Source organism: Gymnoscopelus braueri (assembly GCF_963280865.1).
Source record: "Gymnoscopelus braueri genome assembly, chromosome: 17".
Classification (NCBI taxonomy): domain Eukaryota; kingdom Metazoa; phylum Chordata; class Actinopteri; order Myctophiformes; family Myctophidae; genus Gymnoscopelus; species Gymnoscopelus braueri.
In genome coordinates, this window is record NC_137617.1 from 25,115,378 (window position 1) to 25,187,466 (window position 72,089).

At 41.2% G+C, this 72,089-nt stretch overlaps 4 protein-coding genes across 6 annotated transcripts in view; 2 read left to right on the forward strand and 2 right to left on the reverse strand.

The window, feature by feature from the left end:
- The first annotated feature begins 2,247 nt into the window (after positions 1 to 2,247).
- Positions 2,248 to 6,920, forward strand: decr2 (2,4-dienoyl CoA reductase 2, peroxisomal). 2 transcript variants are annotated; one of them, XM_080454481.1, is made up of 10 exons: positions 2,248 to 2,440; positions 2,558 to 2,668; positions 2,858 to 2,926; positions 3,893 to 3,944; positions 4,039 to 4,174; positions 4,652 to 4,776; positions 5,013 to 5,106; positions 5,641 to 5,745; positions 5,980 to 6,233; positions 6,542 to 6,920. In XM_080454481.1, exons 2-9 carry the CDS (start codon positions 2,568 to 2,570, stop codon positions 6,198 to 6,200), a joined length of 903 nt encoding a protein of 300 aa, XP_080310607.1. In that variant the 5' UTR covers positions 2,248 to 2,440; positions 2,558 to 2,567; the 3' UTR covers positions 6,201 to 6,233; positions 6,542 to 6,920. The 2 variants fall into 2 exon arrangements, with proteins under 2 accessions (XP_080310607.1, XP_080310608.1); XM_080454482.1 differs by having other exon boundaries at positions 5,980 to 6,168.
- A 1,446-nt stretch (positions 6,921 to 8,366) lies between these two features.
- Positions 8,367 to 52,434, forward strand: rab11fip3 (RAB11 family interacting protein 3 (class II)). Of its 2 annotated transcripts, XM_080454873.1 has the most exons (14): positions 8,367 to 11,406; positions 24,485 to 24,578; positions 27,690 to 27,766; positions 31,796 to 31,968; positions 37,441 to 37,635; positions 41,097 to 41,234; positions 42,340 to 42,375; positions 42,549 to 42,642; positions 43,334 to 43,578; positions 45,130 to 45,211; positions 46,137 to 46,274; positions 46,518 to 46,673; positions 47,114 to 47,257; positions 47,716 to 52,434. In XM_080454873.1, exons 1-14 carry the CDS (start codon positions 9,508 to 9,510, stop codon positions 47,827 to 47,829), a joined length of 3,585 nt encoding a protein of 1,194 aa, XP_080310999.1. In that variant the 5' UTR covers positions 8,367 to 9,507; the 3' UTR covers positions 47,830 to 52,434. The 2 variants fall into 2 exon arrangements, with proteins under 2 accessions (XP_080310999.1, XP_080311000.1); XM_080454874.1 differs by lacking the exon at positions 41,097 to 41,234.
- A 2,836-nt stretch (positions 52,435 to 55,270) lies between these two features.
- Positions 55,271 to 64,819, reverse strand: LOC308104167 (C-type lectin domain family 12 member B-like). Its single transcript, XM_080454497.1, has 8 exons — positions 64,723 to 64,819; positions 64,100 to 64,277; positions 58,995 to 59,105; positions 58,597 to 58,713; positions 58,429 to 58,497; positions 57,971 to 58,113; positions 57,329 to 57,429; positions 55,271 to 57,239 (listed from the first exon to the last, which is right to left on the reverse strand). The coding sequence occupies exons 2-8, from the start codon at positions 64,275 to 64,277 to the stop codon at positions 57,116 to 57,118; spliced, it is 843 nt and encodes a 280-aa protein (XP_080310623.1). The 5' UTR covers positions 64,723 to 64,819; the 3' UTR covers positions 55,271 to 57,115.
- Positions 64,820 to 67,736: 2,917 nt separating this feature from the next.
- LOC308105058 (uncharacterized protein) overlaps positions 67,737 to 72,089 on the reverse strand; it is a gene marked incomplete at its 5' end in the record, with an annotated part of 4,538 nt that continues 185 nt past the window's right edge. The window contains 7 exons of the mRNA XM_080455692.1: positions 67,737 to 69,358; positions 69,448 to 69,548; positions 70,107 to 70,249; positions 70,565 to 70,633; positions 70,734 to 70,904; positions 71,346 to 71,360; positions 71,887 to 72,089. The exon at positions 71,887 to 72,089 is cut by the window's right edge and continues 185 nt beyond it. Coding sequence (XP_080311818.1) covers positions 69,235 to 69,358; positions 69,448 to 69,548; positions 70,107 to 70,249; positions 70,565 to 70,633; positions 70,734 to 70,904; positions 71,346 to 71,360; positions 71,887 to 72,089 — 826 coding nt within the window. The 3' untranslated portion in view covers positions 67,737 to 69,234. The remainder of the gene's footprint in view (positions 69,359 to 69,447; positions 69,549 to 70,106; positions 70,250 to 70,564; positions 70,634 to 70,733; positions 70,905 to 71,345; positions 71,361 to 71,886) is intronic.

Genomic DNA, 72,089 nt, shown 5'->3' on the forward strand with positions numbered 1-72,089 from the left:
CATTCGTTATACTAATGCACACAGATGAACATCGACCATGCAAGCAGATAGCTGGACCGTTTAAATTGGGGGTCAGTTTACCACTAGAGAGGTCCTGAGTGGTGCCATCATAAAAGGCTGATTGTTATTGGAGACGAGCTTGATCAATATCAATGAGTTTGCCTTGGCTCTCTTGCTGGGAAAAACAGACCATTACTGTTATAAACGTCCTCGACTTTAGAGACCTGGTCCCAGACCTTTCCTTTCATCAATCTACTGATACAAAAATAATGATGACTTTCAATGTTTAGGGGATATAATTATTTTCTCTAGAATGTTTCTGAAAATTAAATAGCAGTGATGGAAGAAGTACTCACATTTATTACTTAAGCAAAAGTATCAAAAACCATAATGTAAAAACACTTAAGTTACAAGTAAAAGTTCAATATTCAAAATTTACTTGAGTAAAAGTACAAATGTATGGGCAAATGTAATGTCCCATTTAAAGTTTTCAAAATGTTTAGAAATCTTTTGAAAATAGCATATCTACTTGTAAGCTCACACCGCATGGCAATGCGAGCTAGTTTCAAATTGCCATTGTATATTTAGGGCAGAAGAGGTTAATGTATATTTTGTAATAATAATACAAAATCTGCAAAGTAACTTGGAACCAAAATATTAAAATAATTGTAATTGAGTAAAAGTACAATATTTTCTTCTGAGGTGTAGTGGATTGGAAGTAAAAGTATTGAAAATTGGAAATACTCCAGTAAAGTATAAAAAGTACCTCACAATATACTTAAGTACAGTACTTAAATGTAAAATGTACTTAGTTACTTTCCACCACTGGCTATTTGAGAAAAACCCTAACAGGACTTCATTACCCATAAGGCATCACGATTTATCATTTGTGAAAAAACTATGGTCCAAAGCAGCTCCAAAGCAAAGGGTCCAAAGTACACCATGTTTCGTCATGTTAAGTGTTCTCTACGCGCTCATCAAGTCAAACCTAGTAAGAATTGTACATCCGGTTAATGGATTTCAAAATAAGATTGACATTGATTGATAATACACTACAGGAATTATCAGGAGAGAGAGAGAGAGAGAGAGAGAGAGAGAGAGGAGAGAGAGGAGAGAGAGGAGAGAGAGGAGAGAGAGGAGAGAGAGAGAGAGAGAGAGAGAGAGAGAGAGAGAGGGGGGCAGAGGGCCCCAGCCAATAGGTTGGTTTGGGCCAAATGTTGGTGCTCTTGAAAGCAAGGGACACATAGTTGAAATGTACGGATTTCCAATAGAACACTTGTTCAAGAATGCGAAATATCAGTTGGTTTTTCAAGATAATTATGTCTTTGTACATTTTTACAAAATTCCTTATAATGAGTCTAAGCTAATGCCACAAGCTTCTTACTAGTTTGGGCCAAATTGTGGAGCTGTTATCACAGCAATGGACACACCTTTGAGTTAAAACTCAAACGCACTCATTTCCAGTAATAATAATGAATATATAATATATGCTTAATATAATATGATAATATGTATAATGAGCCTATGTGGTGGGTGCCTCAAGCTGTTTATTGTGGCTGGTTTGGCCAACATTTTTGCGCTAGCTAGGATTTCAAATTGAGGAGCTTTTAGTGCAATTGTGCTTATTTCAAACAGCACACATTCCCTCCCCTAAAGTTTGCTGCAGTCACAACCATACTCAAAAAACCTTGACCCTGACAACTAACAGTCCATCTCCAACCTGAACTCCCGACTGATGACTGTGTCTGTGTCTTTGAGTATCAACTAAATCTATCTATATTTCTCATGTATTATTACTACTACTAGGCGGCCTAGTAGTAGTAATAATACATGAGAAATAACTAGGCCTAGTCTAGGCCTACTACTACTACTACTACTGCTGCTGCTGCTGCTGCTGCTGATGATGATGATGATACTACTACTACTAATACTGCTGCTACTAATATTAACATGAATATGAATATGAATATGAAAATTCAACAGTTGGCACAGGGTGGTACAACGTGTTGCTATTTTGTGGAAGGCTTTATGGAGCAAATAGTGTTCCATTCCATCCAGGTCCATCATCACAGATAGGGCCATTTTAAATCTCAAATCTGCAGTTTTAGCATGGACACCACAATCCCTTCCTTAAGATGTACATTTTCCAAAATCAAGAATCTCTTCAACATCGTAAAACACATCTCTTATTTTGAATGCCACCACCCGGAAGTCATATGCTTACGTATGTGTGCTCAGGTTGACGGAACTCTGACAGAAGCAGGACAGAACAGAAGCAACGATTTGTGTTTTTCATTGTGGTAGCAACAACAAGCTGTATATTAACGTAACGGTCAAGAGTGTGTCGTCTTCTGTCGGAATTTGTCTCAGTTTTCTTGCATTTGATCGTGTATTTGTTCTGTCAACGGGAGATTGTCGGTGTCCTGCCTGCTTGCAGGAGGTATAAACAGTGAACTGACTTGTGCAACTGAACTTACACTTTCATTTGACCTCACCGTGTGTAGAATTCTACACTTTGTATACATTGCTTTCTGCTCAAAGTTTGTTTATCTTTTAGAAACGTCAAAATGGCAGAGCCACAACAAGTTGGAGAGTTATTGCCAGAGGATGTTGACACAGACGACTGCATGACTTCATACACCCACATCTACAGTCCAGATCTATTAAAGTAAGTATTTAGTGCAACACTGTAACATGTGAGATCTCTCTGTTGTACCGTTGGTGTTGCACAGAATGCACACACAATTGGCTAAGGCATCATAATGTAATAAGGTTTAGGGAAATGTGGAAAGGTGTAACTTATGAATTCATGATAATGTATGTATGCCATGTAAGTTTTGAAGTTTTTTTTTTTTAGGGATCAAGTTGCTTTTATAACTGGTGGAGGATCTGGAATTGGTCTGCGTATAGCTGAAGTATTCATGAGGTAAGACATATTTCTTGCCTCCATGGGGCAATAGTAGTACTGCATCAAACTATTATTGATATTATCCTCCTAAGCACCCTGCTTGTAGAATGTATTTCCATGAGTGAAAACTATTAATTGTGAGGTACTGCATATAGAAACAGTGACGATTGATTGAACATTTTGTAGTTTCCAACCAAATTTGTCATTGATGACATGATCTAAGATTTATGTCATTAGATTAAAATTTCTCAATTGTGCATTTTGTACTGTAAAAGGCCCATTCATAGTCTTCCATGTGGCACCTGACTTTGCCCCCGATCTTTGCTATCTGAGAGTCAGGCTGTTGTCGCTTAGCTTATAGTTTGAAGTTATGTAAGATAAAACACCCCTACACAACATAATCCGGAGAGTTGTAATGTAACTCTAGAAGTGTAAAGACGTTCCCTGTATTTTATTGTGTTTATTTTATCCTAACATGACTATTTGTCCTTAACCTTTTACCGCTTGATAATACTCAACCTTTATCACCTTGAGGTCATCATAAATATTCATAATGGTCACCTGACCTTTATCCTCCTTGTGTGTGTGTGTGTGTGTGTGTGTGTGTGTGTGTGTGTGTGTGTGTGTGTGTGTGTGTGTGTGTGTGTGTGTGTGTGTGTGTGTGTGTGTGTGTGTGTGTGTGTGTGTGTGTGTGTGTGTGTGTGTGTGTGTGTGTGTGTGTGTGTGTGTGTGTGCACTATACTGTAGCTAGGCGATTTTCACGAAATTACTGCCTGTCTGTCACCCTACTTATCCAATCTGCTTAAGTACTACATTCCCTTTTCAGCCACTTTAATTATACCTTTTCACATGATATATATTTATTTTGATAGTATTTACCTCTTGCCTTGAGCCTAATTTATACTTGTACCGATCAACAAAAATAACTATTTTATTTTTTATTTATACTAACGCATTCTAACAGATTTATTTTATGTCTTTCAGGCATGGCTGTGACACAGTGATAGCCAGCAGGAACATGGACAAGCTCAAAGAGGTCACTCTTACATAATTTCAGGAATCTATAGGCAAAAGGTTTTATGAAGCCTGATAGTCTGTCTTACTCATTGTGACCCTGTCCATCCCTTTAGGCAGCCAACAAGTTGTCTGCTGTGTCAGGACGCCGTTGTCTACCTTTGTGTATTGACGTGAGGCAGCCAGAGACGATTTCTGCCGCCATGGAGGAGACGCTGAAAGAGTTTGGTCGCATAGACATCCTCATTAACAGTATGCAAATATGACTGTCTTTCTGTTTGTGGTAGTCTGATAATTGGGTGGGACTCTCAAGCCTAAACTTTAATTACAAGCACCCACCCACACACACAGTGACACTTGTCACTAGCATGTTCCTCAATTTACAACACCCCTATAATAAAAACGTAATGCTAAGGTTTCCCATATGGCAATTATGTGCAATCACATTTGGATCAAGGCCGACTTTTGAAGGTTTTAGTTGAATCATTAACTTTATAATCATTTTCAAGCTGCATCTATCTTTATCTCCTATCTTTACACGTGCAGGTTCTCTCTCCAGACTGTTACATCATTACAATATTATTACACTCAATAGATAATATTATAGTAACTCTTTGCTTAATTGCAATATGACATACAGATGATTGTTCTGTTATAATGATATACAGTATTACATGTTTTGGGGGGTTGAACTTGGGAATGATTATGATTATGTAAATTCTTTGAAAGATGCTGCTGGGAATTTCCTCTGCCCCGCAACCTCCCTGTCCTTCAATGCCTTCAAGACCGTCATGGAGATAGACACCATGGGCACGTTCAATTCCAGCAAGATGGTTTATGAGAAGTGGTTCAAGGTACTGTACTTTTCATGTCAGTCTGCTTGTACATGCATTACGTTGTTTCGATCTTTTATAAGCATCTGTGTGGAGATTCTCCTTTTCTCTGAGAACAACCGGGTTCCTCTCCTGTGCAACACTGGAATTACAACTATTGATGCTTAGCTGTTGTTTTTGTTTTCTCAAATTCAATAGTGCAGACATAATTTGTTTTTTCTGATAGATTGTGATTGTCCCATGATGGTTTTGTGCAGGACCATGGAGGCAACATTGTGAACATCTCAGCAACACTTGGCTACAGGGGGCAGGGCCTCCAGGTGCATGCTGGCTCCGCAAAGGCTGCAAATGGTAATAAAGAATAACCATTTTATTTCCATTATATGATTTAAAGTTATAACTAGAAATACCACATCGCTGTTGTATGCCTCCGCAACCAGTTGCCATTTAAATCTGTCTGTCCAGACTCAAATTATGTATTTTGAATGAAGACTGAATTAATTGAATTAATCTGTTTTGTTTGGTCACAGTGACCTTTACCACCTACTTTGAATCAGTGCATCCTTGAGTGCAAGTGGACATTTTGCCAAATGTCATGAAATTCCCTCAAGTTGTTCCTGAGATATTGCGTTCATGAGATTGGGACAGATATATAAGTCACAGTGACCTTGCCGTTTGAGCACCTACTTCAATAAGTTCATCCAGAGTCCAAGTGGACGTTTCTGCTCATGAAATTCCCTCACAGCGTTTGTGATATAAGGTTGGGATGGACAGACGACAATCCGAAAACATAATGCCTCTGGCTAGAGCTATCTGCCTGTGGAGGCATAAGAATGAGATTGAGAATCCTTCAAAATAACTTGGTTGCCCATTTCCTGTCTACAGATGCCATGACCAAGCACCTGGCTGTGGAATGGGGTCCTAGTGGCGTCCGGGTCAACACAATAGCCCCTGGTCCTATCTCCGGCACAGAAGGCTTCCGAAGACTGGGTGAGGATTTACTTGACACTATAATTATTCATTTTACTAATGTTTTAACATAAAGACTAGAGGTGCCAACTACAGTTTATGTAACTGCAAGTTTCTGTAACCTTAAGACAGTCAAATATTATGCTTTTGTTCAGAATGGCTGTTATTATTAGTTAAGTTGCTAGTTCATAAATAGACCAACTAATTAACTTAAAAGTTTAAACTTTTGCTGAACTATGTTTAAATTCCTCAAAGGCGGCCCTAGGGGGGAAGCTGCTGGTGCATTCCGGTCCATTCCGCTGCAGCGGGCAGGCAACAAGACCGAGATGGCCCATGGTGTTCTGTTCCTGGCCAGCCGGGCCTCGTCCTATGTGACCGGGGCCATCCTGGTGGCGGATGGCGGGGCGTGGCTGACTTCTCACAATGACGTGTCCGTGCTGTTGGGTATACTCTCCTCTAAATCCGCTAAACTCTGAACCAGGCCCCTCCTCTCCTCCTCCTGAACACAGGTGTGTAGGAGGAGGCGCAGCTTAACGTCTGTATGGAAAGACGATGTGAAGGATGGGAGAGTGGAGTTTAGAATTTTCACAGTGTGAGTGTTCTGGTGAATAGCATCAGTGTACTATAAAGGATTCTGAAACCAATGAGACTAATTGTTGTCAAGTTAAGTTACAGTGTTGTCTCGCCCTTCCTTGCAGTCATCTTTCTTAAAGTCAGCCTTATCTGAGGGAGTTTGCAGAAACCTGTAGTTACTGTATTTGATGTGATTACAATGTGAAATTTGCTCATCTATTTGTCTTTCTTTTTTTCCTTTTAGGTTATTGGTCACCTGAAAAAAGACCCAAGTAAACAGAGAAGTTGATATTGCAAATCAGAAACCAACTGTAAATCTAATGTTCTGTTGATGGTCTTCTCAACCTAATACTCCCTGTAAGGTTAAGTGGTTAGAGAAAGTGAAAACTACAGTATCATCTACATCATAGGAAATATTTAGCATTGTATGTTAATTAGAATGTTGGTGATGGACCAAATATGAGTGAAGACATGAATAACTCTCACTGTACTGTCCAAGTTAAGAATCAATTCATTCTTAGAATATAACTTACTCTTCAGTGATCTAGCTTGTAATTATGCACATTATTTCTAATTTTTATATAAAATGTTCACAATCTCCATGAATAAATATTTTATAATTACAGTGAATAATGATTGTAGTTTATTGCATTATCACAGATAATTTGATCCACCTGTGAGTGATAGTTATCGTATTCTCAAACACCTAGATCAGATTGTTGTAAGTGCAAAAGTAATAATTACATAAACCCTGTTGAGTGTGTGCACAGCACTGGGATAAATGGTTTGACAGACGACAGGTGGGTGGTGCTGCTGATCAAGCAAAAAACAACACACGCACAATAAATCATTGCATATACAGGCTTTTTTTCTTTCTCCTTTTGCAAATATTTGATCACAGACATCTTGTAACAAACAACAGGTGATTTTAATCAAATAGCAGGCTATCATTAAATGACAACCAGGGCATAACACGTCAAAATTGTAAACAGCATGAAGGTACTGTAAAGCATTTAGGCTAAAAGGATAACACAAAAAAGGTCCTGGGGACTTCTTTCCATTGTGGTCCTATGTATTCAATTCATCAACAGGGCATAGATAGAATATTAACATACATGTCATCAACAAATACATACATAAATAGGTCTTGCAAGCTAGACCTCTCTTCATAGTTATTTGGGAAAGGTTTTGGTCCACTCAAGTGATTGTTGTCTTAAAATAATAAGTACAGTACTGGTTAATAATGGTTGCTTGTCAGAAGGAGCCCACTGCTGCTATGCACATTATATTCCACACGGGGGAGCCATACTATAGCACTTTACAAAATGCATTCGTTTGTTGAGAAGAAGCCTATTTAAAGACTTCAAGATGATACCAAATGCTCTATTTGTGTACAGGAATACTGGTACAACCCTGACCAAGTGACCAGGTGAACCATTAACACTGTATTTGGGTCATAGCAAGTAACTGTTACTGTCTGCGAAAGGGACTGTCATTCTACATCCATGATGTTCTTTGCATAAGATTGTGATGCACATTACACATTAAAAAACAAGCTGTGTATATGTTATTATTTATATAGGCTACTCTAGACCATCGCAATATTTCCATTGCTTTATTTGTCATTTGCTTTCCATCTGCAATTCTGGAAAAAAAACGAAATTATGTTTCTCCTAGTTAAAGACATCAGAAATTCATAAAATAATCAAATAAATAGATATTATATACAAATCAATCTAATCTGCACTATTTATTTTATTCTTTTATGAATTCCTGCTGTCTTTAACTAGGAGAAGCCGGGGTGTCGCTTGGCCAAAACAGCAGATCAACAAGCTAAAAGCATGTATACTTGCGATATTAAAAAGCTTGCAGATCTGCTATTTTTGGCACGCGACACCGTCGTACCAACGGAGTACACGCCGGCTTACATTATTATTAACCCCAGTGATACTGCGGTGTGTGTTGTGCGCCTGCGTGAAACGTCAGCTGTGTGTCTGCGGCTGGAGGAGGAGGAGGAGGATGATGGGGACATCACTGTACTGCTGCTGCTGATGCTGAGGAGAGAGGAGAGCGTTCCTTACTAACCCCACACTGCCATGGAGCTTTCTGCCTCGACTTAGATCGATACGATCAATGGCACCGATGTCGTCGAGTCACATCTCGTGTGTCGGGACGAGGAGAACGTGAAGGATTCGGCGGAAAGAAGACAAGGACGGTGTTTTTTTTAACCCTCCAGTCCGGGGCCTGATCTTGTCTTAACGGACACAGGTGGATGGTTCTTGTGGATCAGTTCCTTTCGAAGCGGTTCAACGGGGAGATCAAAACACAGCGGCATCTAAAAATGCGGATCTAACCGTCGGACCGTGTTTTACAGAGCCAGACAGACCGACAGACAGACGGCCTTCGTGGCACTTTGACGAGCTTTATATCGCAAACGCTGTGTTTTGTTATTTGAGATGAGGTGGAAATGTTTTGCGAGCTAACTGGCTAACAAGCTAATTTCGCTAGCTGGGCTAGCAGCTGTAATTCCCGATGACAGACACGGGAGGGAAACTATCTTAACGGGATGCTCGAAGGAAGCAATGAATGATTACACATGTCTAGTTTGGAGAGGTTTGTCGCATGTTAGGATAACTTCAATGAATCGCTTCGCAATGAAAAGATTTTCAATCCCGACTCTTGACTCTCTACCAGCGAGCTCCACCGTGGCCGCGCTGTTCTGTGAGGGATAGATGATGATGATGAGTTAATTATTATTAGTGCGGATCGACATTATACTTGTATACATGTTTTGGTTCTCACCTGGTCGGCTTGTCTGGGTGAGATTACTTTCTGTGTTATTATAGCAGTGCTGTTTTGAAAGGTTGCTTAGGTTTCAGGGGCACGTGAAGCATGTTGACATCAGCTGTTTGGCAGCAGGAGAAGTTGGCAGCAGCCAGGAGTGGACTGGCCATGACACAGTGAGTTAGAAATATCCATGTAGATTTTACAATAGTGGCTTTTAATGTGCAATAATGTTGTTCCCTTTCTCCGGGTAACCAGGTTACTTTTTTTCTTCCAAAATTAATTAATTATTCAAAGACTGAGCTAAGATTATTTTTTTTACATGAGCCATGCCATCAGACATCATGACAATAGTTAGACTGAAGAAGTGGATCTTGACTTTGAGATAAAACGTTTCCAGTGTTTTTCTGTGGAAAATCCATACAAATGGAACAGACGGTGCTGTCTGGCCCTGTGGGTCATACAGAGTGGGAATCAGAACCCCCGTCGCCCCTCAGGTTTGTCAGTCTGGATACAGACAAAGGAGGCTTGTTGCCCCAAAACACAACTGGTCAGACAGGACTGGATTTCAAAACTGCTGATCAGGGCAAAGCACCTCCAACCATTGGAGATGTTTTCCAGGAAAACAACAAGTTCAATTTAGACAGCCTCTTTAGGACACCCATGTCTCATGGAGAACATATATTGCAACTGAAGGGAGATCAACCCAGTGACTCCAAAGGGGATTTCCTGAGTATCCATCAAGAGCAACTGCCTTTCACAGAAAAACCCACCTGGCTGTTTTCTCCCAGTCCTACGGATTTACTCTGGGAAAATTCTGCCTGTGAGGAACTGAATCCGATACAAGATGCTCCTGTCAATGACACATATGCTGCAAGTAGCCAGGGGGAGCTAATAACCCTTAGCAAACCATCTTCCCCCGTGAAGGATTCAGATAGGACTTCTGACACCAATAACACAGAGGCTGCCTCGTGGTTGGCAGATCTCCTCTCACCCTGTGAACACTCCCCCGCCTCTCTCACCCCAGAGCGTTCAGGTGAGCTCAACCCACAGGGTGTCAGCGAGGAGCTGTTCCTTTTATCGCTGGGGGAGAAGGACATGGGCCTCCCTCCCTCCCTGGGTGGGGAGGCTGTGTCACCTGAAACTGGGGACAAAGGTTTATTCCTCGAACCGGTGACTGATCTGCCTATAACTGGTAACATGACCCCACTCGGGTTGCCTCCAAGTTGCCTCTCACATGTCACTGTCCCTGCAAACTGCATTAGTACACTGTCAGAAGTTTTGGAAGGATCCATGCCTTTGTTGGATGTTACAGATGTTCCTGATTGTCACAGCAACCTCAGCTTCTTCCCTGCTAGTCCCACCTCTCTGAACTACACAGATGCATCACCCGACACTCCTGCAGAAAAGTTAGAAGAGGAAAGCACATTGACAACTTTCACTGGAAATCTGTCTTCAGAGAACCTAGTCGAGGGTGTCTTGTCCCCTCTCTGTTCCTTGCTAATCTCAAACTCTTCAACGGAGCCCTCTGCCTCGACACCTAGGGTATCCTCAGATAGCGATGCTTCTGTGCTGGGTGAATTGCCTAGTGACTGTTGCCCTGCAGAGAATGGGGAGGATTTGATGGCAGGCAGCAGCATTTTATCTGAACCCAACCATGAGGAAATGGCGTTGGATCAGTGCCTGAACACAGGTGAGTTCCACGATGAGGAAAAATGGGATGTAACACCACCCGAGGGTATACCAGACGATGCTGTTCCTGATTTGCAAACTGAGCAGAGTGACGGGGAGGTGTTGATGCACTTGAACCTGTTTGGACATTCAGATTGTCACGAAACGGATACGTTTGATTTCCCAGCTCAGGAGTTGTGTGAGTCTTCTCCTGAGCCAGGATGGACTACTGAGGACACAGTGGATGCAGTTTCCCTCTCTAAAATGGTGTCAGACCCCATGCACATGGTTTCTACCACGAATCAGAGCGACAGAGATGTATCCCCGCAAACTGAGCAGAGTGACGGGGAGGTGTTGATGCACTTGAACCTGTTTGGACATTCAGATTGTCACGAAACGGATACGTTTGATTTCCCAGCTCAGGAGTTGTGTGAGTCTTCTCCTGAGCCAGGATGGACTACTGAGGACACAGTGGATGCAGTTTCCCTCTCTAAAATGGTGTCAGACCCCATGCACATGGTTTCTACCACGAATCAGAGCGACAGAGATGTATCCCCGCTAAAAGATGTGTTTGATGCTTTGGACCAAGATGGAGATGGCTTTGTTCGCATTGAGGAGTTTATGGAGTTCGCTGCAGCCTATGGGGCAGATCAGGTGAGAATTCCCTTCAATTCTTGTGTTTGTGTGCACGTGCAAGCCACGCAAGTTTATTTCTTGTCACCCAGACAGTTATTAGATTATGCATGCTAAGTGATGGTATTGCATAGCAGACCAAGGGAGTTCCATTTACCTAAATGATTTATCATTGATTCTCCACTGTAACTCAGAGTCTTCCGAAATTCATCCCTCTGATGTCACCATTTAAGTGTATCAGCATTCTAAGTATGCTGTCATATTTAATGTTTTGAAATGGAGGTACCAGAAGGTGATAAAATAAAGAAAAGAGCCTTGTCAAAGTTGGTCATTTTAACTGAAGCTAGTGCTACTTAATCTCCCGTTATGGAGAAGAGTATTATATTAAAATATCAAGTGCTGTTCAGGATGTACAGGACAGGTATGTAACCTACAACTTGGTCTCTGATAGAATAGGGTCCACTTACCTGTTTAAATGTTTATCTTCTGTTGAATAAGTGGTGTGAGGAGGGAGGGTTTATGTTACCCTGACAGATAATAAAGCAGAGGAAACCTGATCAGTGCCAGGGCTCTCGTATACACTTATAATTCAAAGCCTGTTCTGTCTAAGTATGAGAATACACAAGGCTCAGCTCTTTATATTAGGTTTAGGCCTAATCAGTGGAAACTCTTACCAAAAACATTCTTCCCTTACGCTCACTATGAAGCAGCTCTCAGCTGGGGTTTATAGGGTTTGGCTAATACTGACATATTATAACCATGCTTGGATTAGTGCCTAATCTATATTTGGTTGTGTTGAAGAATTAGGATTCAGGTCAGCATCCAGATAAATCTGTGAAATCTGGGAAAAAACATATTGCCAGTAATTAATTAAGTCAGGCCTGTTACTCTTCCATATGTCAAATGACACGCAGTCATTTACCCTTTGCATATTTTGTGGGTGACGGGATAATCGCTTGTGAATTGGCTAATGCCCCCCCCCACACACACACACACACACACCCCTGTGACCCCTGTCACTCTATGCTGCAGGCTTTCTTCATATCCACATTGTGTGAAGATTATCAGTTCAAGAGAAAAACAAATGTATTCTTAGAATAAATGATGGTTGGATTTGGATTCATGCTATTCCAGAAAATTAGAGTCTTCCTGGTTAAATAGTAGGCTTTATTTGTGTACATGGCCATCGACTCCATTGTGATCCTTGTATTCGTTCAGAGTACAGTGCTGTGTTAGGTGGTGTCTCGTTGTCTTCATGTTAAGAAAAGCTAAATCAGAACAGATTATTGTCGTCTGCCACACTCACACAGGGACATTTTAAATGATGTAATGTTCTTGTCCTGTCTGACTTGCTGGGCAATGTGTTTATTCATGATGTTTAGCAAATCCACCGTTTGCAAATATCAGTAAAGGGTTCTGTGTAAATGTTGATGTCACCTGACTCTCTCTCTCTCTCACACACACACACACACACACACACACACACACACACACACACACACACACACACACACACACACACACACACACACACACACACAAAAGTTAGTGTAAAAATTGACCTGCAAGGTCTGGAATGCATTGAAAGTGTTTTTTTTATGCTACTTTCAACTAAGAATTGGCAAACATTATTTTACTAAAGGTAGTCACAGGAATGACTCAAAAATACTAATGACCTGTCTTCAAATTCAGTTTTGGAGTAAAACGGTCTGAAAGCATTTGATATGATGAATCTAATTATATAAGACCTAAAATGCCTGTTTGTTGCATGTGTTTTACATGCTTCCAAATTTCATCTCATGACAATTTATCGATATTCTTTATGCTACAGGTTTAGCAGCCCATTTCATTATGTCTGGTGTTATAGTAGAGCAGATAGTAGGAACAATTGTTCACTTTGTGATACAAGCGTGAAAATTGGCATGAACATTCCTTTAGGTCAACTCTTTGACTTTTTTAATCGAGCCACTCAAAAATCCAAGATGGCGGCCATTTTTCAAGATGGCCGATACCTTAGTGGGCAGTTAAGTGATATGATGGTTTATTTGGTGATACAAGCATGAAAATTGGCATGAGCAGTCTCTGTGGGTCACTTGACAATAGGCCACCCACAGCTACTTGAAATTTCAAGATGGCGGCCATTTTTCAAGATGGCCAACACTTTAGTGGAGCATTTAAGTTATATAATGGTTCATTTGGTGATACAAGCATGAAAATTGGCATGAGCAGTCTCTGTGGGTCACTTGACAATAAGCCACCCACAGCTACTTAAAATGTCAAGATGGCGGCCATTTTTCAAGATGGCCACCACCTTAGTGGACTAGTTAAGCTTAAGAAATCATTTAGTTGGTGATACAAGCATGAAAATTGCCATGAGCCGTCGCAAAAGGTCATTTGACAAGAAACCGCCCACAGCCACTTGAAATTTCAAGATGTCAATCTTTAAATGATACCTTTTCTCATAGAAATGTATTGGGTTCCTCAAAAAGCTCTGTCAAGAGAGGTTGTTTGACTGTGTTTTGTCTGACTCCTCGCCCACGACCTGTCCAGTTTGGTAAGACCTGTCAGGAGTTGCCTCCCACCGGCATAGCTCTCAGGGTTCACTGAGGTAGGCCTAAACAAGCTCCCTTACCACGACAAGGTAACAGTCACAAGGGAGGATATATATATATATATATATATATATATATATATATATATATATATATATATATATATATATATATATATTGTTTTTTTTAAACTAACAGCCATTACATGTGTCAAATAAATACTAAGGGGTGGGGAAACAAAAAATAAGATTAATAAATTAGCACAGTTGTGGTGCTGATAAGCACAGTTGTGGTGCTGAACGGACAGTGCTCCAAAATTATGAGTAATGGCTAATACTGAATGGCAATAGCCACGGAACCATGACAAACGATACTAAGGAACTAAACTGAAAATGTGCTTCACTGTTAGATATGGCAGTGGAAGGCAGTGGAAGCAATGTTACAAAGTAACAACTGAAAATTACACAGTAATAGACTAGATAAAAAGTAAAACATGATGCGTCGATGTGACGAGGGGAAGCCGAGCCATAGGCCTCCACTTGAAAACACAGAGGACAACAGGGAATAACTCTGGCAAAATAAACATGCAAATAGGTTCTAGCAGGGGCAACTACATAGGCATGTGAAACTGAGTCCATATCTGAAGCAGTTACACCTTCCAGTACATGCCTTGGAGCACCCACATTTGGTCAACTCCCAACAACTCTCCGCAATAGGTGGAAGTGGAGTCCAGAAGACTTTCCACTTCTCGTCCTGTTCCACCCATCCCCAGTCAGATGGGCTCGGCATTTGTGGATGTCGCTTCAATGCCTGTCCCCACACGTATCCTGCCTCATAAGAAGCATGTTTGGCATGCTCTTTGAGTGCTGCTTGAGTTGGTGGGATCAAGTCATATTGTCTTTGCTTTCTGGCAAAGAGATCAAGCCTGGCCTCGTTCACAGTTGTGACATCGCTGGACCGGTCATACATTAGATCTTCTTGGCCTCTTGACATGGATATCTTTGGTATCTTCAGTGTCTTCAGCAGATGTAGATGCTCTCTTTTGGGCCCTTTCCAGCTCTGTGTTGTTGAACCTAAGTTTACAGCTTGAATTATATTTTGCTCTGTTTCTTGTCGATGTGCTTTCTATGCCATCACCTTCATCTAGTCGGGTTGGACTAAGTAAGATAGGCAGAGCATTGATCTTATGAAATAATGGAACATTTCTTGCAATGGTATCATAACCAGTACGATCGTGCTCTCTGTTGAATAAACTCGGCTGAATGAGTTTTTCCTTGGTGACCTGCTGACAAATTAAACATCTGTCCCAGTTAGTTTTCACAACTGTTATGATGGCTTCTGCCATGTCTGCAGCATAGGCAGAGGCCGAGGGTTTATCCTTTTACCACCTTTTACCAAGCACTTTGATGTATGGGATACAACTAAGTTCGTGCCTTAACCCTACACTTAGTTCGATCGTTCATCCAATGCCATTTAAATCCTGAGCGATCTGTACACCATCCGGTTAACTAAAACCCCATTAACCTTGGCTCGGCTCTCCCGTGCTGGCACAACCTGTCAATTCAGGTGCGGCTATCTAACTGTTTTGGGGTAAATTAGACAGCATTTGGGATACCAACTTTCAATTAGCTGACATTGAACCCCACTCTGAGTTTAACAGCAGTGATATATCACCAGTGTGCCCTGGTAGTGCAGATATTCACTCTTATCTAATCTATCTATGATCAACAAATCAACACAACTATATTGTGATGTGTTAAAAGTTGTTCTTTAGCATAATAATAATAATCGTATAATCGTCCTTAATGAAAAAAAACCATACATTTATATGAGAAAATGTATCTTTTGAGGATCCAGGGGGCGGCCATCTTGAAAATAGAAATGTAAAGTGGCTGGGAGTGTTTTCTTGTCAAGCAACCCTTAGAGACTGCTCATGCCAAATTTAATGCTTGTATCACCAAATAAACCATTATATAACTTAATTGCTCCACTAAAGTGTTGGCCATCTTGAAAAATGGCCGCCATCTTGAAATTTCAAGTAGCTGTGGGTGGCCTATTGTCAAGTGACCCACAGAGACTGCTCATGCCAATGTTCATGCTTGTATCACCAAATAAACCATTATATAACTTAATTGCTCCACTAAAGTGTTGGCCATCTTGAAAAATGGCCGCCATCTTGAAATTTCAAGTAGCTGTGGGTGGCCTATTGGCAAGTGACCCACAGAGACTGCTCATGCCAATGTTCATGCTTGTATCACCAAATAAACCATTATATAACTTAATTGCTCCACTAAAGTGTTGGCCATCTTGAAAAATGGCCGCCATCTTGAAATTTCAAGTAGCTGTGGGTGGCCTATTGTCAAGTGACCCACAGAGACTGCTCATGCCAATTTTCATGCTTGTATCACCAAATAAACCATCATATCACTTAACTGCCCACTAAGATGTCGGCCATCTTGAAAAATGGCCGCCATCTTTGATTTTCAAGTGGCTCGATTAAAAAAATCGATAAATGACCTCTAAAGATGATCTGTACCAAGTTTCACGCTTGTATCACCAAGTGAACGATTCTCCCAAAATATTGCTTTTAGCCGCTGCACTATCAAGACAACACTTAAAAAGCATGCAGGAGTGCTGTTGACAATCTTGGCTTGTTATCTTGAATTAATTCATTTGATTTGTGTATTATGATATTAATATTGTGTAACAAGTCATTTATTGCCTACCTACGCTATAGCACATACCAGTTATAACAATAATATTGGATGGGTTGTTTTGCAGGGATTATATAGTGCATAGTAAGATACAGATGTAGATACAGTAATCAATATGCAGCTGAGATTCCTGATCAAATCTGGCAGATGATAAGAAAAGGTGATTTTCATCTTGGATTGTCAAATGGCCAATCGGGAAGATTTGGTCAATAAGCCCGGGAGAACAACCAAGCTAGCTTGTGTCGTATATTTGGACATTTTTTTTGCTATCCACTCCACTACCTAGATTAGTAGACTCTTGTTTGCTGACTTGTCTAGTCATTAAAGTCATGCATTTTAATTCCCTCGTTCCCAGTTCAAAGTACCCCTGTGTCAGGTCTATCCTGTGCCCTGCCATAGGTGCCTCTGGCTCCCCACAGATAGGGGCATTTGAAAGGATTAAGAGTAGAATGTGTTTTCCCTGAGTCAGAGGATCCGTGCTGTCTGACCATGACCCCACTTTGCAATGATGGAGAAGGGCTTTGCTCATTTTGCGGCACAGAGCCATATAATTTCTATGTCTTGTTTTGGTGGGAAGTACATTATGACTCTAGGAATTTCTCTCAGTTCAGAGGTGTAGGATCCTCTATTGTCTTTCCATGGCATTTGGTTTCTGTGGAATGTACTTGCTGTAAGATGTGTAGTATTTCTGATCCTGACAGTTATAGTATCTTGGCATCTCTTCCTAGAAAGAAAGATTTGTTTTGTGTGGAGCTCTAACACGATTGTACAGATAGATTACGTTGTGTATGACTCAAGATATTGGATGTCTGTGCTCCAAAACTAGTGAATCTTTGCTCTCACAGTCACTGGCTCTCAGATTTCTGTCCTTCCGTGACTGAGAGAGAGACGGAGGCTTAAGCTAGTTTTTTTTCTTCATTAACAAAAATCAAGCAAGCAGCAGACAGACTTATCTTCAGAATTTGAAGAATGTCATGTAATGACATTGGGGTGCACTTGGTGTTCATTACCCTGAGAACCTCGGGGAAGGATCACTCTAATCTTACAAGGTCTCCACCCAATTTTGAATTCCCTTGTTTGGGACGTCAAATTAAAGGTATTGAAAACGCAAATTGACATCTTTACAATGAGTCAGTGTGTAATTCATATTTTCAGTGATTTTACTATGCATCACACTTTGGTTTGATTTACCGGCTCTCCTTAGAACAATCTGCAACTAGAAAAGTGTGCTCCTCTGAGCGTAGATCTCCGCTAGGCCATGTTGCCTGACTACCCAGGGCTGCGTCAGTCGCGGGGTGCAGCCGTCAGGACACAAGGAAGCTGTGGGGGGAAGTTTGTACAACAGACGGTGCAACTTTTAGCGTTTGTGGTGGTGGCCCCTATGGGCAGAATCAAAAGCACTTATGGAGGTGTGTGCTATCGAGGCCCATGCAAGTCCAATTTGAGGATTATTAAATGTTACATTAATGATATATTTTGTAAGAAATAAGCCCCACCCACAATTTAGTGAATGTAATTGCAGGCAAACGGTATGGAGTATCAAAACTCTGTTTGGTTATTGTCACATGTCGCATTAGGACATTGTGCCTAAAAAACAATGTTTCTGCAACAAGCTGTGGCATTTGTAGTGTCCCATGTAAGCGCTTTTGTCTCTGTGTTGTTTACAGACCCCTCAATGTGTTACAGCCGCCCCTAGCACCACCATGAGGCAGATTTGAAATATGTGGGGGTGCCCAAGATTAGCTGCTCACAGACACGCAGACGTGCCGACAAACGGGGGTGAAAACAATCTCTGCCCGAACGGTGGTTCTTTAAAAGCCAGGAAAAAAGAAGAAGAGTGAAACACATACACAAATAAGAACAGCAAATCAAACGAAAGACATTTCAGTGCAAATACTATATATATAGATATGGGAGTCTTCCAGACTTAACTCTTAGTAAATTGTGTGGTTCATGTGGTTGAGAATATTCATTTATTCCTTTATTTGTTTATTTATTTGCTTATTTTTACAATGTCTGCAAACTTTATCAATAATTGCTTTTGGCTTTCTGCCAAACGTTTATGTAGCAAGGAGGGATAAAAAGGCGTTATATGTAGTCATACCCTAGTCCATAGTACTGTACCTGTTTCTTTCTGTAACACAGTGTGGGAGATTGCAGGGAGGTATTGATATCAGATATTTGCATGCATGTCCTGAACAAGTGTGTTTGCACCACTGTGCATAGAATGCAAATTTCCTCCCCAGAACCATTCCAGGAAGAAGTACAGCAGTTGTGAAATGGAACTAACATGCACGCAAATTAATATGTAATGCAAATTGTATATGCATTGCATCTAAATGTGGACACCAAGCAGAAGCTTATGCTACTGAAGTTATGCTACTGTGTTTACTGAACTATTTCATATCTGTGAGAAAACATGACGCTGGCCAAACATAATGCAATTCCTGTGTCCTCTGTATTAACACAGTCACTGACAAACTATTATATTTCAGTTATGTAATCGGATATCAGGCATAAACATACGCTGATCAGTAAAGAATATCCCAATAGTGGAAACGTTTTCTACCATCAGTCTTAAGTTACATCGCTGTGTCAGGAAAGCTGCCATTCATGATTTAGCAACTTATGCAGTCATTGATATTACTTGGAAGTACTTGTCTTGTACGTGTCATTTTCTGACAGTTGTCTTGTAACCTGCATCACAGTTTCAATATGTGACCATCCATCCATCAACAAACGCCGCTCTGTGCTTCATAAACAGCAGACCTCACTGGTTCTCTCAGAGGTGAATTGTCATCCAAAAGTGAGGGCTCGGCTGTACAGTATCTGGGAATTCACTGGCTTCAAAGGAGATTTTCAAACTGCCACTCATGGGATTTGTCCCTGATTGTGCACAAAGCCCCTTGGAACTGCATTGTGTGGTCACGGCTCTGTTGTCCATCCAGAGACCCCACCCCTCTCTGGCCAGTGTGGCCCACTGCTTTTATGTGCTGCCGCTCTAATCCTCAGTGGAATGTATGTCCCCTGGCCTGAAACCTCCCCTCTCCGGACCACTTTTGTGTGTCTGGATGCATGTTGTATTTGCCATAAAAAAAAAAGAAAAGATGCAGGCACAAGGCCTGTCTGACCATACAGTTCTTTTGCAGACGTGTTTGGCTTACAGCCATGTGAGACAGTTAACAGCGTTTTTGTTCATCGTGAGCCATTATAAAATCCCCCATTTGGGGATGAAAAAAAACTCCCGCCAGGGGTATTCATCTCCCTGGGGTTAAGTACAACAGTCGTCTGTGTGGAGGCGGTCAGGCGTGCTCTGGCCGGCACTGATTAGACACAACGAGAGAATACAGAAAAAAACAGTGCCTTCGTTTGCTCCGCTAAGTGGTGGAAGGACAGGGCCATTATAGTCCAAGGAGGGCAGAGCTCCAACAATTATCATCTCTTGCCGTCCCACTATCCTGTTGTAAGAGAAGGCCAAAGTTGTCTCTAGGATATTTTGTGGTTGTGTTATGACACTTGTGATGCTTTTTGGTCGTTTTGTAGTTACTCAGCCTAGATCAACTGTAGACCGTTTACCATTACAATACTATTATTGGCTAATGGCTTGTAGTGTGATTCTATAAGAAGAGGGGAAAAGGTTAACCGATGCGAAAGTCAACCTCCGCACTTTGTCGTTAGTGATACAAGCGTACGTAACAAAGGAATCCCCTAGTGTTTCTCGCCTTACCTCACCTCGCCCAGTAGAGACGTGTCTTTTGAATAGTGAGCAGAGCATGGAACAAAGTTATTTCCTGTATACCATGATGTAACTTTCCGAGGTAGGTAAATGAAAGCTATGTGACAGGCATACAACCCCTGATGCTATTTTAAATATCTCCTCCTACCGTCGCTCAATTTCTTTTTGAAACGAGAACAACACATTCCAACCGTTTAAACCCCCATATTTCTTACACCGACGCAACCACTAAACCATACAGCCCACCTACAGTAGTTTATGGGGATTTGCATGGCGGAGGTGGGTCGCAAGAAGAGAGCCTTGGTGCAGAAGCCTAACTGTAACATTGTGGCGTTAACCACCATGCAGGCAGACAGAGCCATTCCCCCTCCTCTGTGTTTCTCACTACAGCTGGATTTAATTCATCGAGCCGAGATCAGCAGTCGTAAGAGTCTCAGGATAAGTCAATGTAGAGTTTATTAGGAGTTTTAGCAAATAAGCTGCATGAGTTGGAGCTCAGCTTTGCTGTGTGTGTGTGTGTGTGTGTGTGTGTGTGTGTGTGTGTGTGTGTGTGTGTGTGTGTGTGTGTGTGTGTGTGTGTGTGTGTGTGTGTGTGTGTGTGTGTGTGTGTGTGTGTGTGTGTGTGTGTGTGTGTGTGTGTGTGTGTGTGTTCAAAAAGGGCCTTAACTTAGAAGCCCCTTCACAAAGTGAAAGTCTTATGAAATGACCATGTTCACATTGTGTGCTAACTTTCTCGGGGCTCAAGCGACTCTAAAACCACAGAAACCTCACCCCACATACTGTCAGGCTCCCACCCAGCTAATTTTGTCAATGATACACGGCTAAAATGACAGCATAATGATGAGTTAGGGAAAATGTTGCAATGTACCACATTTGGCCCACTCTGTCATTTGTGCAAACACATTTTGATTGCTAGGGGCCACCGGTAGTTCTCCAGATATAGGCATAGGTCTAGACCTGAATCCTGGATGCCAGATACTTTCTTTTCCTTTTTTCGCCCTATGTAGATGACATGCCAATTTTACCCCCACACTTGTAGTCCCTTAGCCTGGTAAACCCTCCCTCCGGAAATCTCAATTCCATTTGATTCTAGGAGTGAGTCTGGCATGAACCGCCTCTCTGCAATATTGGCTGTGTATGCCAAACGGCCGCGCCTATCAGCGTCGTCGCTCATTGTTCTGTGATTGACAGCTTACGTTGGCCAATCAGGTGGCGAGTTCGAGTGAGCCCAAAACACGAACGGCAGCCATCTTTTTCTTGTGCGGCCAATTCTCCGCTATTTTTTTACTTCAAAAAGCTCTCTAACTTCTATTTTGAGGCACGGAATTTACTTATAAGATATCGTTTGGATAGAATTTAGTTGTTTAACTTCATATATGTGGTCAATTAATCATGACAAAGCCTATTTTTTAAAAAAAAATTTAGAGAACCGGTAGGGGCGGGCAGTGACACCATTGTACCCGAAAAAGGCAACCCATTTTGGGTATGGCTGTCTCAAAAGTCCCGTCGCGTCACATTAAGACTGGTGAACTGCTGATTGGCTGAAGGGGAAAAATTATCATTGGCTGAAGGGGTTGTCAGTCAACGGTATTACTCCCGCCCAACTCCAGCACAGCCAATATTGCAGACAGGCGGATCAGGCCAGACTCACTCCTGAAATGAAATGGAATTGAGATTTCCGGAGGGAGGGTTTACCAGGCTAGTAGTCCCTGTCATAACCTATACATTTGGTTATGTGGGAGGCTGTAATCCCAAACTTTTCAAGCCACGAGCCCCCAAATAATCATATTTGAACGGGAAACCCCCCACCCCGACAAGCACTTGGAATTGTATGCATTACATTTAGTTTGACTCTGTTCCACAGATGAATATTGTGATAATAGCTGAACTACAAGCTCGTTGTGAGCTTGTAGTTCAGCTATTTTCACAATGTTTGCCTCTTATGTAATATTTGGCCAATTTGACATTTTAAAGGTCATTAAAGGGATATTTCACTTTCAAAAAAACTTTTGGTCATTTTATTGTCTACTCAGGCCTTTGTGAACCCCCCAGACAGTTTTTAAGTTGCTTGATTCAGTATTTAGGTATTTGATATTCATTCTAACAGACACGCCCCCTTCCTAAACCCATTGTAAATTCAAACTTAATTTTAACCATGTTAGATTCATCAAAAACACCCGTCCTTGGTTCTGGCGACTCACCCTGCCCTCCTAATGCGTGAGGGGGCCGTGTTTTTCCGATATTTTTTTTTGTATTTTTTTTTCTTCTTTTTTTTTCTTTTTTTTTCATTTTCCCCAAAAAATATTAAAAATAAATGAAAAAAGTAATTGAAAAAACACGGCCCCCTCGCGTATTAGGGGGGCGGTATGAGTCACCAGAACCAAGGACGGGTGTTTTTGATGAATCTAACATGGTTAAAATGTAGTTTGAAGTTACAATGGGTTTGTATAGGAAGGGGGCGTGTCTGATTAAATGAATATCAAATATCTATTTACTGAATCGAGCAACTTAAAAACTGTCTGGGGGTGCACAACGGCCTGAGTAGACGATAAAATGACCAAACGTTTTTTTGAAAGTGAAATATCCCTTTAAATTGTAACTTTAGAAATGTGCAGATACCCTGTATACACTTATACTGTTACTGTATCTTGGTTTGTTTACTGTTGAGTGAGAAAACAATGTTGCACATTAAGCTAATCATCTGGGGACCCCCCAAAATTCCCCCAGTTTGGGAACCACTGCTGTAGACCACGTGTCGACTCCGATACACATGAAAACGCTGACAGGGTTTGAGGAGTGTATTTGGAGGAACATGCTATCCGACCTAGTTTTCCTTGTTTAACAAGTGGACCGGCCAACCTGTTGCTAGTGCAATGACAGAGATCATTCTCCCTTGCCGGCTTCCCTCTCTCGAATACAGGTAATTGTGTTCATTGGAGCGCCCGGCCAAGGCGAATGCAAAGCGGACGATTCAGACCCTTAGTATCTGCAGCGGGCACAGTCAGGCAGGAACGTTTCCCCTGCACCACCCAGACACTAGATAGCTAAATATTTTAAATTAACCTCTTAAGATATTCTGAGAAATTAGGTCAAATTGAGGCTTAAATCAAAATGTTTCTTGATTAAAATTTCCTTCACGTAAAATGTTCCTGCTGTGTGCTAAATTGTCTCTTATTATCTGTGTTGCTGTAGTAACTGCTGGAGTTAAGTACACATACGCAGACTGAGCGATACAGGAACATCTTTTTACTTATGGTGTCTTGTCATTTGTGCACTGCTTTCTCAGTTAGAGGCTAGAGCTGTGTGTGTGTGTGTGTGTGTGTGTGTGTGTGTGTGTGTGTGTGTGTGTGTGTGTGTGTGTGTGTGTGTGTGTGTGTGTGTGTGTGTGTGTGTGTGTGTGTGTGTGTGTGTGTGTGTGTGTGTGTGTGTGTGTGTGTGTGTGTGTGTGTGTGTGTGTGTGTGTGTGTGTGTGGGGTAGGCCAAGTATAACATTTCCTAAATCCATATTTAGACTTTATATTTTCTTTTGATAAAAAGTTAAAAACTGTACATCAACCAACTTTATTCAAATCTATAGGCTAAGTGTCCATCCTTATATCTGTTTGCCATATATTGAATCACCATGGTTCACTTTGGTTCACAGTGGCATATATATATAATACTATTTTGCCCTGTACCTTGTAAAATCTGAAATATGTGATGTCTGCTGAATTCGATGTCTCTGAAGGTCAGGTCTCTTACTGTTGGTACCCTTTTACTTCCTGTAATAAAACCAACCCATTTGATTCTGATTGCAGTCAAACAGGGTGATGAAAGGGTTCCTTGTTTAAAATTCCCTGAAATATTCATTATTTGAGCTTTTAATAAATCTAGGTGTTTTATTGTACAGTATTTCTCAGTCATAGCTCTTCTGTTATTTATTCACTTCACAGATTGAAATCAAGTGAGCCCTGCGTGCTATCACCTCCCTCTTATGTAAAGTTCATTACAGCTAGCAATCTAATGCATCAGGCAGAAAACATTTGATTACAAGAGAGATTATTGTCAACTGTTGTTCACAAAACGCGTTTTGAATGTTTGTGACATGTCTCTTTCAGGTCAAGGATCTGACAAAGTTCTTGGATCCCAGTGGCATGGGAGTGATCAGCTTTGAAGACTTCCACCGTGGAATCACCGCTATTAGCAATGGAGGTGAATCATTAAAATGTTCTTTTTTCAAAGCTGTGTGTGCTTGCTAATATATATTGTCTAATCATATTAACCACTTTCAATCTGGCATCCCGATTTTGGGGATGTCATTATGAGTGAAAATCGTAGTAAAAAATTGTATATCTACAAGCTCACAGCATGTTTGTAGATTGCCACACGACACCATCATAGAACAAAATATGAAATGGAGCTAATCATGGAATTTGCACATCCTATCCGGTCTCTGATTTTCAAGCGGCTTGACTTTGAGTCAAGCAGTCTAAAAACTTCTAAGAACAGTCTGTAAAGGTGTCGTACGTTGAGACACTCAAGGCCGCAGACGACAGAGTCGTCTTTACACACAGAAGGCTAGCCTGAAAGGAGTCGCTCATGAAAGCAGGTAAGCAGAGAAACATGAACCAGGCCTAATTTAGACATGGTTGGACGCCGGTGTCGCACATTGAAAATAGCCAATCTACAAGCTCACAATGCGTCTCGGGGCGACACGTTGTGAGCTTGTAGATTGGCTATTTTCGGTGCACAACATGATGCGCAACCAAGTATAAATTAAATCAGGCATAACCCGGCCACGGAGAATGTGTCCGCAGCTCTCCTTGGAGCTAATGAATGCTATCTGGCTCCATCTTTGCCAATGCCTTAGTTCCCCATGGCTTCCCACTTGTCCACGCAATATGCTCACTACAATTTTTCTGCAGAGTCAAAGGGTTGGTATTGTAAGGGAACAGAAAGGCTGACCCATTTCCTTTGTTACTGGATTCAATATTATTTCCCTTTCTATTTTCTTGCCTTCCTGACCCATTTATAAGCTTTAAATACATTTGTGAGTACAATGGGTGCAATTCATCATGGTGTCCTGACAACGTAGTCATCAGGTCTCGCAGGCTTCATCTCAGCCATTTAAAATGAAGACGGAGAAAAGAAAAAGAGACCACAGCCTGACTCCAGTTTATTTTCACTGACGAGGCCCTCCCCTCCTCTCCCATGTAAATCATGGAGTCACTTTAAACTTTAAAGAGTATTTTCCATCTCATACAAGCGTTAGCAACATATCTGTGGTGGATTTATGTACTGTGCAGCCACAGTGGCTCTGGCCGTTTGACATCACTGTTGCCTGGGGGCTAAAGTGACATCACAACAGAGTTTCGTTTGACAGCACACGCCTGGCAGTGTTGACACATCATGCAGGTTGTGTTGAGATCATCGCAAGGCACAGTGTTTGCCTCGTTACGTACGTCCAGCCCCATTGCCATTGATTTGTGGAACTCGTTTCCCAGGGCTTTCTGGGTTACGCAGCTCCAGTTACCCGAGTCATTAATAAATAATACACTGGAAAACATTAGACCCACACAGACGCATGGGCCGTAATAGGCTAGGTTTCAGATAGGGAGTGGGGGAGAGAGACGGGGTTTGAGCAGAGTCCTATTCGCCTGAATTATTCACTGCCCCCCTCACTGCCATCTCTCTTTCTTTTTCCCTCTCTTTCTCTCTCCGTCATGTATGATCAATGTAATCTTAGCTATAGTATATTTATGTCAGTGGAAGCTAAGCAGCAGCGTTATGTAGTACATTACAGCATTAATTTGTAGTCTGTCAGATTATCACCTCTGTGAAGTAGATTTACACCATGATCTTGAACTATTTCAGCTAATCAGGGAATTACAGAAATGAATATTCATGCTTACATAAATGGAGTGGAAAGTCACATAATTATTAGAAAAAGTATAAGCTTGTGGAAGCAGAAAATCTTGCCCCCAGGCAAAAGAATATTTCACCATTACCAGTACTCTTGTGATGATTTGTATCTTAATTATAAATGTATTTTTCTATTTAACCAGAGGTGAATGTTGTTTGCTACCTTATTACTGTATATTAATAAAATAAAAAACAACAATGATCACAAATAAGCCACATTATGTCCCGTAGAAAGGTAGTCACCGTGTGTGAAGTTCAGAACACTTGTGCAACTTCCCAAGCCTTTCACACACTGCTGCCAGAATTCACCCGTCTATAAAAGCAGTAAGGAGATTTTTTTGCGTGGCCTGGTAGCACCAGGTCCCCTTTTATCTACTTTGGAGTGACACAAAACCTGTTTTTCCAGCTCCCAACTGGGCTTCCAGTTTGAATATGAATTTCACTGTGCCCCGCCTATACCTTCTTTATCTGCTTGCTTCCGCACTTGTTATTGGCAAGAGTGACCTTAATAAAGACAACCCCACAGGCTATGGAAATGCCTCATCCCCTGTGGTGGCTGTGGCATGTCTGGAACAACAACAGTTGGTCTAGAAACCAACCGCTGGACAAGTTGAATAGAATTTGTCTGAGCCATTGGAGAATCAAGCACCCCTCTGTCCTTGATGACTTTTTTAGTTGTGCCAAGAGGCCGCAGGCCCGTAGCCCAAAACAGTGCTGACGTCCTCTAGCACAGCCTCATTCAAAGCAGGCTCATAATATTCAAAAGTGCTGTAATGTGTAGGCCTACACTAGGAGTTTTGAAGAACCTCCCAGTTACGTAAGACCAGGGTGTACAAAACACCCAGGTTCCAAGTGCTGTGAAGTGCACTATTTGTGTTCCAGCCCCTTTCAGCAGGGTGTTATTCACAACTCTGTTTACAGGGCGCCCCAGTGGCTGATAGGAGTCCATCCCACGGGTCCGTCTCAGGTTTCACCATTTGTGTGCAGGTGCTTTCTTTAACAGAAGCCTTTATTGGCATTGTTTTATGTTGCCACATACACCCGGTCACATGGTGCTACTCAGCCCTTGAAATATGAGTTGTAAACGTTACATAATGTTGACTGCTAACACAGTACAATACATAATGTTGACTGTTAACACGGTACGCTACTGTACCATTTTAACATCAAAGTAGGACAGCAACGTTAACTCTTAAAAGGTACTTAAATCATCAACTTGTCTATCCCTTCCACTCCTATTGTTCCACCCCCCCCCATTCTGTCAGTTCTATAGCACTTTGTTTAACATGTACGGTACACTGGCACTGCAAACATTAATCTTCTCATTTAGTTTTTCTTGTTGACTTTGTATGTTTGCGTTGTGCACATTAACCGGGGTTCTCGTTCTCTCTGTATCTACAGGGCCAGAGCCTCAGATGTATGACGTGCACTACAGCCCAGGGGATGGAGCCGTGGGCTGCACCGAGGAGTACGATGAGGTATGATGAGACACAACACCAGATAACCGTAATTGATACTTACTTCCGTGTCACTACTCGAGGGCCCAGCTCATGTGGGGTTTACAGGACATTTTCATATATCATGATGCATTGTACTTTACCAAAAACTAATCCTACATAACCCAGGTAATATACAAACCACAAAGACCCGACCTTTAACCATCATCAAACCTAAAGAAACAGGAAAACTTTTGGCTAGAGCAGTGATTCTCAACCTTTTTAATTTCAGATAACCATTTTGTTTTTTGTTTTTTTAAATCTCTGGGGCTCCAATCTAAGAAATGTTTTATTGTTAGACATGATTTGGTCCAATATGGCCTGTCAATTGGTCCAGAATTCCTTTACTACCTAGGAACTGTAGAAGTAAGAGTGAAAGTGATTCAAATATTAATTCTTCTACATTCTCTAATTGTATTTACTTGTACATGTAGCCTACTAATGGTGAAGATTAACTATCGATCATTTAGTGAACATGGGGACCCCCTGGAACCACCTCAAGGACCACCGGGAGTCCCTGGAAGCCACGTTCTCGACGTGGAACTAGCAACATCATGTAGATTGATTCTTGCCTGGTGTGGTCCAGTTCTGCCCATGTTCTTTCTGTCTCACTCACAGCACAGTGTCCAGTTCCCAGGCTGAACTCCCGCTGCACTCACACGCATCCCGCTGTAATTGGCCAAGCGGCCAGCAGAGCTATCATTACCACTCTGTGAATATTCCACATGCTTGGCACACATGCCAAATGACATCTGGCTGAATTCTCTAGTTTTCTTTTTTCTGTTCACAAATATTGAATGAGCTGCTGGCCGAGTCGGGGCTGAGATTTTACATGTGCGTGGAATTATGTTTTTTCAGCTGCGGTTAGCATATCTGGAATTCCTGTCTCCTTCTGCACACAGAGGTTGTATATTTAACTATCATTTCTGCAGGCGTCAGCGAGATTGAATTGTTTCTCCCATTGTGTGCACTTGGATCACTTTTGAAGTGGGATTGTTGTTACAGTGTGCAGTATCAGCGCCCTCACTTGGTGTGGTTTATAAGTGCACTCCCAGTTTTTACAGCACAGAGTTGGAGCGTGGTTTTCAGTCAGATCAACAGGTACAGCTTGGCATTAACACTGGCAGGGGGTTCCGTGCTTATATACAGGCCAGGGACATCCCATGCTTGAAAAGTTAAAGTGATGTACTTTAGTTCGAAGCATCCTCAACATTACATATCGACGCTGTCAGGTGGAAACCTTCTATGTCCAAAACTGTTACTTTTCAGGAAATGGAATAAATAACCTGTGTTCCAATGGGTCCAGTGTAGTTATATAGTCACAAGGACTTCTTTTCATTAGTTACATATTTATAAAAACTCACAGGCGTCCGCTTTCAAACAGGCGTCTGTATTTTGGGCATGTCATTTTTAACCATTTTAAAAATGGTTAAAAAACGTAACCAAAATAAATAAATAAACCTACTTTTGCGTGGCACTGTCAAGACAAATGATAAAATAGGGCATTAATTTATGAAAAAAACGTAAACATATGAAATGGGAAGATACAAGGTTTCTGCTCAACAGCGATGATATGCATCACTTGCCGTACGTGTTGATGAGAGTAAGGTTCAATGAAGTATTCGGGCCCAAATATGGAGTGAGAACTAAATTCCTGGATTAGAATTAGAGCAGTATGGTGTCCGGAGAGACTCATAAATCTGCCAGCAGCTTTATAATGAGAAGCACTGATACAATGCTTCAGTGCAGATATGTGCCTCTACAATCTGGAGCTTACAGGCTCCAAAGAAGGCAGAGAGACTTTGTATCAGATAACTCGGGATTTAAATGAAACGTGTGTTTTACAAAGCAGAATGAATTGAACTCTGAGCTAATGGTTTGTGAAAAGTCAGTCTTGAGTTATTTGTTTTTAGATTTATATTTCAGACCTTAAACGTTCCGGTAGCTAGTCACTATTTCTTGGAAGGCATACTGGAAGCGGCATATTTGTGGAGTTGGTGGATGTGTTTGAAGTAGACACCACACCTGTATCCCTGGCCTTGTTTTTTCCTTGGGTTCCTGGCAGTGGACTCTTCTCTCTCAATGGCCACGCTGTCCTAGACCTGTTTGCTTTCAAAACAGGCGAGGTGAAGCTGTTCACCGGAGGCCTGGCAGAAGAGGTACATAAAAAACGGCCCGTCCAACCCACCCCCTCCTGGCTCCTTCACAAAATGTTCCCTCCCTTTGGCTTTGGGATATTTCTTTGGAACAGCAAACAACAAGCGAGAGGCCCTCTCCTGTTCTCACAATCAAAAATGTATCTGCCAGTCATTTTTTCTTCTTCTTTCTCTGTCTCTAATTGCCTGTTATTAGGCACATAGCCAGGGAGTTATGACAACATTGTATGATAATACTGCACGGCACGCCTTCATTCTGCCTGCTGGCTGTGCGATCCGGGACACTGGTAGAACATGACTTAATGATTTACACTGTCACATGGCGACTAGGAACTAGAACTCCCAGGAGACATTACAGATTAAGTGGGTGTAGGTCTAATCTTGTGTTGTGTTTTAACCTAGGGGTTGAGGAGTCGCTGTCAGTGGTGGATAGTGACAAAGTAAAAATTCTCAAGTACTGTATTTCAGTACAATGTTGAGGTACTTATACTTCTACTCCACTACATCTCAGAGGCAAATATTGTACTTTTTACTCCACTGAAATTATTTGACAGCTTTACTAATTACTTTGCAGATTTAGATTATTATTACAAAACATAGAGCCACATAAGCTCTATTTTATAGTTATTTAGTTACTTTTACTTTGGCACTTGAAGTATATTTTGATGCCGATACTTTTGTACTTTTACTCAAGTATAATATTGAATACAGGACCTACATTGTGGTATTGCTACTAAGTAAAAAAGCAGAGTACCGCTTCCACCACTGGTCTCTGTAGTGTGAGCGCCCCCAAGCCACCTTCCCTGGTCTTTGGACTTTCTCTCCCTGTCCCCGCCCCCTGAACACCCAGCCGAGCTGAATGAGGTGTTTTTGATATTTAAAAAAATGTCACTCTCATTTTCTCTCACTCTCTCGCTCTCTATTTGAGAGTGAAAGGGAGGAAGCGCTAGGAGGGGGGGGGGTGATTGCGGGGGTCTCGTGACAGGCCAGCTTTCCTGTCAGTGAGGCCAGGCTAGAGAGCATGGTTTTGGGAATGGTGGATAGCCCTCTGGGCCCTGCACCACCCGGAGCTTTACACAGACAGGTAAGACCTGCCTTTCGTGGGTGGATTCATATTGGTTCTGATCATGCTGTGTATGCTATGGATAATTGCAACAAGCAGTTTATTTGAGCGTTCTAGTTGAGCATTTGGTGTTTTGTGCCCGAAAAAAATCAGGGGCTTATGAAGAGCTGCTTGTACTTGTGTACTGGAGGTGTCGGGACAGCAGGTTTTGCTTGGCACAGGCTTCAGAAAGGCAACAGGCTGCATCTGAAGCCTGCGTGTGCTGAGTCGTTTGGACGTAACGGCGTAATTGGCATTTATAGCCGCTTGCTGTATGTGAATGTTAAAAACAGGCTCCTGTTTGAAACCGGTGTCTTGCATCTCTGTTTTCTCACTTTCGTTGGACGTCTTCCAGCCATTATTATCATTTAGTGACCTATTACATCATGGAATAACAAAGACCAGCTGATGCCTGTCAATACACGTTTATGACCACTGCATCTTTACTTCAGTACTTCGCCTATTACGAATGTATTCTCTGTGGAGACATCTATTATGTCTGACAGCAGGTCTGGAAATCTATAAGACATAAAACTGGATATACAGTATGGTATGAGGTGCCCTTATTGGGTTTTGTCTTTATATTCAACAGGCATAATATACACTGTAGTAGTAGCATTATATTAGCCCCCACCTCACTACTAAGTTTTCTAGGTGGTGACTTATTAACCCATTCTAATGATTGTGTGTTTCCACTAACAGGCGATGATATAATAATTGACAGTCTCCCCCCCCCCTCCCATCTCATTGTAGCAAAATGAGGTGACAGACAGCGCCTACCTGGGTTCAGAGAGCACGTACAGCGAGTGTGAGACCTTCACGGATGAGGACACGGGAGCCCTCGTACCGCCCGAGATGCACGAGGAGGTGGAGACGGACAGCGGCATCGAGGCCACCATAAATGACGCTGATGATGGCAGCAACAGGTCAGCATGAGGCTCAGGCGTACAAAGCTGCAGTCGGTTCAAAGTAAACAACCGCGCCTGGTTTGCACACTCGAGCGGTTGCCTTCCTAGGAGAACCCATTCAACTGTTCATGCATTGCGTCAGCGCTGCACACTATGTAGCTCCTCCTCAGTATACAGTAGATGCTTATATTCTCATTATAGATGTATTCCAGGATTGGGCCAGAAGTTTTTTAAGCATAGAAAACATGGGCTTCTCTGTCCCAACATGCATCTATAGTACCTCGACATACTGTAGTACTGTAAGTGCCCCCCTGGGGCTACAAGACACCATCTCTGAATGTTGATTCTGAAAAGGTAGTTTTAGGTCAAAGCGTCTCTGATTACCCTCCTGATATAAATCATGTGGATCAGATTATAATAATATGACCTTTTATTTTGTTCCAGCCATAACGCTTTCTGTAAATTGTGTGTTAAGTCCTCCACTAAGGGGGACAGCCCTGCACTGGCCCTTCACACACACCTTCCACAGCCGCCACATGGTTTATGAGCCAACTCTGGATCAGGGACTGCTTGAAGTCTATTTGGGTCAGCAGCAGACGGAGAGATTATAATGATGCAGTGGACAGCCACTGTGTTTGATCTGATGCCTTAAGTACCTCAGATGTTGTTAGATTGTCTACCTGAAGGTGCTTCAGTGTTTTGATTGTTCTCCAGATTAATCCTTATAAATCAGCGTATAAATTGTTAGTTATTGTAAGAATTGGGTAAGTTATATGCATACTGCATACTGTACATCAAACCCTGTAGTACTAGTTCAAATGTCCTGGAGAAATTCAGGCAACGCTTCCTAATCTCCACCACAGTGAAATAGTAGGCGCCTTTTGTGATTGTTGTGTCTTGCACTGCTCATCTAAAGATAACTTGGACTAGAGATAAGTTGAACACAGTGAAACGGCGTGAGACCTTGTGCTGCAAAGAGAGACTTTCTGATGGTCTTTTACCCTTCTCAGTGTGTCTGAGTGGATCATCTGGTCTGTTTTATGAGACTGGAATGTATCTATCTGTTTTGAATTATCAAGATGTGGCATCAGCCTGTACTGATTATAGTAAGTTAAGATCATTTTTTAAATCTTTTAATTTATCTAATGTCTCATTGTGGTTTTTACTAAATTGGGTAACAGCAATGCTTAATCTTAATTCACAGTCTTGTCAAACTCTCCATTTTGCATCGTCTTGTTTTTTCGCTGCCTGACAGTTTGTTGAGTGGGAATATGTTACTCATACTCATTATCAGTTTGCAATGTTAACTTGGGATGATGTTGATTAACGGTTGTGGGTACTGGACAGTGGCCAGTTATCCTCAGCCCATGACACTACCCCCACCTCTTAGGCCGCAAATGAGCAGATGTATGGTTTTGAACAGCTATCTCTCGTTCTTTAGACAGCCCAAACGGGCTGATATGTTTAGTGTCTGATTCTGATCATTGAAATACAGCTATCGGTCATTGTTTGCGTGACGTTCTAGACAATGATTTATTGTTTCTTGCGTAGAAATGTTTGTATTCTTTTCAGGCTTTACTCAACATAAAAATGTTGTTACAGTAATGTTTCTTAGGTAAAAGATTCATTTAATTCTTGAAAACTGAATTTCAGCACTGGGATTGTTCACTAGAGCAGGGTTTCCTTGCAATTTCACTTTAGTACTTAAAAAATAACAGATGTACAAGCTCACAATGCGGCACATTTTGTATTATTATTATTATTATTATTATTATTTAGTTTGTCTCTGAATTTGGGTTTTTGTTTTGGAAAAAAAATAAATGTTTTTTTTCCCCGAAAGGTAAACAAAATACCTGTTCTGTATATTTACTCGCGACCCATAAAAACGTCTCTGCGACCCAAAATGGGTCAGGACTCTATGTTTGGATACCACCGAATTAGAGGCTTGGAAAAAGTACAGAGAAATACAGTTGTAAGGTCAGGCACTGGAGTAGAGTTAAGTTGTAAGTTGTGGCCTCTGTACTGCCCTACCTCAGGAAAAAAAATTCTGACCACTGAATAGGAAAACTTTGGTTCACTGGCCAATTTATAGCTAACAAACTCCTATGTTTCGGGGGGGTTGTGTGTTGGAAGTGCTTTGCGAGGTTGACCTAATTGAATCCATCCACTCGAGCTTTGCAAGCAGAGTGGCTGCAGCACATCGCCGTGTGCATGTCTGAATGAACGTGTTGTTTTTGTGGGGCACCAGTTTGTGCCAGGCACGGGGGAGGAAGTGTTGAGGAATGAGGCCTTATCTGCTGACTGTGTGACCTGTCTCTCGGTCCTGATGACGGATTGGACGGCTCTGCCTGTCAGGGATGTGTTTGGACTTCCCGTTCCATGACTGAGTCTTGAATTCCAGGAAGTGTGGAGTAAGCTCTTTTAGGTTTTTCCCTTTTTTTTGTTTTTAGTTGGAAAGGGGCTAATCTAACTCCCCCCACCCCCGAGTTTGGAAGGTGCACTTCCTGTGATACCAGTGAACCTCTTGACAAGCTGTGAAAGAGGATTTATGTTTAAAATATCACTCTCAAATAACAAGGTCAGGTGTTCCAAGATGATCCAAGTATTTCTTCGTTGACTTTTAGGATCAACATCATGTTGGCAAAATGTTCAAATGATCAAAGACATCGCTATTCTTCAGTCTTAGTAAACAAAAGAAAATCCACAGATCAAGCGCTTTAGAAAAACTCTTCCAGTCAAAAAAGTCTTTGTTGTTTACTACATGCAGTGACTCAACACTGACTGCCAGTAACTGCTGACAGAAGGGTCTTTTAGGCTGTGTGTTTTGCAATACAGCATAGCTAACCTTGCTTACCCCTACTACTGAAGACAATGGCTGTTACATATAGGAGTACTCCAGGGATTAGGAATCTTAACACGATTAACTAGCTCCACCCACCTATTCCCGTCCCTTTCCATCCAACCCCAGCGGTAGAGTCAGTGTGCTTGCCTATTAGCCCCTACTTAACCTAAAATCGGATTAACACCAGCCACTCACAGCCGCCCTGTCCCCATTCAAACTCAGGTCTAACGGGTGGCACAGATGATTCACTAGCACTCACACGGAACTGCACAATAGCAAGCTGTGAGGGCCACAACATCACCCTTGCCGTTCTAATCTAGACCCAACCCTTGATACTTTTTCCAAATCAGAGAGCTGTGGATTTATTTCATGTTGGTGTAAACAAGTGAAACGTCAGGATTTCACTTTGGTTGTCTGGGGTTTTGTCTCCGGTTGCGCCGAGTCTTACACGCCAGGCCAGTGGAGTGCCTTCTCTCTCATCACCGGCCCTCTCTATGAGAGACCTGAATATGGGCCCTTACACGGGCCTGGGTTCAGGGTAAGTGTCTCCAGATATGTATTGAATTAAGATTGACACGGGTCATGTTACATTTTTCTAGTAATTTGCTGTATTGGCTAAATGTTGTTTGAGTTCTGTAAGATTGTGTGAAATGTCATCTGGTGTGCCTGAAGGTACTGAGTATGCAATAGAAGTACAAGATGCATTTCTTTGCGTTTGTAATTGATGCCTATTCAGATTTCTAGTTATAATATTTAGATATACTGATGCTAGGTTTTATGTCTACCTGGTTGCTATGCTAATTACTTTGTAGCACAGACTTGTTTTCTCAGTACTGTTTACTGGTGTTTGTCGACTAGTATTAATGTTGCACATTGCAAGTCGCTCTGGATAAGAGTGTCTGCTAAATGCCTACATTATAATTGTAAATTGATTGAAGGGTGCCCGTTCATGGCAATTTTGATTTGTTAAAGGTTTGTTCTAGTTTTTTCAAAATATATTTTTGGGGCTTTATAGGATAGTAGAGTGGAGAGTGACAGGAAACAGGGAGGGTAAGACGAGGAGTGACACGCAGAAAAGGTCATCGAGCTCGGGAATCGAACCTGTGACTCCTTGTAACCACTAGGCCACCAGCGCCCCGATTTGTTAATGGCTCATTCTCGCAAAAACTAGAAATGGACCACTATTGTTGTGTGACTACAGATTGAGTTTTGCTGATTTGGACATCCTTGGACATCCTGTTATCCTGTTAGTAGTTGAGACAACTACAGTTTCCTGTAGGGTAGCAGGGAAGACAGGCTTTCCAGCTATGCACAAGAGCAAGCCAGATGTTTGGATCCGATTCTGTTTAACACTAACATTTTCGAATCAATTTGATAAACGTAGTTTATTCAAGTTTGTGTTTGAGAACATTTAACTTATAAGCAAGAAATAAACACAAATAACTTCAAATATAACAAACTTTATTTCATATAACCTATTAACCTCACAACGCCTTGTGAGCTTGTAGATCTGGTATTGATTTTGTATTTTTTTGAAAACCTTTGAAACTTTTCATCTATAATAATGCCCGAAATACGGACGCTAGGTTGAAAGTGATAAAAACAAAATGTGACGCGTCAGATACCAGTGTTGTCAACAAAGTCAAATAATGGTCGATATATTGGTCAGGCTCTATGAAGGATTACTATATTTACCCTGTTGATTTAGTCACTACACACAAGCTAAAATTGTCTCTGCCAATTACTAAACAAACATTGTCAGGACATTTTTAACACTGTCTCAGCTCAGATAAGGCTATCTCTTCAGCTTAGCCCACATAAAACTCAGTGAAAGCTCTGCTCACATGCTGCTAGTGTAGACATCACACTCGCTCATTGCCAGCCAAGTACAATACAAGACATTTTGTTTTCACCAGGGCAGACGTTTTGGGATGAATGTGAATTAACAGATTACCTTTGAAGAGACTGGGGACCTTGTCAGAATTGCTGCACTTCTCTGCCGATGATGAATCACCAGAGTAAATGGTCTTGTTTGGGATTTGGTTCTTTTCATTTCCGGGCCTCTGGGTCCAGTACTCAAACATCCTGCCAGCTCTTGCAGACCAAGCTTGGCACACAGACACACTGGCTGAACGACTGCGGCACTTATCTTATTTGACTCAAGCAGTCAGAATAGATGAGCCTGGCGGCTATGCACGACTGCCTATGTGGTCTGTAAATACTTGATGCCAGAGCTTAGTTTATACACTGTGCAATAAACAGACATAAGTGTTTAGCATCTAAACGTAACATATTGTTATGTCAACCCCCACAAACACTCGTCCACCATCGCCTAGGATGTACAATTCAATGTATATAAATACAGGGCACCGTTGGAGGTGCGACAGGCCCAAGGCCTAGCAGGAAGACCATCCCTCTGTATGAAATAATGCAGTATTGTGATATTGACTACTTAAGTTTCTGAATTGTAAAAAAAAAAAATCCTAGTTACATGTCATGTACTACTTACATTTATTGCACACTGAGAAAAATCTATTCTGAAGAAAGATATGTGTATACGTGTAGCAAGTGTACGCATGGCAAATCATAGCGATTGACAATGTGTGTATATATACCATCCAGTCATTCATGTACCCACTCTTTTTCAGGTTCTCATTGAACTCTGACCTCCACAACCACTCTCTGGTGACGGTCATCGGCGGAGAGGAGGAGCATTTTGAGGACTTTGGTGAGAGCAACACCTCAGAGTTGCTGCTGGAGACCAGCATGGACGGCACTGAGGAAGACCCCTCCCTGCTGCAGATCCCCGACGTCAACGGATCCTCGCTGCTCCTGTCTCCCAGGTAGAAACCCATCACTGCACCTAACTCTGGGAGATAACGTGGATATTTATGGATCAAGCGTCAAATTATGTAATATGTCTCCATAGTGTGGTACTTCTTTACTTCCTTAAACATCCTTAATTACACATTTCAGGTGTGAACCTGCTGTACATGTTAAATTAATCCAAACAAGAGTGGCTTCTGTGTCTAGCCATTGACCATATTTACAAGGCAGCCATTTTGCTATTATGTCATACTCAGTGGGGTGGGATGGGGTGGAGTTTTCCCACCCTCACATACAACTTATTGGCAAAATGGCCTCTTTGTCAATATAGTCAATTAAAAATAAATTACAAATTCAAAGGCCATGAAGATGTATGTACTTCATCCCGGTTTGTCACCTCACAACGATTTCTTATCTGGTTGTGGTTCCTGATAATAATGGCACTCTGTCAGCTACATTATCAACTACCGTGTCCTTAGATGTCACTAATCACTTTCCAGAGTGACTGTTTGTTCAGAAAGAGTCTGAGGTCAGTCATTGATAAGCACTCTGTGGAGAATGTCCTTCCCACCCTGAACTGCCTTCCTTTTAGTCTGGAAGGGCAACAGAAAGGGAAACAAGTAGTCATTCGATCAAGTCTTTTTTTCCTCTGTCTGTTGTCATAATTAGTCAGAGTTAGAATATAGCAGGCTGTAGTTTGTTCCACCGCTGTGCTCCCTCCCTGTCCTGAACCCCTTGCAGCTTGTTCAAAGTTCTCTGAATACAGCTACTTGACATGCTCACATCGTTTTAAGTTGGTGTAGATTCTATAGTCCACTGGGACAGAGAGAAGGTGAACGTTCCTGGAACGATTTCAGCCAACCTGAGGAGTGCTTAGCACACGTTGCCCCTCGGCTGTCAAGACACACATTTAGTGTGAAGTGTCAGTCAAACAGTGAAATGCACCCAAGCTTGCTTTCTCTCTCTCTATCTCTGTCACACACACACACACACACACACACACACACACACACACACACACACACACACACACACACACACACACACACACACGCACACAAATACACGCACACAATACACTTCATTCTCCTACAAAGTTTTCCTGCTTTTTCTACTCTGCTTCCATCAGATCATTACACACCGGCGATTATGCGAATATACGCAAAATTCAGACTCGTTCCGAATAATTAAAAGACGCTTTTTCGCTCCATGGAAGCTTGCATTGACTTTATAAGGTTTTTTTTAAAAACGTATTATTCGCATGAAAAAAATCGTCCCCGGTGTGTAAGGAGCTTTTGTTGGATATAGCACAATTCCATGTTGGGAGATATTTATTCCCATATCTTAGCAGCTAGCTTTTGTAGCCCTGTCACAATATGGAAAGAAGCCTCTCAAGCCGGATAGGCATTAATTGGACTTTTGCAATTACTAGTCCTAAAAGGCTTTTCTTCATTGTGAGTTGGCTGAATAGTCTGTAAGATTTCTAAGGACAAATATTTGCAATGAGCATAGCACTGAGGTAGCGGAGGCCAGTCAGTTCTGCACATAGTACGTTCTGTACTTAGTTATCCCGATGGGGAAAATAGACAAAACAACACATCACTGCATCCCACAGAGCTCACCCACTCAGCACCCACTCAAAGCTCCCACTGTGAGCCGATCGTGCTAATTATGGAGATGCATGCATGTAGCACTAGACTTCAGGGCCACCTACACACACGCACGTGTGCACACGTGTAAATGAGTTGAATCACAGTACTTGGGGTGGCCATATCTGAAGCCCGCCTGGGAAGGCAAAGGTCCCAGGTTTGATTTCCAGCCCTCAGCAATGTGTCAAAGTGTCAAACTGAGCAAGACACTTAACCCCTAACTGCTCCCCGAGCGCTTCACACCAACGGTTGCTCCTAGGATGGGTAAAATACAGAGGAGAAATTTCACCTATGTGCAAATATACAGTGACAAAAAAACACCCCAAGGCGTGGGGACCAAATGATTATATTACCACTACAGACAGATAGTCACACACACACACACACACACACACACACACACACACACACACACACACACACACACACACACACACACACACACACACACACACACACACACACACACACACACACACACACACACACACACACACACACACTCACACACACTGTGGTGGATGTTATTCAATCCCGGCGTGCGTCAGCCCATCCAGTTAACCCATTAAAACCGGGAAAGCATCTGTGACTTTTTAGATTTTAGCCTTAGCTATTCAAAAATAGCAGATATACAAGCTCACAGTGTGTCACTTTGTGCCGTGAGCTTGTACATCTGCTTTTTTTGAACATTTTAGAAAAATCTTGAAAGTGTGAGAACTACTGATTAAGAAGGCATTTGTAAAAGCGGCCTCAGGTCTTATGACTTGATACAAGCAGTGAAATCTCAAGTGCAGATGACTAGCAAGTGAACCCATTATCCAACATAACGGCCTGTAGAGCGGCAGTGGCTCAGAAGCTAGAGTGGCCGTTTGATCCCCGGGTCCTCCTGGCTTCGGGGCGTACTGGTGAAGTGTCCTTGAGTTCTTAACTCGTTCCCTGCTAGACTTATTTCTTTTTCGTTTTTTACGTCCTAGGCAGGTTTGGTAATTGGAAAAAAATACGTTTTTTACGTCCTAGGCAGGGAATGAGTTAAGACACTGAACCCCTAAGTGCTCCCGATGAGCAGGTCGGTGCCTTCTATAGTGCCTTCTTCAATATGAATGTGTGTGAGAACGTGTGAATGTAAAGCACATTGCAAAAAACACTTTGGAGAAAGGCTCTATAGAAATGTAGATCATTTACCACATATTTTGTATAAACAGTAACCTGCATCACTTTGTTCCATACTGAAGATCAAACTTGCTCCCCAATCAAGTACGTAGATAATGTTAGGAGAAGGCTGCCACTGCTATGCTCCCCCCTCATCCTCCACACACACACACACACACACACACACACACACACACACACACACACACACACACACACACACACACACTCTAAAATAAACCACAGAACGCTTTGTATGCTTGCTAGAGAGTGACTATACTTTTAATATCATCAACTGTAAACTGTTCCCCACAATGCATGTCCACCTGTGAACGTGCTGCAAAGTTACATGCGTACATATGTTGAGGCTTTTTGACTATTGTACCATACAGATACACATGAACACCTGATACTAAGGGAATGTATTTTAATTCATTTTTTCTGGGAAACTGCCTTCAGAGTCTTGTCACCACTGAATAGTCCTGCTCACTTCCCCCCTTCAAATACCACCGAGCACTTCACTCTACTCTCTGCTCGTTCAAACCTACTTTACCTTTCCCTGGAATACCTGCACTCCCAGAGGAGTCCTCTCCAGCCTCAGTTCACCCCTTCTTGTCCGTCACTCACAACTCCTCCTTCTCTCCCTCTTCCTCCCCCTTTTGCTTCGCTCCTCTCTCCAGTGTACCCGCTCCTCTCCCTGACCGCTTTCAGAGCTTCCTCAGGGAGGAGGCGCTGGACTTTTTCTGTAGCCAGTGTCACAAACAAATCAGTCGTCTCGAGGACCTCTCCACTCGCCTCAATTTCCTAGAGATGACTAGGTAACACATCGCCCCATCTCCTCCGGCCCACCTCCTGTGTGTGTGTGTGTGTGTGTGTGTGTGTGTACACACTGCTGTGTCATTTAGGTATCATATACATTGCCATGATCTCTGTGCCTGGTTAAACATCAACATAAAATAAACACACCTTGTCTGTTCATGTACTGTACAATGTACTATCCATGCACGGAGTATGATGGCGTGTGTGTGTGTGTGTGTGTGTGTGTGCGTGTGTTTTTGGTCAGTCACTCGGTCACAATCATGGTGATCACTCTCCATCGTCACTCCTCTCTGCACGTTTTGTGTGTGACTTGCAGTGGATTTTTTTTGTTGTTTTTGTTTTAATTCTGGCTTGCGGTCAGGAATGCTCAAACTCATCCCATCTAAAACTCAAATGTGCACATAGCATTACGGAACAATAAGTCTGTTCAATAAGGTAAGTACATATGACAGTCATGCTTTTCTATAGAAGTTTCATAACCATTTGCAGGGTGTCTGCTGACTGGCCATTGCTCATACTGTAACTACATGAATTACGATTTGTCATCATGCCTACATAATACATAAGTTTCATTCTTTGTCACTCTGTCCACAATGATCTTAAAGATGGTACCTTAGACTGTTTATTTACATAATTTAGGAGATTGTGTGTGTTGCATTATTCATATTCCAGTTCCTCTCAAGGACGAGTGGCAATTAAAGTTCTTTTTTTGTTTTAAGTGTGCATTTATCAAAGTTCTCACAACAGAATTGCTGATCTAGGATTAGTGGCTTGGACCCTTTGACCCTCCCATTGATATATCCTGAAAAGCGGGCAGTGATCCTAGATCAGCACTTTTTAGATGCTTGATAAATATAGAGTGTTTGTGGTCTGTTGGTAGACTGCTGTGATGTGATTATAATATCGAAATATACAAAACACTATTGTGGAGATTAATGGTTATGGACCAGCCCACCATGGCCCCATCTCTCTCTCTCTCTACTGGGCTCCCTGTAGACAGAGGGGTGAGGGGTGCATGCCAGGAGATAGTACCGTACTGTATGTCTTTCCTTTATCACTTCTGTCTTCCTGACCACTTTCCTGTTGTTTTGTCTCTCCCATCAGCGCTGGCAAGAGGCTGTCCAGCAAGAAAGTAGCGAGGTAGGTGAACACATTTCACTCATTTCAGTAGGCTGTACTGTTCATATGTTTATATGAGATAGTCTGTTCTGTTTGATACATTGGCATGTATAATGGGAAATCTTCAAGGGAAGGTCAGATATCCAAACGAGAAGACTATTGTCGATTAATGCCTCCTCCCTCCTCTGCTGTAGACACCTTCTCCAGAACAGCTCAATGACTCTGGACACCGTGAGTGATTTGACCCGCGACATCCTGGAGCTAGCTGATAATGACATCACCGACAAGGTGAGGGGTTTCACCATTAATCAGCAATATTTAGGGGGAAGAAAACGTATGATTCACTGCTCAACAGTGTTATAAGGAGTTCTGTAATTCTCTTCGTTGATGTGTACGCAACAGTGTTGACACGATATTTTATGCAGTAGTGATAATATTTTCCAGTTTCAGTTCTCAAACCTTCCTCAGCCATATCCCTGTTTAAAAAATACTTTTACATTACAAAACTATGTCACACAAAAGTAGAACAAATTGCAGATCGACAAGCTCAAAACGCGTCGCAGTGCAACGCGTTTTGAGCTTGTAGATCTGCTATTTTTGCTATTTTTGAATTGGAATCCTGAAAAGTTAAATTTTTATTCAATTTCAAATGCATTTAGTTACACTTATGTTAACTTTATGAACTTAAATACAAATACATTGGACATAAAAAAGACAATAGAAATGTTATACTAGTCATTAAGCTACTAATACCGACTGAAGTAAGCGGGTCATGTTTGCATGTTTGGAATTGTAACAGCTGAAATCAATATATATCAGTATTCCGACATTAACCTGCGGGCCGCATTGAGTGAAGGTGGGGGCCGCACGTGGCCCCCGGGTGCCAGTTGCCCATGTATGATATAGATGGATATAGATACAGACAGAATGCAACAGTCAGTGTGAAACACATAAAGACATTCTCCGCCTCCCTACACAGGTGCTCCTGCTGGAGCGACGCGTGGCGGAGCTGGAGAAGGAGTCCGAGGCGTCGGGGGAGCAGCACACGCGCCTCCGCCAGGAGAACCTGCAGCTGGTGCACCGGGCCAACGCCCTGGACGAGCAGCTGAAGGAGCAGGAGCTCTACACCGAGGAGCGCCTCCAGAACGAGACCCGGCGGCACAAGGACGCCCTGCACAAGATGGAGAGGGAGAGGGGTCTGGAGCTGGAGAACCTGCAGGCCAGGTCAGTAGGCAAGAACAGGGCTCATACTGCTGGCATACATGCTGGTGGTGAGGGATGGATTAACCTCTAATACAGGGGTCTTCAACGTTTTCAGGCCAAGGACCCCCCTAGCTGAGAGAGAGATGAAGCAGAGACCCCCTCTATATTGTATAAAATTGTGTTTCAGATTCAACTTTTTTTGTTTACTTGGTCTGCTCTTTTTCCCCTCTACACATATACCTCTTTGCCAAAAATAGCCGATCTACAAGCTCACAACGCCTCGCGCTGCGAGGCGTTGTGAGCTTGTAGATCTGCAATTTTTTGGGCTAAAGTTCTCCTCAGAAAAAGGGATGCTAGGGTTCAAGTGGTTAAGGTAAAAATAAATAATCATATCACACAAAGATTTGGCGGACCCCCTGTAGTAACTCTGAGGACCCCCTAGGGGTCCCGGACCCCCTGTTGAAGACCCCTGCTCTAATATGACACACGTTTAGGTGTAGAGTTGGTAATCGTACAGCCCCGTGCCATGGTGAACTTCCAGATTGTCAGCAGCATTGTGTGGTTCTATACTGCCACCCTCTGGTGCAGACAACCAATGAATGGATTTGTTTCTCTAGAAAAAAGAATGGTCGACCTGTAGGCCTCGGAAATCTACTGTGATGAATAATATACTCTACCCACTATGACAGTACCTTAAACTAAGAAGTATTCCATAATCATAAAGTGACCACTTGTAAACATGTGACATGTCACAGTCATTTTAATGGGTAAAATGGTCTACCCTCAAACATCCATTATACTGTACCCTGGAAAGTAAGACAGATATTTTGTCTAGATTATTACCTGATACCCGATTCTCTAGCCTCTTGTTATTCATGGTGTTAATGTATACTGTATAAATGTATTATTTACTTGTTTCTTATTTTTTGCACGGAATTAGTGTATTCGTCCTTCTAATAGCACATAATATTCATATTTGTACACCTACTTGGTGTTTGTCCTGTCACATTGTCCCTAATTGACCACTGTGTGAATATGGTAAATTGGTCGGTACTCTCCTACATTAGGCCTACCCACACACACTTAAAAAAACAACGTTTTATCTGTGGTGCAGGGATAAAGTTCCTTCCCACTACCGTGGAGACTGGTGTTCCATTTAGAATATTTGATCTTGACAAAGGTCCATGTGGTCATCAAATAAATCAATAACACATATATATAATCATAAAATAACATCAATAATGTAAAATGAAAAAAGGGAAAAAAAAGAATTGGGAGCAAATATGTTTGGATTAAATCTTTTACTTTTACATGGGATATTTTGCCCACATCACCCAGAAGAGAATATGAATCTATCCTGGAGGGACCTTTCATTGACAATAGCAGATATACAAGCTTCACAATGCCTCACATTGCGATGCTTTGTGAGCTTGTGGATCGGCTATTTTCAGCGAAGAGATTTGGTGTGTAGAGGGACAAAGGAGTGCACCACTACTGTACAGTTGTGGCTCAGGTCTGTTTGAACTAAGAATAGCGGGTTTAAGTTGGGTTTGTGTTCTCTGCGTTGGTCAGGCTGCAGCAGCTGGATGAGGAGAACTGTGAGCTGAGGTCCTGTGTTCCCTGTCTGCGAGCCAATATCGAGAGACTAGAGGAGGTGAGGATCACGCTCCTCTCATTTCACTTTCATACCTCTCATCTCGCCTCCTGCCACTATCCATCTACACGTATTTCACTCTATTCTCCACTCTCCCCTTCAGTGTTAATTTTGTCAGCAAATTTTGATTTAGTTTCAGTCAGTCTTTTGAATAAACTTCGATTCAGCTTTAGTCACATTTTAGTCATTTTTAAATGTTTTAGTCTAGTTTTAGTTGACTAAATATCATGTGATTTTAGTCGACTAAATCTACAGTTGATTTAGTCGACTAAAATGTATTGCAGTGAGCCATGATGGTGTCGTAATGCATGATTTATAGTTAGCTGCGTGCCAGAAATGGTAGATCAACTTGTAGATCGTCTATTTTCAGAGTGCGATACCCGAGTATAAAATGACTTGTCTTAGTTCTGCTGGATCTCTTCTCCACTAGTTCCTCCATTTTAGTTTTTATTTGTTGACGAAATTGTCAATATGTTTAGTCATAGTTTGTCATCACAGCTTGGCATTATGTCGTTTTTATTTACCGTAATTTTGCACTATAAGCCGCACCTGAATATAAGCCGCAGCAGCTAAATTGAATGATTTGTACATATATAAGCCGCACTGGACTATAAGCCGCGGGTGTAAAATCCATAGATTTAGGAGGTCCCCTAGTGGCCGTTAGCTGTAAAAATCCATAGATAAGCCGCACCGTTATATAAGCCGCAGGGTCGAAAAATGGGAAAAAAGTCGCGGCTTATAGGCCGAAATTTACGGTAGTTATCGTCAGTGAAAAAAGGTAGTCGACGAACATTTTTCGTCAAAGTTTTAGTGAAATTTACACTGCCCCCAACCTCGCTCCTTCCCCCACCATTTTGTATGTTGACTGTCTTCCAAACCCTCCCCGCTTTCACACTTGCATCCTTGTGTTTTTTTTATCGACCAGGAGAAAAGGAAGCTTCAGGATGAGACGGAGGACATGACGGACAGGCTGAATGAGGAGCTGGAGGCCCGCAGGAAGATGGCTGACAAGCTGAGCCACGAACGTCACCAAAGCCAGAAAGAGAAGGAGTCCACCCAGGAGGTGCGAGGGCGGGGACTTTTTATATCTCTGTGTACCAAAACAACCTGTGCCTTATGTAGGAAATGAGACTGAACAATGTAGTGCAATATCATGCAACTTAATTCATATCTGTGAGGTGTTTTAATGATTATCCAAACTGAACCAAGCTTTTGGTTTAGACAAACGATCTCCTTTATGCCTGTATTGTTTAAGTGACTTCACTTGTTTGATGTTTCTCCTAACGTCCCTCCCACCACCCACCAGCTTATCGAGGACCTCCGTAAGCAGTTGGAGCATCTACAGCTGTACAAGCTGGAGGCGGAGACCAAGAGGGGGCGCTCTCCCAGCGCAGGACTACAGGAGTACCAGACCCGCACCCGGGAGGCTGAACTAGAGCAGGAAATCAAGCGTCTCAAACAGGTACTCTAGCAAACACTGAGGGTGCTTCACCTCTCAGTGGGGCCTTTGCTCGCCCCTAGTTTATAAGTGGTGTTTGATCAAACCATCACTGACGCAACAACACATGAGAAAAGGAAAACTTCTGTTGACTAACGAATATGTAACAAGTGTCAGAGCCATAGTGCTGAGATAACATGATCCCCAAATTATCATGTAAGAGTAAATAGATGATTTTATAAAAAAGAAAACAAATGAAACAAGACCGAAGGCCAAATTATACATTACTTGTACCGCTTAACCGCTAGGGGCCGCATGAGACATAAATTTAGTCACCAACTCATGTCGGCACAGACATCCGCGTCCCTCCCAGATAGATGAGGTTGAGGAGATCTGTCACTACTTACTGTATTATATGAGGTGTGATGATGATAATGTAATGACTCCTTCCTTTGCCCACGCAGGACAACCGCAGTCTGAAGGAGCAGAATGACGAACTCAATGGCCAGATCATCAACTTGAGCATCCAGGGAGCCAAGAACCTGATGGGTGCGGCCTCCTTCTCCGACTCCCTGGCAGCTGAGATCAGCTCTGTGTCTCGGGGAGAGGTCAGTTTGATATGAGTAGGCTCGCATGTGATGACGTCATAACATGTCCATAGGAGAGACGCACTAAGAACATGTCCATTATCAATTAAGATTTGAGTTGAAGATCAGTGTGTTATACCAGTGCTTCTCAAACCTTTTCATATCAAGGACCCCCAAATTAGTATCTTAAAATATAATTTTTCAAGATTTTGAGAAAATAGCAGATCTACTATACAAGCTCACAACGCATCACATTGTAGATCGGCTATTCTTAAATAGCTGATGTACGTATATAGGGTTAAATCGGTTATACTGATTTTGATGATTTTCCTGGGGACCCCCAGGAACCCCTCAAGGACCCCTGGGGGTTGCCAGACCCCACTCTTAAGAACCACTGTGTTATACTGTGGCATTTTATTTCTTATTAAACATGTATCGTTATTTTTATGTCCACTGACACATGTCAACTCTGTTTCTAGTTGATGGAGGCTGTCCACAAACAAGAAGAAATCAACTACAGGCTCCAGGACTATATCGACAAAATCATCGTGGCCATCATGGAGTGCAACCCCTCTATCCTGGAGGTCAAATAGACACCATTGTGAACAATTTTGCCTACGTTTAAGTGGAAAAAAAAGAAAGCACTCTCCCCAACTCCCCTGAAATAAGAATTGAAGATTCAAAAGAAGTATCTAGTTTTTGGCACTGTCCATGGCTGTCTATGAATAAGCTATTTTGGTTAAATATCCCTTGAATATGAGCATATTTGTGTGTGCGTGCATGTTCTCCCTCCTTAATTCCCTTGGGTTCTGGTGACTTCCATGTATTTGGGTAGAGGGACCCGCGTTTTCCTCCGTTGCGTTATGAAGGTATGAATGTGTTAACATGCGAATTTACATCATGAGATGCAGAAACCTCCCTGCCCCCTTTTCCAAAGAGACAAAACATCTGAAGGCTTGGCTTACATTATTTAGACGATGATACCTGAAAAGCCTTAAAGCAAATGTGATGTAAGTACACACTGGTGGTCGTACATATCGACCAGCATGTTAGGGCGTGTTCTCCTTAGAGTCGTGCTGAATCGTGTTTTCAACACATCAAGTGTTTGAGCCGTATGACGCGCTGGTCAGGAGGCAGGCGGGGGAGCTTCTGAATTGTACCGTGGCTCTCTTAAACGTGTTTGAAGTTTGCTGTGTTATCTACAGTGGTGGACAAAGTATATACCAAGTAAATAATCTTAAGTACAAATTACAAAGTACATTTTCTTTTTTAATATCAATGCGTTGCTGTATTGAAATTTAGAACATTTAAAAACAAAAGTAAAAAATTAATTAAGAAATATTGAAAATAGGTGGTTAATTCATCAAGTACTTTTCAGTTTTCAGAGTCAAAAGTACAATATTTGTCTTTGAAATGTAGTGGAGTGAAAGTCATGCTTGCTCCAAATACTAAAAGAATGTACTTAAGTACGGTACTCAAGTAAATGTACTTAGTTACTGTCCACCACTGGTCATTTACCAGTCAGCGTTTGCAGTGTGGCCTGTCTTTTAGACCTAATTGGTCCAGTCAACCTAGTGAGGGGCAGAGCGTGAGAAATGCCCTGAGGGTTTGTTTTGTGTGTGTGTGTGTGTGTGTGTATGCGTGCGTGTGAAGTATTTTACATTCCCATTTTGTGTTGCTTAAAGGTTTTGAAAATAGATTGACACATTCTATTCTTGTGAGCCTCTCCAGACGAGGATCTGGTTGGCCTATTATTTGCTGCATCTCCATTTGTTTTTACAATGAAACAGGGTCCCAGAGTTCAGGTGGGCTGGAAACCTGTTTAAAGAACTACATTTCCCATCCCTCTGTGACGGACTAATGGTCATAAAACTTCCAAAGCTGGCATACAGTAAGGAACTTGTGATGTATAACTGCAGTATATCTGACAAAGTGATGATCATACTGATACTTGTACTTTGTACACATTACTAACATTTCAATTAAGCTTAAAGGGAAACTGCAGAGTGATCTGGGAATTGAAGTCTCTTTTTTTTGGCTCACCTGATCTCTGGTCTCTTGATGAGTGAAAGTTATAGGGAGCCAGCTAATCCAGGTTACCAAACATTGTGCTATTGTCAGTGGAAATGTTTTCAAGACTGAACATGCTGGTATTTGATATGTTGTATATGAAGTAACAGAACCAGTTGTATTTTGCACTCAATTTTGTTTTGATTACAAAAATGTATTTTCTTTGTCAAAGGAGGAAAAAAGGCAGTTTAATATGAAGGATTAAATCCTACATTGAAGATGCTTAATAGAGCATAGATGAATATCGTCGCTGTCGGGCAAAACCTGTATGTCCAAAACCGTTACATTTCAGGAAATGGACAAAAAAGAACGTGTTACAATGGATCCAATGTAGTTATTTCGTCACAAGCTCTTAAATATTTGTAAACCCCACAGACAGACTTGACCTATTTCAACCTGGCATCCCTATTTTGTGCATGAATTATAGATGAATAATATTGAAAAAGCGAAAATAGCAGATCTACAAGCTCGTGACGTGACACATTGTGAGCTTGTAGATAGGTTAGGGCATTCATTTATTAAAAAACAAAAAGATTAAATGTGGATGAAGGTCTATGCCCGACAGCGATATGCAAATGATTCAATGAGTACAGGGACTTGTTGCTAGAGGCACAGTCATCAGCCAATGTGCGGGTAACTGAACTTTAGCTTGCCGAACTCCCACGCACATTTACAGATGAGAAAAACCAAATCACACTAACCAGAATGCCATATAGCACAGAAAATATTCAAGAGCTGTTGAGATGTATGCTCAGCCTGTGTCAGAATATTTTGCTAAATTTTCACTCTAATATGCGTTATATTTGAACAACTCTTCTCCTTACAATTGGGGAGTTCATCTACTGGCTTGAGGGAGAGTTTCAAGAGGCCAGCCTCTTGTTCCACAGCGGATCTAAAGGATGATACAACATTGAAGAGACACTTTAGATTTAGCAAGCAATAATGTTGCAAAACAATGGTGGACATTGCTGGAGGGCAGATATATATGATGCTGATCTTTTCCCCCTCAACAAAAGCTACATGTACTTTTTCCTCTGTAGTTCTGGAATACAGCAACAAGGACTCACGGTAGACTGAATACATACTCAATCACTGCTACCTATCCTTAAGTCGGCTCTTTGTAGACATTTTTGGACACCTCTGTCTCACCTTGAAAATGGATATTCTAGTCCCAGTTGGATACCGGACAACTTTTGCGGTTTTACACTTGATCTCCCTGTCTGTGGTGGACAGGTAGTTTGTCCTTTGCAAGAGAGGACCAGACAGCATGGTGCATCAACACAATGACAATAGACTAAATTAAACGAAACGACAGCTGTCCTTTCACCCTATTCACCTCGAACTCCTGCTATGTATGTCACTACTATTCTTCACCTGCCATTCCATGGAACATGGCCTTGGATGTAAATGATGTGTACATGTAAAGTTTTTTTCTACCCTTCTTGTAGAGTCTAGGTATTTTTATAGTCACAAAAACAAGGATAAATGTTCTTTTTTTTTCTTGTCTTTTGCTGAGAAACAATTGCCTGTGTTCTAGCATGTAGCGTGTACAGTACATATTGGGCTTCTCACCTGTTTAAAATCACACAGATATTTATTCACCATTTTCTCACAATGACACCATTTCTGGGTAACAAAAAAAGTTTGTAAATAATAATTTTAGGGCTTTTTGTTTGTATTTTCTTTTTCCTTAACGTTCACAAAAGGAAGATGGTATACACAGGGAATGATTCTGTTGAAGGGTTCTTTTGAATGACAATTTATCCATTTAAGAGAAATATGTTTGGGAAAGTGAGATAGTCTTTGGTTGATTTACCATCTTGTACAAAAGCTTGAGTCCGACCAGTTCAAAATGGCAGATAGCTTGATGAGGTCTTTGCACTCTAACATTATGCTAATGTAGCGATGACTTCTACAAGGCCATTGCTATTGACTTTTGCCACTGTTGTCTTCCCAGCTGAAGTCAGGTACTGCATGGAACCACTCATCATTGTTGTATATCACTGATGTAATAGTTCAGCAAATCTTTTGACTCAAATCTATTTACACTTTACAGCAGTATATACTGTAAATCTGTGGAGTTGTACCTGTTATTTGTAGCGAGGCATCCTTAAGCACTTGCATTACTAAAACCTCTTATTCTGTCTACAGTACAACTTTCTTATTGGTACAACATCAGCACATTGCCTTTCAGTATGACATTTTCTCCATAGACTTGCCCATTCGTCTTTACATTTCAACCATATGGATTTACAATGAGGAGAGTCACAATTTCAATCTGGCTACAGATAACCCTAAATGGAACCCATTTTTATTTCAGTGTGTCTGGCTCTGATGGATAGATGAAAACTAATATAACTGCTTACTTAATGACTAGACGGTTTCTGAGACCACAGACCTGTCAAAACATTCCCCTTTTAGCAGGGCTAAACTTGATTCAGTGGAATTCTGTAATGCACTTTAAACGGTTCCAATTTCTTCATTTTTATCCCCTGCTTTCAAAATGACCAAAGACAGACATTTGACTTTGAACTCTTTATGATCAGCTCTCGGTTTCCCAAAAGCTTACTCACAATAACAGAAAAGGATTGAACTCTCAACTTTCAGAGTTTGCCATGACAAACTGGTCTGCTAGTCTTAACACTGTGCCTCTGTGTGTCATACTTTGCATCTAAACTAACCCAATAAGCCCTGGGAAACGCGCTAACCACGTGACTGTCAGTTTGCTAAATTATAATGATAAACCCTAAATTGTGTAAATAAGAATTGTAATTTTTGTGGACTTTTGCTCTCACACTTGCTTCCAATGTCCAAAGAAAGTTTGCTCAAGGCACAAACATCACTACAGAGTAGTGCATGGCTTGCCATTTTACTGACATGGGAGGATGTAAAGAGAACATTGTAGAAAACAGAAATTGTATAACTGAAGTTTATTCTTATTTTGAAAGAAATGTATAAATTATAACAGTATTGGTTACTGCTGTATATTATTTTTGAAGCTCTCTTGAAAGATGTATCCTAATTGTTATTGAGGAATTATAATTTCATCAAGTCATTGTTAAAAAAAAAGAAAAACGGTTAAAGAAAACAATGAAAGTAAGATTAGGAAAATAAATTAAATAAAGTGATCCTGTGTTTGATTGTCTTATTATAAATATTTTACTGCATGATGGCACGCTTTTTTTTCTTTCTGTCAATGGCCACTCGGGGGCCCTATTACAAAAACTATCCAATTTTGTGACCACCAGATGTCGCCGTTTTGCATTTACGAGTCACAGCATTTGATGGGAAAGTATTTTTGATACAACACTCATGCTCATTTTGTGCCCCCACTGACAATACAGCAGATTATACACTACTGCACTACTGACAAATTAACTATACGCCAACACTATAGATGACACGATCATACAATACCATGTACCAGTTTAGCTCTACTGCAGATTTGTTGAGGATTGTTTTTTAATTAAATGACTCATTTACATACCTGCCATACCTTTTCAACTTTAAATGTCCATTGCCATTGACAATGCATTGGGCGCTTAAAGTTAAATATTTCAAAACTACAAATCATTTCAAAGTAAAACATCTCAAGGATGCATGTCTACAGTAAAGGTGGAATTTTTGAACTGTGAATGGAGTTTCGAGGTGAAAGTGTTTTTTTTAGGTGTCAAAATCTTCCATCGGCCTCCATTATAAATCTCTGAACTTTTAAAGGAGTACAATTCTAAAACTATGAAACATTCAAAGATTCCTTTTCAGGTAAACATGTAAGGTGGAATTTTTGAACTATGAATGGAGTTTCTAGGTGAAAGTGTTTTTTTGGACTGTGAATGGACACCCTACCGCCACCCCCGTTACCGCCACTGCAGATATATAAATAGATGGATTCCATGTAATCTCTACATTGCATGCATACCTGCCAACCTCAGACCGTCCGATAACAGGAGATTTTTTCCCAGGGGGGGGGGGGGGGCTCTTGATAGTACTTACAATTTGGCTACATAAAGTATATGAACCTGATGTCCCTATTTTGGGCATGTCATATTTATAGGTCATGAACAGCCCTCAAAACTGGACCCAAGCCCAGATGAACACAGTCAACCCAGTTAAAAGTGTTTATCATTTATTTATAGTACTTTTAATTGAAACTTGAAAATGCCTTTGTGAAGTTAAGTTTAGTACATAATTGCACTGACCATTACATTTGTTTGTAAAAAATAAATGAATAAAAACTGGCGCAACACAGAACATTTACGTATCACAGGCACGTTTCACTGTGTCAGCACTCCTTCAGCAGCCGTTGCTACGAAATTTCGGCGCTCTTCTGCAATAGTTCAGTCTTCTTTCACTTTCTCCCTGCCGTTGTGCCCCCCCCCCCCCCCCCCCAAGGTTGGTACCCTGTGCTGCAGCACCTACAAACCTTCCGTTAAGCCAGGGCTGGCGCGCGCGCGCACACACACACACACACACACACACACACACACACACACACACACGCACACGCACACGCACACACACAGAGAGAGAGAACAGGATGTTCAGGGTTTTGGCAGCTGGGGGAAGGTTCAAAACACAATACAGATCTACAAGCTTATAAGTTACAACTCATCATTTATACATCAATAGATTTATTATCTATATCTATTTTCACCAAATGTTCGCCTATTTTCAACAAATGTTCTCTTATTTTTGCCAAATGTTACCCTATTATGACATGCACCAGCAAGTCTTATATACTGGTGAACATACATGGAGGACTCCTTAGCTGAGAGAGAGATGAAGCAGGGACCCCCCACTACATATAATACTTTAAAATTGTGTTGCAGATTAAACGTATTCATAGATTTCATAGATAGCTTCATTGACTATCATCAGTGTTGTGTACATTTATGTTTTTCTTTTATTTCAGACATTCAACCACTTAAACCCTAAATACGCAGTAAACTTGACCTTTGGCTCTGTACTTGGTTTGCGTCTTTTTCCCTCTACACCAAATCTCTTTTCTGAAAATAGCAGATCTAAGCTCTGCAATAGCCGAGCTTGTAGATCGGCTATTTTTGGCTGTTGTTCCTCGGAATAGGGATAATGGGGTTCAAGTGGTTAATGTAAAGGAAAAGTTCTTATCACACAAAGATGTGGCGGCCCCCCTGTAGTAACTCTGAGGACCCCCTAGGGGTCACGGACCCCCTGTTGACAACCCCTGCAATAGACTCTGATACAGTATGTGTAAACTTGAGGTGTTAAATTCTGAGCCGGCAAAGTGACTGAAAAGTTCTCTCCGACTCCCTCAACAACTGCTGTAGACGTACCCTCCAGTTAATAAAGTGATTATAATTTTGAAACAGATTGTGAATATAAAAAAAGAGTTACATTTTGTAGTGTTCATAATAATGGTAATAATGTGATATAGAAGATAATAATGATAGTAGCACTGTTTGATGTTGAGTGACATCACAAATAAATGACTGAGAACACCAGTTTGTGGTCAGTAACACCTCGTTTAGGCTTTGTCTCAACACAGGATATAGGTAAAAACACAGCTCCCCTCTTCCTGTTTGCTATTATACTTCATGTCTTCACTGAATTTTGCAGCAAAGACAGCAGTGCTTTTGCACAGGGAAGGGAACGGATCTTAAAAGAGGGTTGATCGAATAAAGTTTTCATAAATCATTTCAATGCAGGTCACTTGGAGTTAGAACCATAGGTTCTTAAGGAATGACCAACTGACTTTAGTAAAAAATATGTAAAAAAGACAAAATAAAGAAAAACTAAAATAACTCATTTATAAAGCACTATCCAGTAAGGACTCTCATTATCTCTCATTTCTCCTATTACCAAAATACAAATTAGAACACCATATAATAATAAAGGCTGCAAGAATCCCACACACACTTTTTTTTACGTGCATTTTAATCACTGCACATTGCAGACACAAAGCAATAATACACAAAAAGACCCAAATGGACTAAACTAATATGAGAAACAGCATTCACAGACACAGAGTAACAACTCTGAGAGGCCTCTATTCTTTACTTATATATGATAAATCACTATCTAAATTCTAACTGATACACATTAAAAGACTGGTTGATGTGGCTTGTGATATGACAGCAATTACATTTTTAACAGATTTCTTCAAGAACCACATTTTTAACATAAGTATTAGGGGAGAAAAGTATGTTAGTCATTGAACATTAGATGCAATAGACTCTGATACAGTATGTGTAAACTTGAGGTGTTAAATTCTGAGCCGGCAAAGTGACTGAAAAGTTCTCTCCGACTCCCTCAACAACTGCTGTAGACGTACCCTCCAGCTAATAAAGTGATTATAATTTTGAAACAGATTGTGAATATAAAAAAAGAGTTACATTTTGTTGTGTTCATAATAATGGTAATAATGTGATATTGAAGATAATAATGATAGCTAGCACTGTATGATGTTGAGTGACATCACAAATAAATGACTGAATAAATGACATTGAACATTAGATGTGACATCAGGTCACCAATCGTCTTCTATCTAACCTGGGTATTGTTTACAATTGGGTCATCAATGTGACACACTTTCTTTTTTACACAGTACATCCGTGGGTGACAATATTGTAGGCAGTGAAATGATTGTACTTAAAGAGCCATGAAACCATAGGCCGATTTTTTTGGTAGTCTGTTTTACAGTTCAAGACTACATTCTACAGCAGTGTAAATGGCAGGCTAGTAAGCAATGCAGCTGCAATTAATTAAATTAATGTGTGTTAGCTTTAGAGCCATGGATGTGCAATTGTGCAAGCATATTGTCCATGCTTGTTTTTACCCTACTGTAGTTTTTAACCGGAAATGTAAAACAAACTTCAAAATCAGCGTAGGGTTTCATCCTTTAAAAGCATTATAAAAACAAACAAACAAGCACAAAACGGTACAAATAGCATATTATAAAATAGAATAAAATAAAGCATAATTACATTTAAATGCATCTACCCAGCTGTAGATTGTGACCTGTCCAGTAAAAGGCCAGGTTTCAGTTACACAGGGTGATGTTGAATCCTCTGAGCTTTGGTGATGAGCTTGAGGACACAATGGTATTGGAGCCTGAAATGTTGTTATGAACAACATTCTCACAAACGTACAGTGGTGGATTGTAAAGAAATACATTTACTTGAGTACTGTACTTAAGTATATTTTTTGAGTATCTGTACTTTACTTGAGTATTTGTAATTTCAGACACTCATCATGACTTTCACTCCACTACATTTCAAAGACCAATATTGTACTTTTGATTCCAGTACATTTCTAGGAAAGGAAAAGTACATTATGAATTAACACTTAAGCCGTATTCTAAATATAGTGACAATAGTCGATCTACAAGCTTACAACACGTCGCATCGCAACGCGAAGTGAGCTTGTATGCTATTTTCACTATTATTTATTTTCATTAATTGATAGTAGAAAGAAAATGTATTTTCACATTTGCAATTTGCAATACTTAAGTATTTTTAAAAAGCATCTACTTTTGATTATAAGTATTTTTAAAAGCGGTTCCCCAGAGTATCTATACTTGGACTCCAGTACTGGGGTTGAGTTCTTCTCCACCACTACATATGTGTTCCTCCATTCCAAATTGATAGTTTAAACATTAACCATGCCCTTAAATAATGTATCACCACGCTAAACCACAAGGGTTGGTGGTTTGTATTAATGTGATTATGGTTGCAATAGTTTGTACTTCTGTGCAATAAAATACTTTTCTAATTTTAACTTCACAAAGCAGAACACTAAGCTGCTGTTTCATCAATGATGTTAAGAGAAACATCACTTCTCACAGATCCAGGCTTTTAGATATGAACATTCTGTATTAGTAGTAGTCGCTGTCCCGTGCCAGAATTCTGCACAGTTCTTGTTCCAGTTGTCTGTAGGATATCCACTGTCCCAGTCCCTGCAGAGTAAACAACATATTTCAACCACATCCACTCAGTCACTCACATACAGTGACTTTGACATAATTAAAATTATAAAATGTCTCACCATGTTGTCAGTGGTACTCCATTCACCCACATCCAGTTTCCCTGAGTCCGGTTCAGGCCAATCCATGATGATCCAGACACGTCCAAACTTCTGATGAATTCCTGTTGATTTGTACATGATTTAATTGAATAATTATTTCTCTAATACATTCAGGTTTCTCTATAATAACACAATTACATCACATGCATCTGTGTGGGTGATGGACACCTGGGCGCACATGCACATGCACATGCACATGCACATGCACATGCACATGCACATGCACATGCACATGCACATGCACATGCACATGCACATGCACATGCACATGCACATGCACATGCACATGCACATGCACATGCACATGCACACACAACCAAATGCACACATACTGTAAGTATACACGCACACCACAGACAGACACACACGCACGCACGCACGCACGCACGCACGCACGCACGCACGCACGCACGCACGCACGCACGCACGCACTTACGCACGCACGCACGCACGCACGCACGCACGCACGCACGCACGCACGCACGCACGCACGCACGCACACACACACACACACACACACACACACACACACACACACACACACACACACACACACACACACACACACACACACACACACCCTTTGCACCGAGATACACTAACCTGTTCTTCTTCACTGTTAATGACCACCAGATCTGCTCTCGTCTGCAGACATTCTGCTCTACTTGTCTCCCAGGTTTTACTTTCAGTAAATCTGTAATAACAGCTGCATCCAAACTTCTTCCATCCACTGGGACACACCTTGACTAAACATCAAACAGGACTTTTACTGATGGATTTCCAATGCATTGATTGTCATTTGGTGCATATGCTAATGGCAATGGCCGTGTGCAAATTCAGATCAATTGCTCCTGCCATTGAGGAGAACCGGGCAGGACAGACAAATCCTGTCCACAGAGGTTTCCTTAATTATATGTAAGATATTTCAGAAAACTTGAATTTTATGATGAGGGCATTGGAGTTTACAATTTTGTTTTACCCACTATCACCAACAATAATTAAAATATAAATAATAATACACAGATTAATATTCCTCCATAAAGATTTGTAACGTTTCTCACCTGCTTGATCTCTCTCGAGGATCAAGTTGCTATATCTAGTCTCAGTGGTCTGTAATGTGTTCTCAATCGCTGAATTATTTGCAAAAGACCAAAAAAAATATGATTAGCACAGTTGTTGCTACTGATCATGATGATGTCAACTTTTCATAAAAGTTTGTAATTTCTCACCTGCTTTCTCTCCCCTCAGATTGTTTACTTCTATTTCTAATTGTTGATTCCCCAGGGTCAGGTTTACGTACTTGGTCTGTAAGTTGTTGTAGTTGTTCTGTAACTTGCCTGAATTACCTTGTTTAAAAGAAAATGTGATGATAAACAAACAAACAAACAAACAAACAAACAAACAGACAAACAACGCACGCACGCACGCACGCACGCACGCACGCACGCACGCACGCACGCACGCACGCACGCACGCACGCACACACGGACGGACGCACACACACAAGTGTGTTTTTATGTGAATAGTCTCAACATGTACGTATAATGAAGTACTAATAGAGCACATACACACTATCAAAAGTGAAGAATGGTAGGGTTCTTGTGACCTTTGACCACCTGATACTCACAGTCCATGGCCATGTCTGTGGTCCTCACTACTAGTAGAACACACAGCAGTGAGAGACACACTGCAGCCGCTATGATGATGTGTCTGTGGACGATGAGCTCTCTCTGGACAACTGGATGATATATTAGTGCAATAGAATATGATCATTATCAATGCTTCCTTTCTATAATAATAATAATAAATATAGCTGCAAGCAGCAATAAGCGGTTTCGAGGGATAAGGCAGAGGCAGGAAGAGGCAGGCAGAGAGAGAGAGAGAGCGAGAGAGAGAGAGAGAGAGAGAAAGAGAGGCAGTTAGGGAGAGAGGGAGGGAGGGAGAGAGAGAGAGAGAGAGAGAGAGAGAGAGAGAGAGAGGCAGAAAGAGAGAGAAGAAGTGGACATGCATTCATTAACATAGTCATGATTTTGGTTCAGTAAATTATATTTGGACTGGTTAAATTGGGGTTTGAACCAGGGACCTACAGACTGACAGGTAGACAGACTGAGCCATTGGATAGACAGAATTGGATTTCATGTGTGGTAATGTATCATACAGCATGGATTGCTTATTATAAAGGATAATTCCTTTAACAGGTCTGTTCATGAAAGTCCTTGCGGTCTTGTTTCCAATGAGGGCCTGTGAGCAGTTTGGGGTTAAGAGTCTTTCTCAGGGACAAATTTCATTTCATTGACATATTTGCTGGTCTGGCCTGGAATCGTACCTGGGGCAACCAGGGCCTCTGGCTCCCTAGGCACTCACTAACCACTCAGCTATGGCCGCCCCTATATATTATTATATATATTATATATAAGCTCATAACGCGTCACATTGTAGATCGGCTGTATGTGGTTACTGTAGGTGTTGTATTAATAATTAAATCTGCAAAGTAACAATAACTAAAGCTATCATATGCTGTAATTGTAGTAGAGTAGAAGTGACAAAAATGGAAAGTAAAGTAAAAGTACCTCAAAATGGTACTGTGCATTGTAAGCATTTGTACTATACTTGAGTAAATGTACATAGTTACTTTTCAGCACCATTGAGGAGCCAATGACTGACAGGCTAGGTATCACCAGGTGCACTGATTGCTAGAGTGCAGAGGGACATGGGTTGATATTAATGGTCTTAACTCAAAATGTATATATCACACAGCTTAAATGTTTTGATTAAATCGGAGTGTGATGTAAAGAAAGTCTGTAGTGTAAAGGTTGCAAGTTCATCAAATGTCAATGTATATTGTTTATTGTATCAGGGTAGCTCAGTTGGAAGAGCTATTGACTCTGAACCGCAAGGTCATGGGCTCGAATCCTGGCAAAAGCAACACAACATATGAGTAATTTGGTTCCTTGGTTTATAGAGCATTGTTACAGGTATAGACTCATTTGTTTGTTAATGTTGCTACCCTTTAAATGGCCATGGCCAATAACGTGGCATTGGGCGCTTAAAGTTAAATATTTAGAAAACTACACATTATTTCAAAGAAAAAGCCACCAGGCCACTAATGAGTTGTGACAGTTGTGATTGGTGATGAGTGAGAGCAGGTGAGAGGGGTGGATCCAATCCATGGGAATAGGGGGAAGATTGCTAACTAGCTGACTCTTAAAGCGCTTAAAGTTAAATATAAAAAAACTACACATTATTTCAAAGAAAAAGCCACCAGGCCACTAATGAGTTGTGACAGGTATGATTGGTGATGAGTGAGAGCAGGTGAGAGGGGTGGATCCAATCCATGGGAATAGATCCACACAGCGTAGTGTCATCAGTGGGTTGTACCTAGGGGGGCGGAGTTGCACTCGGGGGAAAACACAGATTTCCCCCAGCTGGTATTAATCTGAGTTCCCAGAAGTTTTCGCCAGCTCTGACGAGGAACTTCTGGGCCAGAGCCCTGGTATTTGTGGGCGGGATGTAGCTTACGCTCAGAATCTGAGCGGACACGCCTCTTACCGGTCTGAGAGCTGTGCAACTCGTCTAAAAAGTCCGACGAGAGGCAAACAGCAGTACACAACAATGGCGACCGCAATTTCTCAAGGGGAAATTGCTTCCCGTCGATCCTATTTAGATGCAACACCCACTGCATGTGGATCCCGCCCCCTTTTCTTCATTGGCTGTTGATTTGAATCACAACGCAGTGGCCGCACCCCTGCTGTCCAAGCTCCGACGCAAAGCCTCCCAGACTAAGCTGGTATAGACAGTGGGATGTGGGGTTTTCAAACTCATATGCTGTAAAAGTATACTGATCTAAAAGCAGGCATCATGGCTTGCCAGATCGCAGGCACAGAACCTTGTTGCCACTCGACAAGGAATGCTACATTAGCAAATTAAACAAGAGTCCGATTGGAATGTTGTCCTGACTGAACAGAGGATCCAACACAATACAATGGCCCGAGGTTATCGGATTTAATCACCTGGTAAGAGACACTATTACATTTTCTATAGATATGATCAATTAAACTTAAATCATAATATCAAAAAGCAAAAGCCATTAATTCATCAATGATGTTTATAGAACACGTTTTAGTGAATTCCAAGTACAGGAGACATCGACGCCATTACAGTTTGGAAACGCAACATGCAGCGATTTACACACAAAACATGCCAAACCCTAGACTATCCTCGTTTAAAAACCTACAGAAAACACAATTGTTAATCTGGCAATGAACACGGAGCTAAAGCAGTGTGTAAATCCTGCATGAAATTAAATGACGCACTTCGCCAAATGGTAATGGTGTCGGTACGTGTCTCTAAACTGTACATCAAATTCAATTCACTATAAACATTATTGATGACTTAATGGCTGTTGGGTTTTGATATTATGGTAAGTTTAATTGATCATATCTTGTAATAGTGTCTCTACCAGGCGATTAAACACGGTGCATATGTAAACATGTTTTGTAACAAGGAGCGAGACAAGAGGTAACCAGAAGACTCGCACCAAAACACGCTCGCCCCCATTTTTCTCACCGACCAGCGGTTCTTGTATTCTTGTATTTGTTTTACGGTTTGAAATAAGTTCAGGGTTAGGCATAGTTCTACTGAGGTTCAGTTTAGGAATAAGGTTATGTTTAGCAGTTTCGGCATAGTTTTACTGAGTTTAGGAATACCAGGTGAATACCGGCGGGTTTGCCCCGGGGCGACTGTTTTGGGGTGAGTGTTTTGATATTCAGACGGAGCTGGAAAGAGGGAAACAGATCTCCGGTCTCAGTGGTGCTTGTGCTGAAACTTGACTAATGCAATAAGATATAAGGATAATCTGATAAACCACATGAACCCCAGTTTACGTATTCTGGGGGGAACATAAACCAAACATTGCCAATCTAGCTCACAGTTACAACGCGTCGCGTTCCGACGTGCTGTGAGCTCATAGATTGTCAATGTTTGGTCTTTTTAGTCACATATATCTTAATAATAAGTCAACTTTTCCAAGGGCGAGTGGACGATTGTGTTCCAGCTGTCCTTCTGATGGATTTTTCTTGGCTGACAATGTCTCTATCGTCCATAATATAGCTCTGAAAGTGATCCAAACGATTGTGTATGATGTAACTCTATGAGGCAAATCGTTCTGTTTTCCCCTGGGACAAAATCGAATGGCCGTTCCTGGGCGTTCCCGTCTATCTCCGTGTGTATCTATTGGGGGAAGGTTGCTGACTAGCTGACTCTTTTCTACACCCACCCTCACTAACCTTCACCTCAGTAAAACAACGACCTAACCTCAAGAAACACTATTTGTAAAATGAAGAATTCGCAATGATGATCACTTCAACACATTGTTGGGGACAGGGATCGAACCAGTGATCTATGGATTCACAGGCTGCCTCTCTTCTCATTGAGCTAGAGATATGGCCTCCATGATGGTGTCTGTTGATATATCTAAACTGTAATGAGTGGGATTTGAACCGGGGACCTTTGGAACATGAGGCTATTCTTTATTGATTGAGCTATTCAATCCACAGCCTCATACTGTGAGAAAGGAAAATCCAACAAAACAAAACAAAAGGGCGAATGAAAATAACTACTTTCAAATAAGCATTTCATGTTATCTTTAACAATTGCACATGTATTCATTGATACAGTCATGTTGTGTGCAATGCAATTATAATGAAGTCTACATGAGGTGAGAATCGAACCGGCGACCCTGTGGTTTCAAGGCAGATGATTAAGCGATAAAGCTATTGGACCAACAGACCTGAACATGTGAAAAAGGTGCTCAAACATTTGACACAGTTTCACGCAAATTGCTCAGAAATGTTTTTCAAACTGCTCAATATGGCGTAAAATCTGAGGGCGGAGTTCACTGGTCAAAGTGATAGATGTGTTCCTCATGAGTCAAGGCACATGTGTAAGCAAGTTTCACGGCTGTCGGCCAAACGAGGCATGACTTTTGCCTGTTTAAAGTTTGCATGTTCAAAAAATTGCTATAGCGCCCCCCTTTGACCAATTGGAGTAAGATTGGTTTCAGTGATACTTGGAATGACCCTCTACATTATTGCAAAGTTTCAAACAAATGTGAGTCTGCATGTATGTGTTAGGGGCAGACGAATAATTTTCATAAAACTGCAATATTCATTGGCTCTTAAAAGCTACATTTTTTAACTTACAAACTTTTCATGAATTGAGATTTTAGATATTGGTCCAAAGTTCATGTGTAAAAAGTTTCGTGCAGATTGCTCAATGATCCCAGGAGGAGATAGATTTTGACTGTTTTTCATATAATTCAAAATGGTGGGAAATCTAAAGGTCAGAGGTCAAAAGTCATGCGTATGAAAGTTGTTAGGCATGAGGAGACGCATGTGTGTATCGAAGTTTCATGGCTGTAGGTCAAACAGGGCATGAGTTGTACCTGTTCAAAGTCAATTGAGTGAAATAGCGCCACCCTTTGGCCGATAGTTGTGAGTTTAGTTTCTTAGCCGTTTGGCATAGCCCTCTACCATATTGCTGAGTTTCGTAAAACGCGACCACACGGTTGGGCCAGAACTGAAAAAACGGCGGAAGAAGAACGCCAAGGGTTTCAATAAGGCTTCGAGCCTGATAGGCCTCGAAACCTTAATAATAATAATAATAATAATAATAATAATGCTCTAGTAATGATGTGAAAAGTGAGAGAAAGGCTGTAAGTTTATTACTGTGTACCTAGATCTCGTGTAGCCTCCTGTGATCCGGAGCCTTGGTCTCTGAGACCGCCAGCTCCTTCATCGATGTGCACAACGTTATCCTCCTCTCCTTTCTCCTCCTGCCTCTCCTCCCTGACTCCTCTATCGTACCTCACCCTCTTTGATCTGACTTTCTTGCCAGAAATATCTGTAGACATCTTAATGAATGACACAAAAAAGGAAGTAATTAATTACTACTGTAAATGTAATAATGAATAAGAATAATATATTTAATTTGTATTGTACTTCATTCACAGGGAATCTCAGAGTGCTATTGTTAAAGACATAATAATCAATTGTAGAAGGTTAAAAACAGGCAAAAAAAATTAAGCACAAAAGGCCTTCCAAAATAAAAAGGTTTTTAGGTCTGTTTTAAAAGAGTCCAGGGTCTACTGTGCCCTTAAATCGCTGAAGGCTGTTCCACAAGTGCGGTGCTGCCGAGCAGAAGGGCCAGTGACTCCAGGAAACAACACTGATGATGTGTCCAAGTTTGTGCATCAGTTGATGTTTTATTAGCAAATGTACATACTGTATATTATGCACTACAGCACGTGATTAAGAAAAATGTAATATATTTTAAAAAAATGTTTAAATATTACTTACATTGTCCAGTGTCTGTTTTGGCCTACATTGAGCCTCACTGTTGGAGAAGCGCCTGTGAGCTGCTGTCTGTTATAATCTCACTTTAACACTGTCGAACCCAAGCAAGTGATTTCCGACACTCTTGTGAGCGTACATGCATGCATGTGCACAAAAAAACCACAGTGCAGAATAACCAATAGACGTACGTGTTAACTTGAGGTGATACATTCTAGGCGGGAAATTATTTTCCAGGAAATGGTCAACAAAAAAAAAGAAAGTCCCTTGTTGTTGTTGTTACAGTGGATTCAAGCTCTTGATAATACTTTACATTGGTTACATACAGTACTGTATATATGAAGCTGATGTTCTATATGGGCATGTCATATTCATGGGTTATGAACAGCCCTTAAAACTGGACCCAAGCCCAGATGAACACAGTCAACCCAGTTAAAAGTGTATATCATTTATTTATTGTACCTTTTAATTGAAACTTGAATAATGCCTTTTTGAAGAAAGTTTAATAAATAATCAGGAGGGGCGAAATCCCTAATTGCACTGACCATTACATTTGTTTGTAAAAAAAAGAAAGAAAAAATAACACAATATGTTCTTAAAGAATCAGTACCCACCACTGACTTTATTATTAAGCAGTGGGCTAGATGACCCTAAATGTAAGCATTGGGCTTTTTGTTTTAACTAATTTATGAAGCACTACTCAATGAGCACCCTCATTATCTCTCAATATTCATATTACCAAAGTACAAAGTATAACACTAATAATATAGCTGTTATAAAACAATGAAGTAGTCTGCAAGGAAGCCATACATTATCAATATTACAACAGTAAGCACATACTGTAATGTTATTATTTTACGTGCATGAAGTCTTACACCATTTTCATCACTGCACTTTGCAGATGCAAAGCAATAATACTTAAAAAGACTCAAATAGACTAAACTAATATGAATAACAGCATCCAAAGATGCAGAGCAACAAGTCTGAGGCCTTCTCACTGTTCTCAGTGTCTGTCCTGTAACAGAAAGTACAGATGTGCAGTGACTGAGATAGATAAAAACAAGACTGTAATGTTTGACTTTAAAATATAAAAAAAGGAATGATACTGAACCGGCGAGGATACTTGTTGAGTTTTATACAGCAAGGAATTCTGAATGAAATAATCTTTTGCTGCTGCAAGAAAGACAATGCGTTGTTTTTGTGCGATAAAGCATTTTTCAACTTTGAAACTGAGAAATCACATTGACAACGATTCACAAGAAGGAAATCCACAAACACCTACTCACTCACTCTCTCTCTCTCACACACACACACACACATACATACATAAACACACACACACACACACACACACACACACACACACACACACACACACACACACACACACACACACACACACACACACACACACACACACACACACACACACACACACACACACACACACACACACACACACACACAATCAGGACGTTCAGGGTTTTGGCAGCTGGGGGAAGGTTCTGAACATAGCAGATCTACAAGCTTACAAGTTACAACTCTAAATGTTTATATCAATACATTTATTAGCTATTAACACATCTATTTTCACCAAATGTTCGCCTATTTTCAACAATTGTTCTACTATTTTTGCCAAATGTTACCCTATTATGACATGCACCAGCAAGTCTTGTATGCTTGTGAACCTACCTGTACATGTATGTTTGTACAGAATAACCAATAGACCAGGGGTCTTCAACATTTTTCAGGGCCAAGGACCCCTGAGCTGAGAGAGAGAAGCAGGGACCCTCCACTACTAATACTAATACTTCAGTACATAATAAAATTGTGTTGCAGATTAAACCTTTTCATAGATTTCATAGATAGCTTCATTGACTATCATCAGTGTTTTGTAAATGTATGTTTTTCTTTTATTTCAGACATTCAACCACTTAAACCCTAAATACGCAGTAAACTTGACCTTTGTACTTGGTTTGCGTCTTTTTCCCTCTACACCAAACCTCTTTTCTGAAAATAGCAGATCTGCAAGCTCTGCAATAGCCGAGCTTCTAGATCGGCTATTTTTGGCTGTTGTTCCTCGGAATAGGGATAATGGGGTTCAAGTGGTTAATGTAAAGGAAAAGTTCTTATCACACAAAGATGTGGCGGCCCCCCTGTAGTAACTCTGAGGACCCCCTAGGGGTCAGGGACCCCCTGTTGACGACCCCTGCAATAGACTCTGATATGTGTAAACTTGAGGTGTTACATTCTGAGCGGGCAAAGTGACTGAAAAGTTCTCTCCGACTCCCTCAACAACTGCTGTAGACGTACCCTCCAGCTAATAAAGTGATTATAATTTTGAAACAGATTGTGAATATAAAAAAAGAGTTACATTTTGTTGTGTTCATAATAATGGTAATAATGTGATATTGAAGATAATAATGATAGCTAGCACTGTATGATGTTGAGTGACATCACAAATAAATGACTGAGAACACCAGTTTGTGGTCAGTAACACCTCGCTTAGGCTTTGTCTCAACACAGGATGTAGGTAAAAACACAGCTCCTCTCTTCCTGTTTGCTATTATACTTCATGTCTTCACTGAATTTTGCAGCAAAGACGGCAGTGCTTTTGCACAGGGAAGGAAGGGAATGGATCTTAAAAGAGTTTTGATCGAATAAAGTTTTCATAAATCATTTCAATGCAGGTCACTTGGAGTTAGAACCATAGGTTCTTAAGGAATGACCAACTGACTTTAGTAAAAATATGTAAAAAAGACAAAATAAAGAAAAACTAAAATAACTCATTTATAAAGCACTCTCATTATCTCTCATTTCTCCTATTACCAAAATACAAATTATAACACCATATAATAATAAAGGCTAAAAGAATCCCACACACACTTTTTTTACGTGCATTTTAATCACTGCACATTGCAGACACAAAGCAATAATACACAAAAAGACCCAAATGGACTAAACTAATATGAGAAACAGCATTCACAGACACAGAGTAACAACTCTGAGAGGCCTCTATTCTTTACTTCTATATGATAAATCACTATCTAAATTCTAACTGATAGACACTAAAAGACTGGTTGATGTGGCTTGTGATATGACAGCAATTACATTTTTAATCTAACAGCATTAACAGATTTCTTCAAGAACCACATGTTTAACATAAGTATTAGGGGAGAAAAGTATGTTAGTCATTGAACATTAGATGAGACATCAGGTCACCAATCGTCCTCCATCTAACCTGGGTATTGTTTACAACAAGTCATCAATGTGACACACTTTTTCTTTACACAGTACATCCATGGGTGTCAACATTGTAGGCAGTGAAATGATTGTACGTAAAGAGCCATGAAACCATAGGCCGATTCTTTTTGGTAGTCTGTTTTACAGTTCAAGACTACATTCTACAGCAGTGTAAATGGCAGGCTAGTAAGCAATGCATCTGCAATTAATTAAATTAATGATGTGTTAGCTTTAGAGCCATGGATGTGCAATTGTGCAAGCATATTGTCCATGCTTGTTTTTACCCTACTGTAGTTTTTAACCGGAAATGTAAAACAAACTTCAAAATCAGCATAGGGTCTCATCCTTTAAAATCATTATAAAAACAAACAAACAAGCACAAAACGGTACAAATAGCATGTTATAAAATAGAATAAAAGAAAGCATAATTACATTTAAATGCATCTACCCAGCTGTAGATTGTGACCTGTCCAGTAAAAGGCCAGGTTTCAGTTAAACAGGGCGATGTTGAATCCTCTGAGCTTTGGTGATGAGCTTGAGGACACATTGGTATTGGAGCCTGAAATGTTGTTATGAACAACATTCTCACAAACGTGGACTGTAAAGAAATACATTTACTTGAGTACTGTACTTAAGTATATTTTTTGAGTATCTGTACTTTACTTGAGTATTTGTAATTTCAGACACTCATCATGACTTTCACTCCACTACATTTCAAAGACCAATATTGTACTTTTGATTCCAGTACATTTCTAGGAAAGGAAAAGTACATTATGAATTAACACTTAAGCCGTATTCTAAATATAGTGACAATAGTCGATCTACAAGCTTACAACACGTCGCATCGCAACGCGGAGTGAGCTTGTATGCTATTTTCACTATTATTTATTTTCATTAATTGATAGTAGAAAGAAAATGTATTTTCACATTTGCAATTTGCAATACTTAAGTATTTTTAAAAAGCATCTACTTTTGATTATAAGTATTTTTAAAAGCAGTTCCCCAGAGTATCTATACTTGGACTCCAGTACTGGGGTTGAGTTCTTCTCCACCACTACATATGTGTTCCTCCATTCCAAATTGATAGTTTAAACATGAACCGTGCCCTTAAATAATGTATCACCACGCTAAACCACAAGGGTTGGTGGTCTGTATTAATGTGATTATGGTTGCAATAGTTTGTACTTCTGTGCGTGCAATAAAATACTTTTCTAATTTTAACTTCACAAAGCAGAACACTAAGCTGCTGTTTCATCAATGATGTTAAGAGAAACATCACTTCTCACAGATCCAGGCTTTTAGATATGAACATTCTGTATTAGTAGTAGTCGCTGTCCCGTGCCAGAATTCTGCACAGTTCTTGTTCCAGTTGTCTGTAGGATATCCACTGTCCCAGTCCCTGCAGAGTAAACAACATATTTCAACCACATCCACTCAGTCACTCACATACAGTGACTTTGACATAATTAAAATTATAAAATGTCTCACCATGTTGTCAGTGGTACTCCATTCACCCACATCCAGTTTCCCTGAGTCCGGTTCAGACCAATCCATGATGATCCAGACACGTCCAAACTTCTGATGAATTCCTGTTGATTTGTTCATGATTTAATTGAATAATTATTTCTCTAATACATTCAGGTTTCTCTATAATAACACAATTACATCACATGCATCTGTGTGGGTGATGGACACCTGGGCGCACATGCACATGCACATGCACATGCACATGCACATGCACATGCACATGCACATGCACATGCACATGCACATGCACATGCACATGCACATGCACATGCACACACAACCAAATGCACACATACTGTAAGTATACACGCACACCACAGACAGACACGCACGCACGCACGCACGCACGCACGCACGCACGCACGCACGCACGCACGCACGCACGCACGCACGCACGCACGCACGCACGCACGCACGCACGCACGCACGCACGCACGCACGCACGCACGCACGCACGCACACACACACACACACACACACACACACACACACACACACACACACACACACACACACACACACACACACACACACACACACACACACACACACACACACACACACACACACACACACACACACACACACACACACACACACGCGCACCCAGATACACTAACCTGTTCTTCTTTACTGTTAATGACCACCAGATCTGCTCTCGTCTGCAGACATTCTGCTCTACTTGTCTCCCAGGTTTTACTTTCAGTAAATCTGTAATAACAGCTGCATCCAAACTTCTTCCATCCACTGGGACACACCTTGACTAAACATCAAACAGGACTTTTACTGATGGATTTCCAATGCATTGATTGTCATTTGGTGCATATGCTAATGGAAATGGCCGTGTGCAAATTCAGATCAATTGCTCCTGCCATTGAGGAGAACCGGGCAGGACAGACAAATCCTGTCCACAGAGGTTTCCTTAATTATATGTAAGATATTTCAGAAAACTTGAATTTTATGATGAGGGCATTGGAGTTTACAATTTTGTTTTACCCACTATCACCAACAATAATTAAAATATAAATAATAATACACAGATTAATATTCCTCCATAAAGGTTTGTAACGTTTCTCACCTGCTTGATCTCTCTCGAGGATCAAGTTGTAATATCTGGTCTCAGTGGTCTGTAATGTGTTCTCAATCGCTGAATTATTTGCAAAAGACCAAACAAAAATATGATTAGCACAGTTGTTGCTACTGATCATGATGATGTCAACTTTTCATAAAAGTTTGTAATTTCTCACCTGCTTTCTCTCCCCTCAGATTGTTTACTTCTATTTCTGATTGGCTTTTAAGGCTGCTAAAGTTGTTCTGTAATTGTTGGTAGTTCATCTCTAATTGTTGATTCCCCAGGGTCAGGTTTACATACTTGGTCTGTAAGTTGTTGTAGTTGTTCTGTAACTTGCCTGAATTACCTGTTTAAAAGAAAAGGTGATGATAAACAAACAAACAAACAAACAAACAAACAAACAAACAGACAAACAACGCACGCACGCACGCACGCACGCACGCACGCACGCACGCACGCACGCACGCACGCACGCACGCACGCGCACACACCGGCACACACACACTATCAATAATGAAGCATGGTAGGGTTGCTACTGTTCATAGTGATGCAGTATCAAACATCTGTGTATCTTTGAGAAGTGTTATTCTTTTTCACATGCATACATTTGCAGATCCAAGCAATAATATTGTACACAAAAAATGTATATATCTAAAACACGGTCACATTAAGCTTTGGGTTAGCACTGTGGTGTCCCTTGGAGCTGCAGTAGAGCTAAGAAATATCAGACAACAAAATCCCTGAGTGAGTGATGTGATAGTCTTGCCTTGTGACATGGAATACTCACAGTGCACTGCCAGGACTATGATGACACCCAGCAGTATAAGACACAGCATCCCCAGATACACACCAACAACTTTGAAAAGCCTTCTCACAGTTTTAGAGTGTCGTCCTGCAACGTACATGTACTGTATATAGGTGTACAGTAACTGAGAGAGAAAAACAAAACTAGTCTACAAGCCCTACTGGCTACACCCAGTTGGACCAGCATGCTTTAAACTGACCAACTTTCTCTCTAAAACTATATTGTTACACACCAAAAGAATGTTGTGCCACGCCATTAGTCCTGCAGCCCATTGTTCCGAAATACCATTGGTCCAACGGTGTGCATTATAACTAAGCCTAAGCCAAACCTTTACCTCAAACTAACCAAACATTTTAGGACCATTGGGCCGTCAGAATATTGGGCAGCCCCCACTGAAGGATATACAGTTTTGTCCTGCAAGAAAATCTAAATGAATCAACAAAAAAAAAAGTATAATATATATAACTCCACTTTGAAAGAGAGAAAGTACCTTTACAATGATTAACAACTTAGTCAAACTCACCCTGACTCTGTCTTCCTGCTGTGTTCCCCCTCATGACATCCTGTGGTCCAGGGGCGACATCATGACTTCTGAAATCAGCCACGCTCTCAAAGATGTCCACCACTCTCTCCTCCCTCTCTCCTCTCTCCTCCAAATGTCCACTGTCCTCAGTGTCCCCTCTCTGTCCCCTTTCTCCATCCCTGGGCCGCACCTTCTTTGTCCAG

Coding starts and splice junctions, on each gene's coding strand:
- rab11fip3 (XM_080454873.1), top strand. CDS start 9,508: ATGGAACAGACGGTGCTGTCTGGCCCTGTGGGTCATACAGAGTGGGAA. Junction 27,767..31,795: donor GCACCGAGGAGTACGATGAG/GTATGATGAGAC, acceptor ATCTCATTGTAG/CAAAATGAGGTGACAGACAG. Junction 42,643..43,333: donor ATAATGACATCACCGACAAG/GTGAGGGGTTTC, acceptor CTCCCTACACAG/GTGCTCCTGCTGGAGCGACG.
- LOC308104167 (XM_080454497.1), bottom strand. CDS start 64,277: ATGTCTACAGATATTTCTGGCAAGAAAGTCAGATCAAAGAGGGTGAGG. Junction 58,114..58,428: donor CCTCGAGAGAGATCAAGCAG/GTGAGAAACGTT, acceptor TTTGATGTTTAG/TCAAGGTGTGTCCCAGTGGA. Junction 57,430..57,970: donor TTAACAGTGAAGAAGAACAG/GTTAGTGTATCT, acceptor ACAAATCAACAG/GAATTCATCAGAAGTTTGGA.
- decr2 (XM_080454481.1), top strand. CDS start 2,568: ATGGCAGAGCCACAACAAGTTGGAGAGTTATTGCCAGAGGATGTTGAC. Junction 2,669..2,857: donor TACAGTCCAGATCTATTAAA/GTAAGTATTTAG, acceptor TTTTTTTTTTAG/GGATCAAGTTGCTTTTATAA. Junction 5,746..5,979: donor AGAAGGCTTCCGAAGACTGG/GTGAGGATTTAC, acceptor AATTCCTCAAAG/GCGGCCCTAGGGGGGAAGCT.